The sequence below is a fragment of the Triticum urartu genome, chromosome 1, assembly GCF_003073215.2.
Source record: "Triticum urartu cultivar G1812 chromosome 1, Tu2.1, whole genome shotgun sequence".
NCBI classification, from domain to species: Eukaryota; Viridiplantae; Streptophyta; class Magnoliopsida; order Poales; family Poaceae; genus Triticum; species Triticum urartu.
The window spans coordinates 450,798,438-450,869,861 of NC_053022.1; the positions used below are offsets into that span (position 1 = coordinate 450,798,438).

Here is a 71,424-nt window from a genome sequence, read left to right on the forward strand (position 1 = left end):
AGATCAATTGGTTGGACATCCAAGTAATCCATATCAATCGTGAAGTCACGTTCTTGGTCAGACCCAAGCATGGATTCAAACGCAGCTGTGAACACCTCTTCTTTCTGTCTTTGCTCTGTGTACACAGCATCTCCAACTCTGACGTGCGGGATGAAATTTTTGGCTCTCCTTCCATTAGCAAAAGCTTGGAACAATTTTGTGTTTGCATTGCCCTCCCTGATCCATCTCATCCGTGATCTCTGCCTCTCAATGGTTCTTTGAAGCGAAGACATGCCCAACAGAATAAGTTTCAGGGTGCGCCGAAGCCACAGTTCCTGGTCCGTTAAGATGCGGCTCTCTTGTGCTTGATCAAACCAAAAGATCACCAAAGTTGCAACAGCCATGAGTAGTTTAATATTCCCTGTCTTTCTTGGACTCCATGCTTGCAGCGCAACTGTCGTGTTTCTATATAATGCATCAAGCCTCTTGAAGGGATCAACCATGCTATCATGGCAAACCCAAGCCTCCCGCACAGCATCCTCAAAGCCCTTCAGCTTGGTCCAAAAACATGGCTGTCATGTGAAGGTGCAGCGGGACGTGGTCAGACACACCAGATGATAAAGCTTGGAGAAGACAGTCCGGGTTCGCCAACTCCCAATCCACCGAGACTAGCACTCTATCGATCTTGGTCATGGTAGGCAAACCTCGCTCATTTGACCAAGTGAATCTCCTCCCATGCATGTACACTTCTTTGAGCTCGTTGTTGTCCACGAAAGCCCTAAACTTTGCCATCATGCTTCGGTTTAGGTTAGCGTTGTTTTTCTCCGACGCTCGCAAGATCATGTTAAAGTCTCCCAAGACCATCCACGGCCCTGGACAGAGCTCTCTCCGCATGTTAAGCTGCTCCGGGAAGGCTGTTTTGAGCGCATCTCCTTGCGGAGCATAAACAACCGTTAGCCACCATTGATCATCCGCTTTAGTATGTATCATGCCTGTTATAAAGTCAGTGTCCAACTGTAGCTGGTCCACATCAACCACAGAAGAATCCCAAGCTAGTAGGATTCCTCCCCTAGTTTCAATAGCCGGCAAATAAGCATAACCATCAAAGGATGGCCCCAAGCATTGCATAACTGAGTAGCGATCAATTACATCAAGTTTAGTCTCCTGTAAACAAGTTACATTTGCCCTAATGGTGTTCACAAAGCCTCTCACAGCATCTCGTTTGGCTAGGTTATTCAGCCCTCTCACATTCCAACATATGATTGATGGGCTTGGATCCATAGATGAACAAGCATCCACCAGCTCCATCCCACTCCGGGACTACTACGCTCCCACCACTACCGAATCCTGCAGGGCAAGCGCCCCTCCGATGGGCAGGGTCTTGCCGAACAGAGCTGCAATAACACGGATGTGCTGCTCGCGCAACGGTGAGTCAAACATCCCCTTGAGCTCTTCCATTGCCCTATCGTCAACCATGAGATCCTCTACCGCAAGTCCTAGCATTCGTAGAAGCACATTTCTGTAGGCGACGCTTTAGATAATCCAGTTGCCGCGGTGCGCTTCGTGGCTCGAGTGGTGCACCTAGGTGCTGAAGGAAATATGCCCTAGAGGCAATAATAAAGTTATTATTTATTTCCTTATATCATGATAAATGTTTATTATTCATGCTAGAATTTTATTAACCGGAAACATAATACATGTGTGAATACATAGACAAACAGAGTGTCACTAGTATGCCTCCACTTGACTAGCTCGTTAATCAAAGATGATTATGTTTCCTAGCCATAGACATGAGTTGTCATTTGATTAACGGGATCACATCATTAGGAGAATGATGTGATTAACTTGACCCATTCCATTAGCTTAGCACTTTATCGTTTAGTTTGTTGCTATTGCTTTCTTCATAACTTATACATGTTCCTATGACTATGAGATTATGCAACTCCCATTTACCGGAGGAACACTTTGTGTGCTACCAAACGTCACAACGTAACTGGGTGATTATAAAGGTGCTCTACAGGTATCTCCAAAGGTACTTGTTGGGTTGGCGTATTTCGAGATTAGGATTTGTCACTCCGATTGTCGGAGAGGTATCTCTATGCCCTCTCGGTAATGCACATCACTTAAGCCTTGCAAGCATTGCAACTAATAAGTTAGTTGCGGGATGATGTATTACGGAACGAGTAAAGAGACTTGTCGGTAACGAGATTGAACTACGTATTGAGATACCGACGATCGAATCTCGGGCAAGTAACATACCGATGACAAAGGGAACAACGTATGTGTTGGAAATATGCCCTAGAGGCAATAATAAAAGCATTATTATTATATTTCCTTGTTCATGATAATTGTATTTATTCATGCTATAATTGTGTTATCCGGAAATCGTAATACATGTGTGAATAACAGACACCAACATGTCCCTAGTAAGCCTCTAGTTGACTAGCTCGTTGATCAACAGATAGTCATGGTTTCCTGACTATGGACATTGGATGTCATTGATAACGAGATCACATCATTATGAGAATGATGTGATGGACAAGACCCAATCCTAAACATAGCACAAGATCATATAGTTCGTTTGCTAGAGTTTTCCAATGTCAAAGTATCTTTTCCTTAGACCATGAGATCATGTAACTCCCGGATACCGTAGGAGTGCTTTGGGTATACCAAACGTCACAACGTAACTGGGTGACTATAAAGGTATACTACGGGTATCTCCGAAAGTGTCTGTTGGGTTGACATGGATCAAGACTGGGATTTGTCACTCCGTATGACGGAGAGGTATCACTGGGCCCACTCGGTAATGCATCATCATAATGAGCTCAAAGTGACTAAGTGTCTGGTCACGGGATCATGCATTGCGGTACGAGTAAAGTGACTTGCCGGTAACGAGATTGAACGAGGTATTGGGATACCGACGATCGAATCTCGGGCAAGTAACATATCGATTGACAAAGGGAATTGCATACGGGGTTGATTGAATCCTCGACATCGTGGTTCATCCGATGAGATCATCGTGGAGCATGTGGGAGCCAACATGGGTATCCAGATCCCGCTTTTGGTTATTGACCGAAGAGTCGTCTCGGTCATGTCTGCTTGTCTCCCGAACCCGTAGGGTCTACACACTTAAGGTTCGGTGACGCTAGGGTTGTGAAGATATGTATATGCAGTAACCCGAATATTGTTCGGAGTCCCGAATGAGATCCCGGACGTCACGAGGAGTTCCGGAATGGTCCGGAGGTAAAGAATTATATATAGGAAGTGCTGTTTCGGCCATCGGGACAAGTTTCGGGGTCACCGGTATTGTACCGGGACCACCGGAAGGGTCCCGGGGGTCCACCGGGTGGGGCCACCTATCCCGGGGGCCCCATGGGCTGAAGTGGGAGGGAACCCAGCCCAAAGTGGGCTGGGGCGCCACCCCCCCAAGGGCCCATGCGCCTAGGGTTGGGGGGGAACCCTAAAGGGGGCGCCCCCTTGCTTGGGGGGCAAGCCCCCCACCCTTGGCCGCCGCCCCCCCTTAGTAGATCCATCTACTAGGGCCGGCGCCCCCCCCCCTTGGCACCCCTATATATAGTTGAGGAGAGGGGAGGACTTGATACCTGAGCTTTGGCGCCTCCCTCTCTCCCCGTTACGTCTCTCCCTCGTAGTATAGGCGAAGCCCTGCTACTGTGACGCCCTGCATCCATCACCACGCCGTCGTGCTGCTGGATCTTCATCAACCTCTCCTCCTCTCCTTGCTGGATCAAGACGGAGGATACGTCTCCCGTCCCGTACGTGTGTTGAACGCGGAGGTGCCGTCCGTTCGGCGCTTGGTCATCGGTGATTTGGATCACGTCGTGTTCGACTACATCATCACCGTTCTTTGAACGCTTCCGTGCGCGATCTACAAAGGTATGTAGATGCATCCGATGTCTCATTGCTAGATGAACTCCTAGATGGATCTTGGTGAAACGAGTAGGAAAATTTTTGTTTTCTGCAACGTTCCCCAACAGTATGTTGTTATGCGGTCTGACCGATAAAGATCTTCGTAGAATATGTGGGAGCCAATATGAGCATCCAGGTTCCGCTATTGGTTATTGACCGGAGACATGTCTCGATCATGTCTACATAGTTCTCGAACCCGTAGGGTCCGCACGCTTAAAGTTTCGGTGACGATTGTATTATGAGTTTATGTGATTTGATGTACCGAAGGTAGTTCGGAGTCCCGGATGAGATCGGGGACATGACGAGGAGTCTCGAAATGGTCGAGACGTAAAGATCGATATATTGGACGACTATATTCGGACATCGGAAAGGTTCCGAGTGATTCGGGTATTTTCGGGGGTATCGGGGAGTTACGGGAATACGAGGAAGAAGTAATGGGCCTCATGGGCCAAGTGGTGGAAGAGAGGAGGCAGGGCGCGCGGGCCCCCTAGCCCAAACCGAATTGGACTAGGGGGCCGGCCCCCCTTTCCTCCTTTTCCTCCTTCTCCTTCCTTCTCCTTCTACTCCTTCCTTTCCTCCTCCTAGTAGGAGTAGGAAAGGGGAGTCCTACTCCTACTAGGAGGAGGACTCCTCCTCCTGGCGCGCCCATAGAGGGCCAGCCGGCCTCCCCCCTTGCTCCTTTATATACAGGGGCAGGGGGGCACCTCTAGACACACAAGTTGATCAGTTGATCTCTCCCAGCCATGTGCGGTGCCCCCCTCCACCATATTCCACCTCGGTCATATCGTAGCGGTGCTTAGGCGAAGCCCTGCATCGATAGCAACATCATCACCGTCACCACGCCATCGTACTGACGGAACTCTCCCATGAAGCTCTGCTGGATCGGAGTTCGCGGGACGTCATCGAGCTGAACGTGTGCTGAACTCGGAGGTGCCGTGCGTTCGGTACTTGGATCGGTCGGATCGTGAAGACGTATGACTACATCAACCGCGTTGTGCTAACGCTTCCGCTTTCGGTCTACGAGGGTACGTGGACAACACTCTCCCCTCTCGTTGCTATGCATCACCATGATCTTGCGTGTGCATAGGAATTTTTTTGAAATTACTACGTTCCCCAACAGGTGCTACCTCTTGAGCACTGCGTTGGTTTTCCCTTGAAGAGGAAAGGGTGATGCAGCAAAGTAGCGGAAGTATTTCCCTCAGTTTTTGAGAACCAAGGTATCAATCCAGTAAGAGGCTACGCGTGAGTCCCTCGCACCTACACAAAACAAATAAATCCTCGCAACCAACACGATAAGGGGTTGTCAATCCCTACACGGCCACTTACAAGAGTGAGATCTGATAGATATGATAAGATAATATTTTTGGTATTTTTTATGATAAAGATGCAAAGTAAAATAAAAGGCAATGAAAATAACTAAGTGTTGGAAGATTCATATGATGAAGATAGACCCGGGGGGCATATGTTTCACTAGTGGCTTCTCTCAAGAGCATAAGTATTTTACGATGGGTGAACAAATTACTGTTGAGCAATTGATAGAATTGAGCATAGTTATGAGAATATCTAGGTATGATCATGTATATAGGCATCACGTCCGAGACAAGTAGACCGACTCCTGCCTGCATCTACTACTATTACTCCACTCATCGACCGCTATCCAGCATGCATCTAGAGTATTAAGCTCATGAAAACAGAGTAACGCCTTAAGCAAGATGACATGATGTAGAGGGATAAACTCATGAAATATGATGAAAACCCCATCTTGTTATCCTCGATGGAAACAATACAATACGTGCCTTGCTGCCCCTACTGTCACTGGGAAAGGACACCGCAAGATTGAACCCAAAGCTAAGCACTTCTCCCAATGCAAGAAAGATCAATCTAGTAGACCAAACCAAACTGATAATTCGAAGAGACTTGCAAAGATAACCAATCATACATAAAAGAATTCAGAGAAGATTCAAATATTGTTCATAGATAAACTTGATCATAAACCCACAATTCATCGGTCTCAACAAACACACCGCAAAAAGAAGATTACATCGAATAGATCTCCACAAGGGAGGGGGAGAACATTGTATTGAGATCCAAAAAGAGAGAAGAAGCCATCTAGCTAATAACTATGGACCCGTAGGTCTGAGGTAAACTACTCACACTTCATCAGAGAGGCTATGGTGTTGATGTAGAAGCCCTCCGTGATGGATGCCCCCTCCGGCGGAGCTCTGGAACAGGCCCCAAGATGGGATCTCGTGGATACAGAAAGTTGCGGCGGTGGAATTAGGGTTTTGGCTCCGTATCTGATCGTTTGGGGGTACGTAGGTATATATAGGAGGAAGGAGTACGTCGATGGAGCAACATGGGACCCACGAGGGTGGAGGGCGTGCCTGGGGGGTAGGCGCGCCCCCTACCTCGTGGCCTCCTCCTTTGTTTCTTGACGTAGGGTCCAAGTCTCCTGGATCATGTTCGGTGAGAAAATCACGTTCCCGAAGGTTTCATTCCGTTTGGACTCCGTTTGATATTCCTTTTCTTCGAAACCCTAAAATAGGCAAAAAAAACAGCAATTCTGGGTTGGGCCTCCGGTTAATAGATTAGTCCCAAAAATAATATAAAAGTGGATAATAAAGCCCAATAATGTCCAAAACAGTAGATAATATAGCATGGAGCAACCAAAAATTATAGATACGTTGGAGACGTATCACTAGGCGTGCATGGCTCGATCGCCGGGTGTAGGAATGAGGCCTGGATTTCCTTCAGTAGTGGGTGAGCCAGCTTCTTGACAATGCATGAGCAAAAAGCCTTAAGCTTAGCGAATGCAATCGCCTCTGGTGTTGTCATTCCTTGCTGAACTGAGTCTTGCACTTCTGAAAGTATCTCCCTTTCATACATGGCCAGTTCCGTGCAAGGCCTGCTCTCAAGTTCATTCGTTTCCATGTGTAAATCGCTATCAGCTGCACGGGACGTGGTCACGTCAATGGTGCCATGCAGTGAATCACAGGCCAGCATGCCCTCGACCTCTATTGGTTGTGGCTGCACTTCCTCGGGAGTAGACAGGGTATTTTCTCTTGTCGGCTCGCCAGGGATTTCTGTGTTGGGTCCACCATCGTCCTTGGAAGCAGCACCACCCTCCTGGTCGCAATCCTGATCGACATGCGTTGTTTCTCTCTCTTTGTCATGTTCCTTCTCTGCACATGCGCTCCGCTCCATGCCAACCATTTCAATATGCTTATCCTCTGTACCCACATCAGGCTGCATGCGTGGCACTAGCTGTGGAGGCTCAATCGCAAGCATCGTTGGTTCCTCCACGCGCACTGGTTCTGGCTGTGCATGCTCAATGATTGGGCAATGTGGCGGATTATCAATGGCCACCTCTCCCGTGGGGATAATTGCATCATGATTGGTCTCTTTTCCCGGAGCATCTGCCGCCCTATCAGTCCGGCTTTGACCGCATGGAGGCTCTGTCTCATGCGGTGTCGAAGCATCGTTGGGTCCCCCTGGCAGGCACGGGTCATCATTTGGAGCAATCAAGCGATCCACCACTGCGTCGTTGATTGGCTGGCGTGCGTCGGTCTCCTCGATCCCAGGCCTCGGGTTCAAATTTTCTCGCCCCACCGCGACCAAAGCCTCCCCACACTGTGTGGACAGCCGGTCAAAAGTAGAAATCCTGACAGACAACCTATCTCTTATCGGCATGACGGCACCTCCAGCTGTCACCATCGTCCTTGCTTCCATTGGCGGGAGGCGCCAATTGTCACCAGCGGCACCCGGCGTGCATGGAGGTGCACCGTTCGAGCTGGCCACCCCTTGTCCGCGAGAGTCCCGTGTGCCAAACCGCCATGGCAAGCGCCGAGGAACAACAGCAGGCGCAGCATCACCGCTGATTCTCCCATCTGATGGCACCCCACTTTGATCGCTTCCGGATGGAACTCCCGGGAATAATGGCTCATCCCAATTGTTGTAATCCACCACAGAATCCAGATGAATTAGCACTTTGTATTGCAGCATTGGCGGCATCGTCAGAGGCGACACCAGCCCTGGCTTTGGAATTGCCAGCCATCGGAGCGAGGGAATTGAATCCGGCTCTGCCGTCCAGGCTGTGAGCTTGAACGCTGACAGGTCCCGACGCGAGCTGGACTCCGGCGCCACCATATCCACCAGGCAAGAAGTGCCCAGTAGATCTTCCACAACCTCACGCTCCCAAGCATGCGGCAGAATTCCCTCCATCACGAGCGACACCTTGTAACTTTGCTGCAAATGCACAACTTGCGCTTGCCGATTCCACTGCCTGAAGAAGAGGCGGACTCCCTGAAACTCAATGAACAGCGCCGCCGCTACCAAACCGCGATGCTCCTGGCGTGGCAAAACCACCAAGAAATCTTCTGGCCTGAAGCAGTGCACCGATATCCACTCTGGCTCGACGCCAACCACTGCCTCCAGGGCTTGCAGAATGAACTCCGGCCTGATGTCGTGCCGAGCCCCACCAGCGTACGCCACCATGGCAAACTGCAGCCTCCTCTCGAGGTCTTCCATGCTCCCGGTGCGTCAAACGACCTAGAGCTCATGCGATCTGATGTCTTCAGACGGTGAATGCTCAAGACGCGGAACGCAGAGACTTGGCCAAGCGACAGGAGCAACAGCCACAGATGGTGGAGGCGGCGACACCCTGGAAGGGCCACCACCTAGAGCACGGGGTGGCGCCGCCTTGCGCGCAACCTTGGTCGCCGTCATCCTCCGAAGCTCCTCCTCCGGCTAGGGACTCCTCGGCCTCTTGCAATCCTTGGACTCATGGCCTGGCAGCTTGCAGCGAAAACAGAAGACTTGGTTGGTACAGTCTTTCTTGAAGTGCCCTTCCTCAAAGCACTTGTAGCATAATCCATCCATCTCCGGCAAGGCCTGCCGGCGTTCGCGAGCCGCAGGCTGCCCGCGGTGAGGGCTAGCGCTCGCGCTTGAGGTTTGGCGGCGCCTCCACATCTCCTTCCTGGAAGGTCGAGGTTGCTCCCATGTCCCCACCGCAGCCGGCGCATCCGGCCCAAGCGGTGGAGCCGCGGGTCCATGCGCTCCTGAAGCCTCGGAGCTGGAGGAGATGCCCAGGCCCGAGACGACTGGCCGCTCCCTGGAGGGCCTGAAGGTGGAGGTGACGGAGAGGGGGCTGTTGGCCATGGTCCAGATCTGGCGACCTGCGAGGGGGAAGGGTGCCGGACAGGGGAGGTGGACGCCGGGGTTAGAGTGACCAGCACCGGGAGGAGGGTGGACGCCGGGGCCGAAGCGACCAGCGGCGAGGGAGGGTGGACACCGCCGCCGGAGTGGCGAGCGGCAGTGCGCGCTAGGCGGAGAGGGGGAGGGCTAATCCCTAGCCCAGAAACTGAAAGACAGAGAGAGACGGACGATACTATTAATCAAGCCGTTGGTGTCCTTTTTTCGTTCTCTCATTCCCCTGATTTCGTCGATAGTCGTCCATGTCCTGCTTTCCGTCGGGGCAGGTGTTGGCCGCGGAGGCACTCCGGCAGGCCAAGAGGATTGTACGGCTGGAAAGTTAGTCAATTTCATGATTAATTTCATAATATAAATCATGATTAAACTATTATTAACATACAACAATCTAGCATTCTAGAATAACTGAGCAACAGCATCGCACATGTAACATCTATCATAATTAGAGACATGATCAGATCACAGTTCACATCCCACATACTGATCATTCGTAGATTAAGTAGCCATGGTTTGTTGCAGAGTTGATGTTGGTGATGACTGGTCACAACAAACGTTGGTGACGACGGGCGCAACATCGCCTGATCTTTGGTGGAAGACGACCTGTGCTGACAGAGTATGCAAAGCACTTCCCAAAAATTTAATATGTCCTTTCCCTGTGTAGAATCACAAGGACGAAGGGTTTCGGAGACCTAGTGTCCCGCTCGGCGGTGAACGCCGATGTTCGGGCGGAGTAGACTACGATGACGACGCAAATTGTGAGATCAGACAAAAACCTAACTTGTTTCGATATGTCTTTGGCCATGACAGGTAAGCCGTATATATAGGAGAACCAGAGGCGATTGCCCATGCTCGAGCCCGGCCTGGCGAGCACGTGGAGGTGGTCTTCTCTTTCTTTCCTCAATACATATGTACCACTATTATATGCCTACACATTTTCTGCGATCGATCCAACTTAGTTACCATACGAGGTCTATGAATATATACAAACTTAATCAACTATTCTTCGCATGAGGACGATGAACAAAAGTGTAGGCATCCTATAATGTATGCAGTTTTCTATGAAGAAAAATGGAATAAAAATTAAATTAAAATAAAATAGTGATATCTTCTAAAGAAGGATAGAATAGTGGCCTTGGTATTACTCATTAAGAAGAAAGAAAAAACAAACAATAACAAAATGCTCATAATATATATATATGGTGGGTCTATTCTAATAACACCCTTAAAAGTGTGATTCTAATAACACCACCTCCTTATTCTGATAACACCCGGCGACGACACAGACGAAAACCAACCCCACCGGCCCACCCCACTCACCACTCTCTCTTCTCCACCTTCTTCCCCCGATCCCCTCCACCTTCCTCCCCCGATCCACAAGTCCACCTGCCACACCTTCCCCCAACCCCCTCATGCCGCGACCCCGGCCGGCCAACGGCCTCCGCGCGCCGCGGATCCCCCGGTGGCCCACCCCCCTCCCCCACCAGAAAATGCGACCGGCCGCCCTCGCCCCACCACATCCCGCTCCGCCGCCCGCCAAACGTCCCGCCCCGCCGTGGTGCACCATCTCACCGCACCTTCGCCCCGCCGCAGCCCACTGTCCCAGCGTTGCTGCACCCCCGCCCCGACCACCTTCCCCGCGAGCGCCGCCCCAGCCACCCCACCTCCAACACGCACAAAACCGGCTGGATCCGGCCGGCAACCACACTGTATTTCCCCGACGAGCAACTCCCACATCCACATCGCCGCGCTGCCATGGGAGTGGAGGTTAATGGATGGTGCTCAGGGGGCAGATCCCGCAGGTTCGCCTCCTCTCTTCACGGAGCTCGAGCGCAACAGTGCCGCCGCCGGCTACCTTCTGCCTTCCTCCCCATCTTTCTTGGGATCCCACGCGAGGAAGGTCAAACGGCAGGTTGCTGGTCTCCTTCCCCTCCTGCAGGTCGCCGCCGCAGCCCATGCCTCCCGCGGTGGTCAGGGGCGGCTTGCCGCTGCCTCAGGTCATGGTCGCTCTGCCGGGGCAAAGCGTCTGGCGGCTCGGCGCAGAATTTCTCTTGTAGTCCACACAGAGGACGCACGTGGGGCAATCGCTGACTATGTGCAGCTCACTATTTTTCCTTCTGTTCTTTGTGTATGAAAATGAACCAATTTGATAGTTTTTGACTTTTTGTGTTTCAGTTTTTGCCGTCCGTTGCAGCTCGGTTGTGCGCGTGCAGTCCACCCATCTCCTCCACTGCATCCCTAGCAGCGGGGGCCTCACAGTCCACATCGACAGCAGATGAAGCTCCAGCCAGCGGGTTTTTTCGATTTTTTGCCGTGGCCGGCGAGAGAACCGTGCGGCTCGAAGTTCCATCGGTTGCCCTGCAGTTCCTTCGCTTCCTTCGGCACCGACGCGCGCCAATAATGTGTGTTTTCAGTATATTTGTATTGTTCATGCAGTGCACATGTGCACCTTCCGTAGTGCGCTAGACTGGTTCGTGCAGTGCAGAACGGACACCTATTAAAAATTAGGGGAAACCGTATGCATACAACTACTCGTCTAGTGTAGAACACATGAATGGAAAAAAGAAAAGAAAAACTTCCCAGCAGTGCAGAACACTCTATTTTTTCTTTGTAAAATCTTTCTTTGTAAAAAGCAATGCGCTCGGTGAACCGAAGAAGTACATTTTTCAAAATTATTGTAGTTCATTGTTAAAAAGTTTGTGGTTCCCTTATTGCAGTGCACACGAAAGTAAGATTGCATCTAAAATTGCATTGGGAGTTGCAGTGCACTTCGTTTTCACGTACACACAATGATTTTTACTTCGTTTGATGCAGTGTGGTTTCGGTCTGAAGCAGTGCACTGATCCATCTGATGCAGTGCACTTCGTTGTCGTGTACACATGACGATTTTCAGTCCGTTTTGATGCAGTGCGGTTTCGGTCTGAAGCAATGCACTCATCTGTCTCAAAGCAGTGCACTTCGTTCGTCGTGTACGCTTGACAATTTTCAGTCTGTTAGACGCAGTGCATTTTTAATCTAAAGTAGTGCACTCATTTGTCTGATGCAGTGCACACGACGATTTGGGTGTCGTAAAAAACAGAGTGTCCGCATTTTTGTAAAAATCAAAACTGCTCTTAAACCATAAGGAATTAGCGGAAGTGTTCTACATGAAAAAGTTGCACCTCATCGATATCTTTCCGACGGCATATCATTTGAATCATTTCGACTAGCGGTTTGTGAAAATTTCGCGAAAAACGGCCGCTGCCACACGTCGTCCGCCGCACGGTTTTCAAAATTAACTTAAAACCATAAGGAATCTCAAAAACATTTCAACGTATTAAAGTTGCGCTTCGCCCATAGCTTTCCAACGACATATTACATGCCTCGTTTCGACAAACGGTTAGAAAATTGGAGCGAAAACAATACCGAAAATTTCAAAAATTTCAAAAAACAGAATTCCGCGATTTAATAAATTCGAAACTGCTCTTAAACCGTAACGAATTAGAGAAAATAATAGATATGAAAAAGATGCGCCTCGACGATATCTATCCAACGGCGTATCGTTTGCCTTATTCCGATGAGCGGTTTATAAAAAAACACGAAAAAACGCTCGCTGCCACTCGTCATCCGCCGCACCATTTTCAAAACTACTCCTAAACCGTAAGGAATCTCGAAAAGTGTTCAACATAGAGAAGTTGCGCCTAATCCATAGCTTTCCAACGATATATTATACGTCTCGTTCCGATAAACGGTTAAAAAACTAGAGCGAAAACAGTACCGGAAAAACACTGCGTACAGTTTTTTACGACACGAAGTTCACTCATGTGAGTACTGCAGCACACTTGGTTCAAACAATGACATGCCCTTGCATTGAGCGTGCAGTGCGGAAGTGTTATCAGAATAACTATTCTGATAATATTATCATAATAGACCGGCTATATATATATATATATATATATATATATATATATATATATATAGGGTCGCGCTATTCGTCACCCTAGGTGAGGCATAGTTATTCTTCACCCCCTTCTATTTTACTATCAATGCACCGTAAATTTACGTTCCGTAAGTTTTGTCTTATTTCCGACGCAAAAAGGGACCGTAAGAAAATATATAATCGCCGTAAAAAATATTTTATGTTATGTAAAATTACAAACATAAAAATATAGTCTAAAATACACATAAACTGCAAATTTTCTTGTCTTATGACCTATATTTTTATTTTCTTATGTCAAATTTTACGTAGTGAATCAATAGGAATGTAACTATCTGAATTCGAAATGTAATTTAATTATGAAATGATCGTAAGATTACCTCGGGTGAAGAATAACTTATTCTGCACCCTGGTTGATGAATAGTAACACTATATATATAGGACAACACTATTCTAATCCTGGGATTAGAATAGTTATTTGGATCACAACGCCTATATAGGGCGCGAGCGAGGACCTCTCGAACTCCACAGAAAAGAAAAAAAAAGAAACTAACCCAACCCCGATCCTTCCCACATCCTTCGATGTCGCCGCCACCAGCCCACTGTGCGCCGCCGTCGCCGCCCGCCCGTCCCAGCGCCCCGTCGCCGCCGCCCTCCCGCCCGTCCCTGTGCGCCGCTGCCGCCGCCCGCACGCCCCGCTGCGCCGTTGTTTCCAATCACCCCGGGCGACCGCCACCCCAATCCTTCGCCGCCGAGACCCAACCTCCTAGGGAACGGGCGCCGGCCGCCAACCGTTCCTCTAGCACCGGACCGTCCACACGTACGGCTACGACCCTGCGCCATCAGCCCCCAATCGTCGCGGCACACCTGCTCCTCGACGCCGACAATCCCGGCAACATCTGCTCCGATGAGACCAGCGCACCGCCCAACACAGATTGATGGTGGACGGTGTTGGGACCTCCTTCCTCCCGATGCCTCTATCGTCATGCAGGTATTCACCCTCCATTGCTTCTCTGAACTCTTGGTGCAGAAGGATTTGACCTTCTCTGAGCATTAGTTTCTGTGTTTGTCCTCTGAAAAAACTACACTTGAATGACACTTCTATATGTCTGATGGAGGAACTAACCAGGTGGTGCGATATAGGTTCCCAGGACATATTGAACTTCAGAGAAAATCACTTCCAGGTGGGACGGAAAGTCATGAGAAACAAATATGTCCAACCCATCAGCTGTAGATGTCTGCACTCCCTACAAAAGTAAAGAGGTCGGATCTCCTAAATCCTCATCTGAAGCTGTGAAAAACCAATGAGAAAACATGGATTAAAATGTAGTATGTGCAATTGTGGTACCTCTGGAGCTGTCTCCAAGAAGCAGGGAAGAACACTTGTAGCGATAAGAAATGATGTCCCCAAGAAATCCAGTCCCGGGCGGCTATATATCACTCGATCATCTTGGTTAAGACAAAAAGAAACTTTACTGTTTCATGTCATAGAGCTGGAGCAGCCATACGTTTCTGCAAGACGGGTGTAGCGGTGATGGTGCTGGCTTTTGGCATCAATGTTGCTTTTGTTTTTGCCAAAGCATGCTTCCTTGCTTGCACCAGTAGACAATGCCATGCTGCTGCTGATCCTCTTTGGGATATCTCTTTTCTTTTTGTTCTGTTCTTCTTTTTCATCCCTTTCTTTCTCTCTATAGATAGCAGAATCTACATTTTTTCTGTTTCATTTAAGCATCAAGGGCATGTGTTTAACTTTAATCGCCATGGATTATATGTACTTCAGTAAGAAAACGTGGTGTACCTCCTTTTTCTGCAGATCATTCTCAAACATAGATACTGCCTCTAGTACAGCCCTTTGTGTGAACTTCAGTGCAAATTGATACATGTTTACTGTAAGAAACCACTAGCAAATCATACATTCGTAAACCAGTTAACTGACCAGGAGAACGGATCATCGTCTTGTTGTATTTGTTTGTGGTACAGCCGTACATGTATATATGATTGTACAATCTCTCTTTGCCAGTAAAGGTACTGACAATTAGAACATATATGAAAAGAGAACAACTAAAAACAACTGAAACAAAATTACAGCCCATATGATGTCCCCCAAATTATAACCCCATGGCAATTATTTGAACAAACTATGTGCCGAAGTCCAAAGACGAGTCCAACGCCAGATATAACTGGTCACTGGAGTATGTAGGCAAAAATTATACTGTTATGTATTTCAGCATAGATGAACGCACATCCTCCATGAAAGCCACAACCTCCTCCTGAAAAGTTATACTATTAGTTCCTCTTCTTGTGTTTGTCCTCTGAAAAAGCTACATTTTGGCTGCATGAAGTCTGTGTAGCCAAAATGTATTAACCTTCTAATTGTTGCACTTGGTCTGTGCGCATTTTACTTTATCCATTTGGCTAATAACTGTTGTCCCCCTATAAGTTTGTAGTTATTGGTTATTATAACTGAATTTTTTATTTTAGTTTGCAACGTACAGCACAATAATTTTTTGCAGAGAGTTCAACTAAACAATAATTTCAGAGCAATTAGAAAGAAGGTCAAACACATTTACGTTGGAAGGTCATTGTTACTATGAATGTTCATTTTGGGAAAATGACAACATATGGAAAAAAATAGCTCCTACTGTTATTGCTTACTTCCATAGCAAAAGGAAATTACATTGGAAAACTTATGCATTGTCCAGAGAGGACTTGGGGCGTCCACCCACACCAACATATGATCATTCATGCATACGTTGTAAACAATATGAGAAGTTCAAAATATGCTACTCCCTTGTACCCATAATAATTATCGTGTGTTTTAGTTTAAATTTAAACTAAACCATGCCAATAGAATAAAATCAAGAAGTCCAAATTAAACCATGTCAATAGAATAAAATCAAGAAGTCCAAATTAAAAACATGGAGCAGTCCGGTGTTTATAAAACCTAAGGGTTTCCACATTATCAAAGAATAAAACGAAGAAGTTCGAAAAATAATGAAGCAAATATAAAATTTACAATAAATGGATTTTCTTGTTCAATTTAAAAAATAGAGGGAATTCACAATACATTTTTTTGTGAAGTGAAAAAAAATCAAGTTTTTAAAGAACTAAAAATAGAGTAGATTGATGTTTACAAACCAAGAAGTCCAATTAAAAAAATAGAGCAGTTCGATATTTATAAGAAAAACTCAGATTTTCCATGTTACTAAAGAATAAAAATGACGAAGTTCAAATTAAAAAAGAGGAGTAGTTCGATGTATACGGGAACTAAAATTATTACTTTTTGTAAGGAAAAATAAAAGTATGAAGTTCAATTTACAAAAAAAATGTTTGATGCTTATTTAAAAAGATATTTCCTTTCTAAGAAATATGACTAAGAAGTTGAAATTAAAATAACAGAGAAGTTCGAAGTGTATAAAAAACTTAGATTTCTCGCAAGAAGTTCACGTGCACCTTCGTGCACAGTTTAGAATTTATATTGCGAGACGTTCGACGTCTAATTACATGTTTTAAAAATGGAAAAACATGACGTCCAACCTTCAATTGCGTGTAGTTCGACGCATACACAAAAATGTGATAGAAGTTCATAGTTAAAACAACGAGAAGTTCAAGTACGACAAGGAATGCATTTCAGGTGAGAATACAAGTATAGAAAAATAAAAACTTAAAATGTTTGTTGGAATATGTTCAAGTGCTATGTCAAGGGAAGTTCAAAAAAATTTCTAAGAGGGGTTCACCTTGTATTTCCATGTTCAAAACCACACAATTTTTTTTGTGTTTTAAAATAATTCTCTCAATCCACAAAGAAGTTCAGTTATTATTTGGGAGCAATTTGATTTTGAAAAGAAAATAAAAAATTCAAATTATAAAAATGGAAATAGTTAATGTACTACATGGTGTGTTTTTAATATGAGAAAAATGAATTAAAAGGAAAGGTTTCTCCTTGTTATTAAAGAATGGAAACAAAAAGTTCAAAAATTAAATAACAAGAAGTTCAACTTTTAATAATAGAGCGCTTCAAAATTTCATAAAAAAGATTAAGAAATAAAACCAGGAAGTCCATATTAAAAAGATGGAGAAGTTCGATGATTATAGAAAAACTCAGATTTTCCTCGTTATTAAAGATTGGAAAAAAGAAGTTCAAAAATTAAATAACAAGAAGTTCAACTTTTAATAGTTGAGCGCTTTAAAATTTCATAAAAAAGATTAAGAAATTCAAATTAATATTCATAAAAAAACTCATATATTTTCATGTAACCGAGATAAGTTCACATTGATAACTGCCAGAAGTTCACGTACTACACTGTGTGCATTTGGTATTAAAAAGAATAAAAAAGCAAAGACTAATTTTGATTATTGTTATAAGTTCAAGTCCTCCGTCGGAGAAAGTTAAAAAATTATTGTGGGAGTGGTTTATACAAAAGGATTACCATTTGTGTAACACTTGACGATTGGATGAGAAAATTACAAACAAAAAATACGTCACAGAAGTTCAACGTGAAAAGAGTGGAAGTTCACCTACTACACTGAATGAATATCAGATGAAAAACTTTTAAAATCGTCGCGAGTATGAAAAAATGATCAAGACATGAAAGTTGCGTGTTTACAACAGTTTCCATCGGTATATCACTTGCTCAATTTGAATGAGTGGATGGAAAGTTACGAGTAGTGGATGGAGAGCTGAGAGCAAAAAAATCCCGTGAAAAACAGAGTGAAGTTCAAGCACACACGCTGAGAAGTTCAAGTTGTTCATGTGGTACATATTTGAAGAATCTGTTTCGCGATAAAGACAGAACGCATGATCCCGCCATTTTCGAAATTACTTGAAAACGGCTAGGAATCAGAGAAAACCATCAACATGAAAATGTTTCGCATTTTTCGTAGCTTTTCAGCGGTATATTATTTGCCCCATTCCGATAAAGTTTGTAGAAATTACGGCGAAAATATGTTTTTCGCCATTTTCGAAACTGACTTAAAACCGTAAAGAATTGGGAGAAACAATACATACCAAAAAGTTTCGCATTTGTTCAAGCTTTCCAACGCCATATCATTTGCTGCATTCGGATGTACGGTTAAAAAATTAGCTCGAAATACGAACTCGGTAGGACTTGGACCATTTTCTAAATTACTGTTAAACCATTCAAAATTAGAAAAAAAACATTCAAGATGAAAAAGTAGCGCATTTTCATAAGCTTTCCAACGCCGTATCATATGCCTCCATTGGATTAGCCGTTTAGAAAAGACATCGAAAAAATGAACTCAGCTGTTCGGTTTACGAAATTTTACGTTTTTTCAAATTACTCTTTAACCATAGGGAATTAGAGAAAACTTTCAACATGTGGAAGGAGCGGTTTTGAAGCAGCTTTCCAACGCCATATTATATGCCTCATTTCGATAAACCGTTTAGAAATGCGATCGAAAATACGATTCACGTTTTTTGTGCGAAGAAAAAACGGTTTTCAAAACTGCTCTTAAACCGCTTATATTTTGCCAAAAAATTAAGTTGGGTCATGATATTGGTCTCCATAGCTTTCCAACGATATATCGCAAGCCCCATTTGGGCAATGTTGGCGGAAGTTCAACCTAGTTCATAGTGAAGTTCAACGTACTACTAGCGGGGCAGGTCAGGTTGTGATCAGAATATTATTTTGATCCCGTGATCAGAATAGTGTTTATGTATATTATATATATATATATATATATATATGGGACACCTAGGTGCCTAGGCACCTTGCCTAGTTGCCGTTAGATCGAATCGTATCATCTTTTTTATTATGTATAGATGAGTTATTGGGTCTGACCCGTTAAAAAATAGGTTAATATTTTGAATTATATCTCATCGTTTAAGAAATAAGTTTCCATTTGTGTGTTTGTCATGCATACCCCGTTCGAACATTCCAAAAGTAATTGATATCCGCCAATTAAATACCTTACAAAGAATTTTGCATGGCGTGGACATTATGGAAAGGGGATATGATGGCAATGAAATACTTTCCAAAGATGTGGATGTCATCAACGGGACATTGTTTGAACAAATCAAGCCGATGAAAATAATTTTCCATCATACCTTCCAAATAGTTTTGCATGGCGTGTCAATTATGGAAAGGTATAACTAGTCAATTAAATACCATCCAAAGATGCGCGTGTAATTAATGGTCCATTGTTTGAACATTTCGAACTGAAATGATTTTCCATACCTATTGACATGTATGATAGGCACAAGTTAAAATATAAAGGTATTTCATAATTACGAATTTCTGTAAAACAATTATCATTTGTTGAATGTTATTTATTTTATTAGTCTTGGTCATGTAGGTATATACCTATAATAAAAAAATATCTCCCGCACAAAATAAATTTAAAAAATATCTCTACATTTGTTAGTCTGGTCGTGTGGGTATGTACCTATGATAGGTGCAAATTAAAATGTAAAGTTATTTTATCATTATGAATTTTTGTAAAAAAAATTAATCATTGAATGTCATTTATTCTATAGACGTGGGTATATCATAAAGATGATCTTTAATTGCACTAGTGGCTAAATCTTCAGGGTATATTAAAAACATTTATTAGAGATACGAAAATGATTAGGAAATGTGAAATATAAATTTTACTGGATGGAATAAGACAAGCACTACCGAGATCACAGATACTCAACAAGGAAAAAGGATGATACTCGGCGAAATGCAAGTTCACCAAGTTCCTGCTGGCTGGGTTTTAAACTCAAAACACTTGGCAAAATGATGACACTCGACTAACATGATCTTTGCATAGTGTTATGCAAAAAGGAAATGCATGTGAAATCATAAAGATCTTTGTGGCGCTGTTAGTATTAAGTAGCAACAGTGTGTCTTCTTAGGTATACAATGCCCAGTGTTTTAGTACGTACCATTTTATAGGTTTTCTTTTGATTGTGCATGACTAATTGCTCCGCAATAAATCGATTTCTACCACATCAATTAGATATTTTCTAGGAAATCAATGTGTGATTAAATGTTATATAATTCTTGTGTTGATGTTAGTTTATATTAACGTGGCCAATACCATATAAGATCTAATTTTTTCTGCAAGGAATATAATATATTCTTTAGTTAGATTAGTGGTTATATCTCTAGGGTATATGCAAAAATAGTTGTGATATACATATGGCGAATCTAGTACGGCGCCCATTTGACACACTACCAGCACCATCCAACTCATTTAGCTAAAAAATTTGTGTCCGTTCGATCCATGTATCATATACATGTAATACAAATCTTGTTGGATGTAGAGCCATTCCGATGGAAAAGAAAAATAGAGTAGGGAATCATAAAGATCATTATCGTAATTCTAATAAAATGGAACCATGTATCTGCTCGTGTACATTATTGTCAATTTTGGATGAAAAGCAAGCTTTACGAAATTGCGTTGGGTGAATATCTTGTTGGACGTAGAGCCATTCCGATGGAAAAGAAAAATAGAGTAGGGAATCATAAAGATCATTATCGTAATTCTAATAAAATGGAACCATGTATCTGCTCGTGTACATTATTGTCAATTTTGGATGAAAAGCAAGCTTTACGAAATTGCGTTGGGTGAATATCTTGTTGGACGTAGAGCCATTCCGATGGAAAAGAAAAATAGAGTAGGGAATCATAAAGATCATTATCGTAATTCTAATAAAATGGAACCATGTATCTGCTCGTGTACATTATTGTCAATTTTGGATGAAAAGCAAGCTTTACGAAATTACGTTGCGTGAATAACTAAAGATCACCACGGGTGGAAGTATTATACCCCCATAGGTTGTGCTATGTGGGTAGGCATTGTTTAATAATTTGCATGGTGTTGTGTAGGTATCTCTCAACGATAATCATTTAAAATTGGAGGTATCTAATACCTATTACTATAAAACAACCATGTAGGTATGCATCTTGTGTACTACATACTCACAAAATTTGGTGGATTATAAGTTGACTATATGAACTTAGGGATGTCATAGTAAGATTGTTGGTATATGCCTTTTAAATTTGTACAAAAAATCTACGTATGTCAATTATGGTCGTGTGCACATAAGGAAAAAGTAAATAATGCAGTGTAGTTTGATGATTGCGTGTAATAATATATGGCGCACCAATTTGTTCTCATTATATAGTTTGGTCGTGGGTACCACATATACCCAAATGAAAGTAAAAGTAAAAAGAACAATTAGATGGTATTTTCTCTACTACATTCATTGTTGGGTATGAGATACCCATGAAAATAAGCCGTATGAAAATGCGGTGCATCCATACTGTTTTAGGAAATTGAAAAGGCTTTGTACCAGTGTGTCCACTACTAGAAAAAGGGTTATAGATGATATGGACATTAATGGCGCATCGTGTACGTGGTGCGCCACTGCTAACCAGATACAGGTGCGTCATTAGTAATATACCTGGTGTGTGGTGCGCCATTAGTAGTTTTGAAGAAAAAAATTGTTAGTAATGGAGCATCATGGGATAGTGCGCAATTACTAGTTGACATAGTAATGGCGCACCACATCCACCGTGTGGCATTAGTAGTTTTGAAGAAAAAATTAAAAAAAATGTTAGTAATGGCGCACCAGTGGACAGTGCGCCATTACTAACAATTTTTTTTCAAAACTATTAATGACGCACAACACATCAGGTGCGTCGTTAGTAACCCTGGTGCTAAATGCACCCCCTCTGTGGACCGCCTTTTTCAGTTTTTAAAAAATAAAAGAAAATGCTGGGGATGTCAAAAAAATAAAAGAAAATAAGTTTCTCATGTGATATGTGGTCTAGTTGTTGGGAAAATTTACAAATATGAATTTCGACTTTATTTGCAAAATCTCTCTGGAATTTAGTAAAATGGGCATAACTTTTGCATACGAACTCAGATTAAAAAGTTCTTTATATGAAAAATCATCTACTTGAAAAGTTACATACAAATTGAACCGGGGGAACTTTGTTCAACATCTTCAAAATCCCCAAAAACCTAACAGAACAAAAGATACGGGGCTTTTAAGATCTAGAGGGGGAAATGAAAAAAAATTCAAACTTACTAGTGACACACCATTTGATAGGTGCGCCACTAGTAACAGAAAAAAATTGGTTTAAAAAATGGATTTTTTTTCAAAATATGATACGTAATATGACCGGGAAGTTTGAAATATTTTTTCAAAATTTCATCACACTCATGAACATGAACAAAGTCCTAGACATCAACAAGGTTTAATAAGATTGATATGATATATATATCAACAAGTGGCTGTGAAGTGAGCTGGTGCAGGGGTTGGATAGAACTGCGAAGTTAAGCGTGCTCAGGCTAAAGTGGTGTGAGGATGGGTGACCTTTCGAAAGTCTAACCACAGAGTGCGATTTGACTTGATATTAAGCATATTGACCTGAGATTAAGCCATAGTGCCTCGAGATTAAGAATAAAATTTGAATTTTTTTTGAAAAAGAATTTGAATAAAAATTGTTAGTAATGGCACGTGATGCTAGTGGCGCACCTGTAGTGCGCCATTAGTAGCTAAAACAGGTGCGCCACTAGCATGCCTTTTCCTAGTAGTGGTCAGTGTACAAGATACCTATAGAATACCCAACAAGTAACTTTTTTATATTATTAGGAGACTTTGAGTATGGTCGTTGGGCATATGACACCGTGAGTATCACACATTAGCTATACGACACCATGTGTATCTAATACAGGCAACTGATACCTATTGTATTAAAATTTGAATAGGTTAGGGAGTGTACAACTATACTTTTAGGCCTTATGCCACATCGGTGGGTACCCAATTTCTTGGAAAAATGGGTGTAATAAAATGTGATTTGTCATTTCTGTTACAAAATTTAGAAAGTAGAATACGGTGTGATGGTTAGGTATTAGGTTGTGCAACTATATCTGTCTGACAGGGGTACCATCATGCTCTATATATATCCTAGAAATAATACCCAAAATCAGTATGGTAATTTTCTTAATATATGGTCCCTTTTATATATCCTGAACAAAAGTATGACAATGTGACTCATTTTAATATTCAAAATTTTAAAAATACCTGAGAGTGTTGAACAAAATGTGTGTCATTACAACCCAAATTACATGTTCCAGCACACAATTAGAGATAAAAGATAAAAGGAGATCACTTATCATTTGATACACATGTATCTCTTAAATCCTATTCGCAACCATATTACATCCCGATTTTCATGACTAACATTTGCTATCACACTCGAAATTGCAACTACGGATGCAGGATCAAAAACGAAGAAGTATACAATTAAGTCGCATGTATCCTCATTCGCTTCTCTCGCATACTGATTGTGTCCGACATTGTCACGCAAAGCCTTCATTGTCAACCATCCAGCACATCTCAGCATTAGCTCGGCAGCTCTGTGTCATATAGATCATTTTTTTGTAGATGTATCACAAGAGAGCCATGATAAAGTTAACTGAAAAAGAAATAAAAATGCAACGATATCCAATTAGATGAACAAAAAAAGCTTTGAACACAAAGGAAAATGAGAGAAAAAATTACCAGATATATTGAAGTATCCTCACCATTATACATTTATGAGAAAAACAACACGTACCTTGCTATAGGAGCTATTCGTATAAGTCAAAAACTACAAGCACATGGCTGAGATTTGTAGATGAGACAAGGTTTGCGAATTACAACATACACTTCAAGTCTCAGGTTTCACAGAACTATTCTGCACAAAGTACATGAATCCTACATACCTCGCACGACCATAACTTTGACTAACATCAAGAGAGAAAAAGGTCACATCAGGTATGTTCCTCGAGGTGGTAGCTCAGTTGTCCGGGCGGTCATAGTCTCCATGGTGTATTCCTCGATCATGGTCGTGTGCATGGAAAGGTAAAAGAGTGTGACAAAGAGGTGGAGATACCTGTAGTTGAAAATGAAATAGGTAAATTGCTATAGATGTAATAGAGAGATGAACAACCTGGGAGCCCCATCAGCGACCGTGACGGTGACAATGGCAACCATGGCCATGCGGGGTATGCTCGTATAGAAGAAGGACGAGGCAGAGATGAATCACGTAGGTATGCAAATGTGTGCTTGGTTTTGGTCAAGTTTTAATGGCTAGCCAAATGATGGAAGGTACGTGGGCTCCTATTTCTGGTAAACAATCAAATTAGACGGCATCTTTCATATTTTGGAAAGAATCGAATTAAAGGGCAACAACATAATGCGAAAAATTATGGAAAGGAACAAATCACGCTCATGCAATAATATTTGGAAGGTGAGAATGGACCAGAATTGGGACGCATGCAATATTTAAGAATGACTAATGAATGTTGTTAACGGGTGTAGCAATCGAAACCCGATACGCATAGGCAGGATCATCCATTGATCCAACGGCTAATGCTCTAGGTGCCCAGGCACCTAGGTGCCCCAGTTAATTTACCTTTGTGTGTGTGTATGTGTGTGTGTGTGTTTAATATGCAAGAATAAGAATGTAAGAGTGAAATTCATGAAAAACGAATTCCTAGAAGGAATGAATCGGTGGCATTGGAATTACCCTTAAGTAAGAAATAAACTAAAATAAGAGCTCTATTTTATAAGATGCAAGTATAAGCATATAATAATGGAATTTCCACATAAAAATAAAGTTCCCTAAGAAGGAATGAGTTAGTGGCCGTGGTATTACTCCTAAGGAAGTAAGAAATTAGTAGCATTGGTATTACACTTTAAGAAGAAAGAAAGTGTAAAAAACTAAAACAAACATTGAAAAATTTGCACACTGTGTACAAACAATGTACTTCTTCATATATTCATGAATAAGCATATAGTGAAATTTTCAAAAAAAATTGATAGAATTTGCACACAATTTACATAGAAATTGCACTATTCTATAATATGCAAGTATAAGCATATAATAATGAAACTTCCACCAAAAAGAAGTTTCATAAGAAGGAATGAATTATTGACATCAGTATTACCCTTAAGGAAGAAAGAAAAGGAAATAAATATTAAAAACAAATAATGAAGTTTTATTGAGAGAACTAATTATCTGCATTGGTAATACCATTTAAGAACAAGAAAATAAAACAAAACTAAGATAAACAGTGACAAAATTCGCAACTAGTTTACAAAAAGATTGTACTTTTTATTATATGCAAGAATAAGCATGTAATAGCGAATTTTTCACAAAAAGAACTTTCCTAAGAAGGAATGAATTAGTGGCACTCGTATTACGGTTAAAGAAAAAGAGAGTAAAAATTAAAACAAATAATGTCAAAATTTGCACATAAATTGTGTTTTTTTATAATAATCAAGATTAAACATATAATAATTGAATTTCGCAAAAATGAAATTTTCTAAGATGGAATGATTAGTGTCATTGGTATCACAGTTAAACAAGAAAATGAAACAAAAACTAAAACATAATGAAAATAATGATGTTTTCTAAAGAAAAATGATTTAGTGCTATTGGTATTACCCTTCAAGAGGAAAGAAAATAAAAAAACAAACAATGAAAAAATTCACACAGAAATTGTGTTTCTTTATAGTATGCAAGAATAATCATATAATAGTGGATTTTCAAAAAATACAAGTTTCCTAAGGAATGATTTTTAGTGACATTGGTATTATCATTTAAGAAGAAAGAAAATGAAACAAAAACCAAAACAAAATCAAAATAATGAAGTTTTATATGGATGAATGAATTAGTGACATTGGTATTACCATTTTAAAAAAGAGAAAATGAAGAAAATAATCAAATCAATTAAATGAAGTTTTTTAAGGAATAATGAATTCGTGGCATTGGTATTACTCCCTCCGTCCCATAATATAAGAGCATTTTTGACACTACATATGTCAAAAGCACTCTTATATTATAGGACGGAGGGAGTACCATTTAAGAATAAGGTAGAATATCATATGGAAACCAATATTCAATGAAAATTTTGTGGAAACCATATTTTAAAGTTTCAAAAAAATATAAAAAAATGTGGGGTGTTGAGAAGATGATGTTTTATTGCTACACAAAGTTTCAAGTTGAAAAACATTACAAGATGTGAGCTATGAAAAAGAAAAATTCAGCCCTAAATAGTGACATTACTATTCAGAACTATTTAACGCTGATTTTGTATTTTTCATAGCTCACATCTCTTAATGTGTTTCAACTTGAAATTTTGTGTGGCAATAAAACATCATCCTCTTAACATCCTGTATTTTTTTTCAAAAAAAAAATTGAACTTCAAAATATCTTTTCTTCTGGTTTTTCACCGGTTTCCACCGAATATTGGTTTCCGTCTGATATTTACAATGAAGCAAAAACTTAAAAATTCAAAATTATGAAGTTTGAAAGGAAAAAATAATAATATTTTGACCTTTAAGAAGATAGAAAAAAATACTAAAATAAAATCAAAGTATTGTAATGAAATTTTCTAAGGAAGAATGAATTAGTGGCTTTGGTATTACCCTTTAAGAAGGAAGAAAAATGCAAAAAAAAATATTAAGCAAATAATGAAAAATTTTGCACATGATTTACGCATAAATTATGTTTTTATAATATGCAAGAATACATATAATAGTGGCACTTTGAAAAAAATAAGTGAACTAAAAGAAATAAATTAGTGGCATTGATATTACCCTTATGGCCTTATGGAAGAAAGAAAATGATACCAACACTTAAGAAAATGAAGAGGTAGAATGAATTAGCGTCATTAGTATTACCCTTTAAGAAGATAGAAGAATGAAACAAACACTTTAAAAAACTTCCGCACAACTTGGGACTTTTTAATATGTACAAAGAATAAACATATAGTAGTGTAATTTTCGCACTATACTACAATTTATACACATGTTATATAGTAATTGCATGTATACATTTTACACTCATCCAACATCCTGAATATACCCCTATAAACAGACTTAAAAAAAGAGAAGCAAAAAATGCATACAAACAGGCAACACGAAATGCGTTTCAGCCCAATAACAAATCGGCTGGCCCAAAGAACAGAGTGAAGCAAAAACACGGGACGGATTTTTTTAATACAAATAGTGCAAATCTGTTCCAGATACGACGAAACGGATAACCTTTTGAAATTTTGATACACGATCAGGGACGTCATCACCTCCTCTCTGCTAGTCTGCTATGATGACAAAGTCGGCAGCCATGACAATCAGGCATCATCATCATCACCTCCTCTCCCTGCCATGATCAGTCAAGGCCGGCGGCCACGGCAACTTGCACGGGTACGCTTCTCCGGCGTACTTGTTTCTCTCGTGCTCGCGCTCCACTCGCATCGTGTCCAGCTCAACAGAGAACAACCACGCCTTCTCGCTCGGTGTCAGCAGGACGTATCTGGTATTCGCCGCAACAACCATGGCTTGTTGCCGGAAGAAGTGCTCCTCGCGCCCCGGCAGCCTAAGGGTGGCCTCCGGCAACTCCAGCTGCATCTCCAGCAGCCACTCATCTTCGTCACTGCCCGGATGCCGCCGTGCGAAGACCTTGAGGTCGTTGCCTATGAGGCGGATGACGCGCAGCGTGCCGTCCTCGCCGCCGACGATCCGCGAGGTCCGTATGTGCGACGGCCCCCAGACGGTCTCCGGGAATGCGGCGAGCGAGAACTCCGCGGTGGCCTCGTCAAGGGCAAGAACGGCGGTGGCGCATCCGTCAATTCCCCAGTACAGAGTGCCGTTTGCGCGCCCTACGAAATTTTCGGGGCCGAGCTTTGGGAGCTCGACGTGGCTGGTGATCTCGCTGTAAATAATGCGCCAGCCGCCATCCCTGCCCGTGGAGAACACACATGCCATGGCATCGTCGACGGCCGCAAGGACCCTGAAGTTGGACGTGCTGACGCGGCGGTCCGCGTCGTCGCCGTCAAGCAGGAACACGCCGAGGCGGCCGGTTCCGTCCAGATCCTCCGGCCAGAGGATCCCCTGGTAGAGCCCGGTGAGCGGCTCGCATACCATAAGGTCGGGGTAGTGGCGGACACGGCGACTGTAGTCGCGCCAGCTCTGCGGCGCCCTCTTCTTGGTGAGGAGGAGGAGGCTGCCGCGGCTGTCCGCGATCTCCCACGATCCGCTCTCCGGGAGGAACTCGAGGGAGAAGCGGCTGCGGTCGACGACGACCGGCGAGGAGGGGACGAAGAGGGGCTCGCCGCCCTGGACGGTGTGGTAGTCGCCGACGTACGGGGCCTGCTCGTGGACCGGGCCGAAGCGGGCGAGGAAGCCGGGGTTCCCGACGACGCGGCACCACCGCTTGCAGGCGGCCGCGGCGCGGACGAGGCATGGCGACGGGCCGAGGCGGAGGAGGATGAGCTCGAAGAGGTGGTCGGGGAGGTCCTCCACGGTCGTCGGTCCGGCCTCTTTCTTCTTGTTGTTTTTGGCTTCGCTCTTCTTGCCCCGCCGCCGACGACGAGGTCCATCCGACGACGCCATATGCGAAGGGAAGGGGAGTGGCGTCTCTCTCACGCACCGCGCTGACGAGTGACGGCCGCCTGCCGCGAAATTCTGCTCTAGATAAACAAGATCGCCACAGCCCACAGCGCGCGCCGGGAGTTGAGCGTTGACCCGAGGCGGCGAGGAGGAGTGCCGCGCCCTCCAAGTCTCGCGCCATGGCGTGTGGCGTGTTGTTAACTACTCCAGCGCGATCGACGCGCGTAAACGTGTCCGCTGAAAGATTCGAGCGGCGCAATGCACCATTTAAGGCGCCCGCAGTCCTTGCACGTCCATGTCAACAAGCCAAACGGCCAGATGTTGAGGCCAGGGACTTAGGAAAAGGAGAGTCCTCTAATTTTTTTTTCATTTTTGCTATGTGTAAGTTGCATGAATTACTATTTCGTGCAGTATTTGTGTGTCTTACAGTGAAGCACAGGCTTTGGATGTCGGACCGACGGGCGAGGCATGGCTTGCAGGACCAGTCATCCGCGTGTTTTACGAGTCTGCAAGACGAGGACAACGTCAAACATATTCCGTCCAAGTGCGTATATGCTCGAAAGTGTGTCATAAGGTGTGGGACCCCCTACGGATCAATGGACACGACCGCTGACCGGTGGTTCAGGTCTTCAGGGAGAGGAGAAACTTCATGGGCACAGATAGGAGAGGCTTCTGACACATTGGCCATGGCTTGATCTTTATGGAAGGAGTGTAATGTTAGAGTGTTTAATAGAGTGACGCAACAAATGTCACCGACGTGCTGGATGAGGTTGCTGAGTGGAGGAAAGCGGGTGTTGGTTTTGGTGGTTTACAACAATTTGTGAGGAGTTAGCTTAACGTTCCTAGTTTGGAGTTGGTGTAAGGCGATGGCCTCGCGTCTGCCTGAATGTTCGTATCCGGGGCATGCTTCTTGTAATTAATCTTCAATCTTCTATAAAAATACGATACGTCATTGGTGTACTGTTAAAAAAACTATTTTGTGTAAGTCATTTTTCCTTCTGCTAGTATTTGGTCTGCCTTTTGCATTCCATTTCGACGATGAGCAAAAAAGAGTTCATTTTCAACGTGCTAAGAGAGACGAATAATTTTGAACATCAACACTGGGTATAACATAGACATATACACTCAATTAGGGACATATCTGAAAATTGCACAACGTGCTTAGTTTCTTTAAATATTGTGAAATACCTCAATTTCTTTGGAAATTATGTGCACATTTTTTGTCGACAATTATTTTAAGTTTCTTTTTCATTCCTTTCTAGGTTAATAATAATACCCTTAAATCATCTTCCCTAGAAAATTTTATGTTTGTTGTTTGAATACCGAGTATAGAACATGGACGCGTAGATGAAAGTTCTATACAATGTGTGTGTAAATCTTGTTGTTGTCCGAGAGTTACACAAATATATGGTGTTCTTACGTCTTACGGAATCGTGCAACTTCTATGTAATCAGTGTGCAAGTTTTGTCATAATTTGTTTGAAGTACTATTTTCCTTTTCATTTTTTTCGTTTATGGTAATACTAATTCATTAATTCATCCCATCTTAGAATAAGATTTTTTTAATACATTTTCGTGTTATTGCTGTCTTTTTTTGCGAGGTATTTGCTGTCTTTGTTAATTGATGTCTTCTGCCTATATTTTCCTACAATTTTGCATGCGGCAACAGTTTAATGTACTTCAATCGCGTGACACTACTTATTTTGTGTTAGGAACTGTAAAAGAAATACAGTTTTATAATTAATACTAAATGTCATGGTAAGGGTTTATACTAAAGTATATTATTTATTTAAATGAACTTTAGGAACATCAATACTAAAGTACATTATTTATTTAAATGAACTTTAAATGTACCTATTTTGTGTTAATGTACTTTTGGAACTTTAAATGAAACCCTTACCATGAACTTTAAAGAGCAGCATGCATATATTTGGAATACTAAATTTTCATTAGACACCTATAAACCTGGATGGAGGGAGTATTGTGTATCTAAAAAATGGCTTTGATGCAGCTTCCATAATTGGTTCCTTTGGGGAGAATAAGATACAACACTAGCTTCAAGTCTGCGGCCTGCGTAGCGGTGACCCTGCCACCAACGTCGAGCACTAGCACTAGTTCTTGTTCAGAAGGAAAAAACGTCGAGTACTAGTTTTTTCTTTAGAAACACGTCGAGTACGCCACCTTGATGTGGGAGCTGCAGTTTCAAGCATAGAATATCCTGCAGCCAGAGGCCCAAACCTTGATGGCGTAGGGTTAACCTTATATCTACACTACATAGGCCGATTTATGTTCCAGTTTCTGTTTTTTTTGGGTTTGTTTATCTTTTCAATATTGTTTTTATTTTCACTTTTACATTTATTAAAAAACCATTCTCTGTTATGTTTGTGTTCACCTTTTTTTTACAAACGTCTCCTTTCAAATACATGAATATCTCTGTTATTTATAATGGATGGGCATTTCATGGTAAGGGTTCATAGTAAAGTACATTATTTATCATCGCAGAAAAATAAGAAATAAACTATATTATTTATTTAAACAGTAAGTGGGTGGCCCATGTTGGAGCTAGTGGGTGGGCCATGTTGGAGCTAGTGAGGCGATTTTGTCCCAAATCTCGCTATAGGCGAAGAGTTTGTCCTTAGGAATGAAGGGCCTTTTTCCTACTGAAAACAATGCTCCCCCTGCATCGATTTTTCTTAAGGTGACATATATTGTACAAAGATATGAAAAAAAATACCTTACTTAGAGAAAAAAAAGGGAAACACAATATTACTCATGGGTTCTGGTTTCAACACTAATTTGGAGATGGACTGAATGAACAAAAAACATAGCATTGCTAAGGACTCTGCTTGCTTCAAGGATTATAAAAACCATAACAACCCCGGTAAAACCAACACTTATCTCAGTCCCTTGAAAAGACAATTAATCTCACAGATTCGCACATATCCCAGAGCCGTCTACTTTGAAATGGGAAGCATCCGAGACCGAAGCACATGCTCCACGGTTCTTAGGGCATTTCCAGCCGTTGGCCCTTCAGGAGGGGCAAAAAATCGCCTCCCGAAGGCGCACCGGCGCTAAATCGCGCATTGAGGGCGTGATGCCCCCAGTCGTGCCCCCCACGGATTTTTAAAATATTCAAATTCAGCGCAAACACAACACAAATACGGGCGATTTCGTTCAAATTTAAACATATTTTACAAAAAAAAGAAAAAAAACTACCGCGGGCTACCCCCGCCGTCTCCCTCGCTGCCCGCCCACGCGGTTCTACATGCCGAGGAGGCTGTAGAACCGCGTGTAGTCACCGCCCTCGTCGTCGTCGTCGTCGTCGCCCCCGCCTACGCCTCCGCCGTCCCTGCTGCATCCCTCCCACGGTTGACGCGGCGGGTTGGACGGTCCGGGGGCGTCGTCGTCGGAGCTATCGAGGACGACGACACCGTCCTCGTCCTTGCGCCCACGTTTGCGGGCGGCGATCTCCTTCAGGGCCCGGCGCTGCCGGACCATCTCCTCGCGCACGTAGTCGTCGCGCGACCACCGCATGGCGTCCTCGTCGGAGAAGTCGCGCCGGGCTATCTCCTCGTACTCCGGGGGGAGGCTGGACTCCACCTTGGGCTCGACGAGGGCGCCGGAGCTGCGGGTACGCGCGCTGACAGGCGTGTCCTCGGGCTCCGGCTTGACGGGGCGGAGGTGGAGGCAGGAAGAGCCGTCGCACGAGGAGAAGGACGCCCCGGTCTCCATGCGCCTCGGTGTCCAGGAGCTTCCCCGGCGGCGTGAGAAGGACGGGGGAGCGGGGTACTCGAGGCGCGGCGTGTTGCCGCCCTCGATGTACTCGAGGACGGCCTCCAACGTGCGGCCGGGCACGCCCCACCACCGGCGCCGGCCATCAGAGTTGAGCCTGCCGGAGGGCACGACGCCGTTGGTGGCCTCGAGCTGCTCGGCGTGACGGCGGCGGAAGTAGGGCTCCCAGAGCGGGCTGTCGGGGACGTACCGTGGCCCCTCCCTCGCCGCCCGCGGCAGGGACGCGCTGATGCGTGCGATCTCCGCGCGCCGCGTCGCCCCGGTGGGTGGTGGTGGCACTGGCACGCCGCCGACGCTGATCCTCCAAGCCCCGGGCACCCGCATGTCCGGCGGGACCGGGTACTCGGCCTCGAAAAGGAGGCGAGCCTCGTCCTCGCGCAGATGACGGCGCCCGAATCCGTTCGCCGCCGTGCCGTCGCCTGGGAAACGCTCGGCGAGAGAAGGAAAGGGGGAGAAATGAGCGCGTCGTCGGTGGATGATCGGGGTGAGTCTCTCCGGCGCGCTTGCAGTCGGCTTTTATAGGCGGAGACGCCGCGTGGTAGGCTTGGCCGGCTCGTTACGCGTGGCGTCATTGCATGGCGGCCGAGGGACGCGCCGCCCAGCCTTCACTGCGTCGCCCGTGAGGCATCAATAGAGGCTGACCGACGCGGCAGCGCGCGGCAGTTTTGGCATTAATTCGCCGCGGGAAACGAGGCGATGAGGACGACGAAGGGTCGAGAAGAGTGTAGAGTCCCTGGCGCGGTGGGCCCGCGGCTCTTCGCGCCAAAAACGATTCGCCCGGCGCCCCCGAGTGACCCCAGCGCGCCAGGTTCGGGTTGGGTCCGCCGACGCCAATTTCGGCCCGAGCCGGTGAAAACTGGGCTCTTGGTGGCGTGACTGAACCGATTTTTTGACGCTGACGAACAAAAAGACGCTTAGGAGACCTTTTTGAGAACGCGGCTGGAAATGCCCTAAAGATCCATTCTCCATGAATTCCCTGTGAGACGACACATACGAGAAGCATACATAAGTTTACGAAACCTTCCAACTAAACCAAGCATCACTCCCCCTGATTTTCAGGGATGGGCCCCTGCCACTCCTAAACACCAATACTGATGCTCCACGTTGGTATTACGGAAGATACGTACTCCCTCCGTCCTATTATGTAAAATGTTTTTTGGCACTATACTAGTGTCAGAAAAACATTTTATATTATAGGACAAAGGGAGTAGCTATTTTTTTCGTAAGTCTAGCATTGCCCATCATAATGGAGTTGCCTGTCATATTTAATCAACCGAGGGAACTTGGATCAAAGACCAACTGACCTGCTGACTGCGAGTCTTTTAGTATTAAACAGCTGTGATCTACGATCCGTTGGCAGATTTAACCTCTGAACTTGCTGCTTGCACCGGTCTTCGGCGCAGTACAGTTCGCTTGTTTTGTCTCCGATGATGATGCTTCGCTGTTCCCAGTGAGATCCACGCTAATTACGGGTTAGTTCACTCACTACCGATATACTATGTCAACTTGCCAGTAGCTCACTGAGTAGCTTTTATGTACGCTAGCCCTCCCACACTACTGCTTCACTAGTCACATCAAGTCCACCAATACGCAGTAAGAAAGGGACTACAGAGAGCTGTAACTCCAACAATGGCGGATGCAGCGCCGGCCGATGAAGATGGATCGCCGAAGAAGACGAAGCAGGGCGGCTTCAAGACAATGCCCTTCATACTAGGTGCTTGATTCCCCCGTGCTTTGCTTAAATTTCTTTCTGCAGCGCAGTATATATCTCGCCCGTGTTGACTGTCGACGCATGCAGCGAACGAGGTGTGCGACAGGTTCGCGACGGCCGGCTTCAACGCCAACATGATCACGTACCTCACACAGCAGCTGCACCTGCCGCTGGTGGAGGCCTCCAACCTGCTCACCAACTTCATGGGCACGGCGGCCTTCACCCCGGTCTTCGGCGCCATCATCGCCGACTCCTACGCCGGCCGCTTCTGGACCATCGCCGCCGGCGGCGCGCTGTACCAGCTCGGCATGCTCGGCCTCGTCGTGTCCGCGCTCGCCACTGCCCTCCGCCCCGCGCCTTGCGCCGCCGCCGCCCTGTCGACGCCCGCGTGCCAGCGCGCGAACGGTGGGCAGCTCGCCGTGCTTTACGTGTCGCTGCTCTTCACCGCGCTGGGATCCGGCGGCATCCGGCCGTGCGTGGTGGCGTTCGGCGCCGACCAGTTCGGCGTGGGAGGGAGGCGGCCCGGCGGCGAGCAGAAGTGGAGCTTCTTCAACTTCTACTTCTTCACCATGGGGCTCGCCGTGCTGCTGGCGCTGACGGTGGTGGTGTACATCCAGGAGAACGTCGGGTGGGGATGGGGGTTCGGCATCCCCGCCATCGCCATGTTCGTCTCCGTGCTCTCGTTCGTGGTCGGCTACCCGCTCTACGTCAGGGTGAAGCCCGGGGGTAGCCCCTTCGTGAGGCTGGTTCAGGTCGTCGCCGCGGCGATCAAGAAGAGGAAGGAGGCCGTGCCGGAGGACGCCGGCATGCTGTACCAGAACAAGGAGCTGGACGCTCCCATCACCGCCGACGGGAGGCTGCTCCACACCAACCAGCTCAGGCAAGTAATTAACCTCGAGTTGCTACACTTGGTTCCATCTTCCATGTGCACCATTGTGTCTTTTTCCTCATGTGGTTCGTTTGTTTATTGATCGCCAACGTGAAGGTTCTTGGATCGAGCGGCTATAGTGACGACGACCGACGCCGACGCCGTTGACTCCGGCGCCGAGCCGGACATGTGGCGGCTGGCGACGGTGCACCGGGTGGAGGAGCTCAAGTCCGTCGTGCGCATGCTGCCCCTGTGGGCGGCCAGCATCACGCTCATCGCCGCCGCCTCGCACAACTTCACCTTCGCCATCCAGCAGTCGCGCACCATGGACCGCCGCCTCACGCCGCGGTTCGAGATCCCGCCGGCCAGCATGATCATCTTCACCACGCTCACCATGCTCGTCAGCCTCTCCATCTACGACCGCGCCTTCGTCCCGCTCGCGCGCCGCTACACCGGCCGGCAGTCGGGGATCTCCTACTTCCAGCGCATGGGCGCCGGGCTCGCCGTCTCCGTGCTGGGCGTCCTCGCGGGGGCGCTCGTCGAGGGCAAGCGGCGCAGGGCGGCGGCGGAGCACGGGCTCCTGGACAGCCCCGGCGCCACCGTGCCGATCAGCGTGTTTTGGCTGGTGCCGCAGTACGCGCTCCACGGGGTGAGCGACGCGCTGTCCACGGTGGCGCACATGGAGTTCCTGTACGACCAGTCGCCGGAGAGCATGCGCAGCTCCTCGGCGGCGCTGTTCTGGGTGGCCGGCTCGCTCGGGAACTACCTGGGAACGCTGCTCGTCACGGTGGTGCAGAGCGCGAGCGGAGGGGAGTGGCTGCAGGACAACATCAACCGGGGCAGGCTGGATTACTACTACTGGCTCGTGACCTTCCTCATGGCGCTCAACCTTGCGTACTACATCGTCTGCTTCCATTTTTACACCCTGAAGTCCCTCGACGTGGAGGGGAACGCGGCGCAACGGCGGCAAGATGACGGTGAGGGCCAAAGTCGGAGTGCGGAGCGGGAGACTGAGCTCGATGCTGGCCGCATTGGAGCTTCGAAAAATTGTGAGTAGGATCATTTTTAATGGTGTAGTTAACATCACTATATCATTGTATCTTTGAACTACCGAACTTATATTGACGTAAGAGCAACTCCAAGGGGTCGACCCAAACAGACGGCGATTTTATCCGCTTTTTGTTCGTTAGATTCGGTCAGACGGACACGGATGTTAGCTTTCGTATTTGGATCGGCGCGTGCGTCCAACGCTGACCTGAACCTATTTTGACGGCGCTAGAAAAAAAAATAAACGCATGCATATAAAAAAACATCATTAATTAAACATTAAAGCCGGCCACGAAGACCGGCGAGAATCCACGCGTTCACATTTGCATTTAAAAAAATAAAACAGGCTAAACTACGAGGCGGCGCGCTGCCTTAGGTGGCGGCGTCGTCGTCCTCAGGGTCCGTGAGGTAGATAAGCGTCGGCGCCGGCCCGACCCAGACGAACGCCGTGTTCCAGAGCGTCGTCATGTCGAGCAGTGCCGACGCGGGGGTGTGTGCGGCCGCTTGTGCAGCCGCGGCCTGGCGCACCTCCTCCTCGGCCTTGCGCTGCTCCTCCTCGAGGTCGCGCTCGAGCATCTCGAGGTACTCGCCGTCGCGGCGCTCCTCGGCCACCCTGATCTGGCGCCAGTGCTCGAGGTACGCCGCCTCCTGCGCCGGCGTCACTCCCATCCAGACCGGCGGCGCGCGTACCCACTCGCACACTACTCCCGCCGGGAGTAGCGCTCGATGGGGGACGGCTCCCGCTCTGGCGCCGGCTTGATAGGGGAGGTGGGGCCACCGGCGGCACCATGCTGTTGCCCGTCGCGGAGAGGGCAAGTGCCTGCGCCATTGCCGCCTCGTACCGAGCCTCCTCTTCCGCCTCCGTCCTCCGCGGCTCGTCCTCTTCGCTCTCCCGGTAGACGGTCGCAAGGGCCGCCTGGTAGGCGCCCTCCGCCACCTGGTCCTCCTCGCGGACGACGAGCGCCGGTGGCGGCGAACTCCGGTCGACCTCGCGCACGCCCCGTCGCCCCGCCTCCTCGTGCTCGAAGGCGAACCACCTCGCCCAGTTGGGCGAGTCGGATGCGTAGGCGGCCTCGCAGCGCTGCTCCGGCATCAGCAGTGCCCGCCGGCGCCGCACCTCCTCCGCGTGAGCCCGAGCCGTCCGCGGCGTCGCCGGCACTGGGATCCTATCTGGATCCAGATGTCAGTCGTGCGGCAGCGTCACGTTGGGATACGACAGAGGCTGGCGGTGCTGCCAGTGCCACTCCGCCTGGTGCACTGGCACGTTCACGCGCTGCCTCTGCCGGCGAGGCGCCGACGCCGGCGGAGGCGGGAGGAACTCTGAGGGGAAAGGGGTGGCGGGGGCCTTGCCCTTGGCCTTGCTGCCGCTGGCACCGGAGAAGAGGCCCATCTCGCTGTGGTTGTGGTGGTTAGGGTTTACCGACGACGAGTGAGCAAAAATTGGCAGATCTGGACGACGAGTTTGGATAAGGACGGCCCCGCCGCACGGTCGGCTAAAAAAGGATAAGCGCCGTCGCTGACGCGTGGGCCCGTGGTCATAAACTAAGCTGACCGCGTGGGCAGCGGGTAGTTGGACGGCAGCCATATGGGGATGCGGCGAACAGCGAGAAGGCGCGCGAAGCGTCCGTTCGGCGTCCGCACAGACACATTTAGGGCGTAAATTTGGGCCGCAAATGCGTCAGCGTGAACGCGACGCAAACGTGATTTGGGTTTGGGTCGGCGCATTGGGCCACCACTTTTATCCGCGCCGATCCAAACAGACGCAGACAGACGAAATGGGTCGATCCTTTAGAGTTGCTCTAACAGAATAAAAAGGGAGAAATTTAGATGTAGCATTGTTCCTTCTTTTTGTTGCAGCTCCTCGGTTGTTTGAAAAAAAACATCTGAAAATGCTAGCCATCTAAAATTGCGCAGTACGAAGCCTGTTGCACTTTTTGATGGTGCACAATTTTTACTGAAATCTGAACGATTTCTTTCTTAAGGTCGTGCATTTTTGTCTTCAAAGGTGAGTACCTGGCGTGTGCATTACATGATGCACATAACCATATTATTAAACGTGAAATAAGTTCAAGTCACTGAGTACTCGACAATGAAATAAATAAACGGAAAACACGACCACAAGCGGTCAAAGCCGAGATTACATAACTCATCCATATAATCTATGAGCGGCTCACCAGCAAACTGGTTGAACAAACCTATGCAACCGTTTCCAGCCGGCTGCACCCAGAGTCATAAGCGTTTGCGGGTCCACACGCTGGACGTTACAGTGATGACCCCATATGAATTAAGGTCGTAGCTCTGTAGATAACCTACAAGAAATTAGGAGAAGATGATCTGTTAAAGACGTAATCATTCCGACAATTTCATATTGCCCAGAGAATGGCTCAAACTCCCACACGGATTTGGCCCTTTAGCTTATGATGAAAACCACCTAACCAGTTTCCAAATAAATTTGAAATACATGTTGGTGGTTCTAAATTGTATTTAACATGAACTGTGCGCCAGATCATTGTAGTAAACTAACATGACAGAAATGAATGATGAATTGTCTACTTCTGATCACAAAAATAACATTTTTTTGTCGCCATGCAAGTTACGTTTAGAAAGATTAACTTTGTTAAGAACTACCCCCTTGGCAAAAACCAAATGAAAACTTTGATCTTAGAAGGAACCTTCGTTTTCCAAATACGTTTTCTGCGAAAAATAGGTCCATAGTCCATAAGATCTGCATACATAGACTTCATAGTGAAGACACCATTAGCGGTTAACCTCCACTAGAATGAATCTGGCATCTGACTTAGATCAGTCGACATAAATTTAGAAACCAAATGGTCCCAGTTAGTTCATTTGTCACTCAGTAATGCTCTGCGTGGATGTTCGAAGGGTTATCCCCAAGAACAGAAGCCAGCAAATCCTTTTGAACACAATAGTATACAGAGTCTGGTATTATAGAGCTAATGGAGTGTCACCCAATCAGGTATCTTCCCAAAAACTCATCGCTTGGTCGTCACCATCTTAAAGGAGCCTCTCTTAAAAAATATGACTTGACCTTCATCAAGCCACTCCAAACCGGTGAATCAATAGGCTTAACATCTACTTGCGATAATGTTTTGGAATTCAGGTATTTGTTATGCAACCACTCTTGCCGAACACCTTCCTCATTAAGTATATACAACCATTTGTTGAGTAAGCACATGTATTTTATTTCGAGATTCTCACCTTCTGTACTTCCACTTTTGTTCCCCGCATTGCCAAAAGAACCTAGGCTAGTAAAACTCCAGCATTTTCAACACCCCTTTAGGTATCTCAAAGAAGGATAGCATGAACTAGTGAGGACAACGTTGATGAGGGAAAGTCGTCCTCCATATGACAAGAGCTTACCCTTCCAACCGATGAGCGTCTTTTCGAAGCGTTTTCAATAAATTCCTTGTTGATGAGCTTACATTCATGAATGAGAATCCTAAGGTACGTACACGAAAGGGATCCCACCTCACAGCCAAACAAATGCCTATACTGACTCTCCTCCTCTTTGACCTTACCAAAGTAGAAGAGCTCACTTTTGTGGAAATTAATATTGAGACATGAAAGTTGTTCAAAAAGACACAAAATGAACTTCATATTCATCACTTTTTGAAGGTCATGTTCCATAACAAGGACTGCGTCCTTCACATACTAGAGGATAGACACCTCCATCAACCAGATGCGGGATAAGCCCCCAACCTAACCATCCTTATTAGCTCTTGCTATCAGAATAGCCAACATATCCATCACTATATTAAATAAGATTGCGACATGGGGTCACCTTGCCTCAGTACCTTCTGAGTTTGGAAACAACGGCTGATGTCATCATTGACCTTAACCCCAACACACCCGCCCCGAATGTAAGAAGAGACTTGTTTCCTCCATTGATCCGTGAACCTTTCATGCAAAGGGCTCGTTGAAGAAAATGCCACTTTACTTGTCATATGCCTTCTCAAAGACCACCTTAAATATAACTCCATCGAGTTTCTTAGTGTGGAGCTCATGAATCGTCTCATGAAGGACAACCACTCCCTCAAGAATATTGTGACCAGGCATAAAGGTAGTTTGCATTGGGTGCATGACCGTATGAGCAATAGCAGACAATATATTAGTGCCCACCTTTGTGAAGATTTTAAAACTGAGATTCAATAGGCAAATGGGTCTAGTTGCTCAATTTGAACAACATCTACAATCTTGGGTAAAAACGTGATAATTCTAAAGTTGAGACGAAAAAATGAAAGATCGTCATTTTATAAGTCCTCAAACATTGGAAGAAGATCCCCCTTAATGATCCCCCAACATTTCTGGTAGAACTCGGCGAGCAACCCATCTAGTCCCGGCACTTTATTACACTGCATGTGAGATATGGCCTCAAACACCTCCTTTTCTAAGAAAGGTATTGTCAGCACATCATTTTCCTCGGTAGAGAGTTGAGGTATATCTTCAATCGCATCTTCCACTAGGGATGCAAAATTGGATTGCAGAGAGCTAAAAATACGCTTATAAAAGTTAGTTATGTAAGCTTTAAGATGGTCCTGACCGACAATATTCCCCTCATATTGTTCAAGCTGAAAGATTCTCTTTTTTGATGTTTTCCATTCACAACCAAATGAAAGAAATCATATTGTTATCATCTTCCCGCACAAATTTTACTTTTTCCCGTCGAGCCCATTTGATTTCTTCCTCACACAAAAGCTTGGGCAAGAGGCACAGATTCCGCCTTAATGTCCAAAGCATTAACGGTTGCAAGGAGATGATCCTTTTCTTTCTTGTACTCACCAGTAATGCGCTTAGTCCAACCCCAAAGGACCTATATAACGTGCTGGATTTTAAATTGCCGCTTCTCGATGTTAGTAACTCCTCTAGTCGCCTTTGACCATTCATGAGCTACAGTATCGACAAAAACCTTCCCCCTCAAACCAAGATGTTTCAAAGAAAAGGGCTTCCTTGTTTCCCGGATGAGCCGCCTCACCGGAATCCAAAAGAAGAGGAGTATGATCGGATATACTTCTCTAGAGAGCATGAACAGCCACCAAAGGAAATTGCTGCTCCCATTCAACACTCATCAAGACTCGATCCAACAATCATAAGTCGGTGAGGGAAAATTGTTAGCCCAAGTGAACTGGCAGACCAATAAAGCTAGCTTTCTCATGTCCAAACTCTCAATAATGAACATAAATGGCCATCTCGCATCAAAATTACCGTTATTCTTCTCTTCCTTCCTTCAAATAATGTTAAAATCACCACCCACCAACATGGGAAGGGATTTCAAACAAAAAATCCAAGCAAGCTCAGTAAGGAAGTCGAGCTTAAGATCAGGTTGCGCAAACCCATAAACAGCCACAAGAGCCCATGAGAAGCGATCACTTCTGGAGTGAACATGAAACTTGACCACAAAGTCACCAACCTCCATATTCAAAACATAAAGTTTGGAATTATTAGATCCCCCCCCCCCCCGCCGCAAAACCACGAGCAATCAAGACCACCACAAAAGAAGTCCATAAAAGGCGTGGCAAAATTGGATCGAGTAGCCTCCATGAGAGTGATGAAGTCCAAATTCTACTCTCTAGAAGTATCCAAAAGAAATTGTCTTTTAACCAAGTCCCGAAGACCTCTACTATTCCAGAAGATTCCTCTCATTCGACATGAATTTTTTTTGAGCTTGTTACAACTACTGCAACGCACTGCTGAAAGATCATACTGCTTTTTAGTGTGAGTGTGACAGACCTTGTGAGGTACCAAAGGGTCAACGACATGACTCTCTGGTGCCTTATCCTCCTCGGGATTAAGATCCTCGCTGGGATCTTGAATCACAGAATCAACAACCCATAGGAATCATCGTCCCCAGGAGGTGTCATAGCGGCTATCTTTTGCGGGATAACACAAGCCCTATCAGTCTCCTAGTCCAACAATTCATTGACTGAAACGGCCACATTCTGCTCATTAGATCCCAAAGATACACCTAATCTTGAAGCTTTGTTCATGACATCTAGAGTCGAAAAAGGAAAGAACTGAATATTTTACGTTCACAATCCATATAAACTTCATTTTTTATGTATGGAGTGACTTGGAAACGAAGATGTATGGCTTAGAAATGTGAATGTGGTTCATAAATAATTCAACTTAACAGACCACTTGAGCCTTTTTTATGGAAGGAGAAATGGCCGTAAAGAATTATTTTTACACTGCACACCTTTATACAGATTCAAAAAGTAGTAGTACAAGAGATCAAATTACAATAGAAGAACAACGAAACAAAAGTTTTCCTCTTCATTTATTATTTTGGCATAACCTAGAGCCATGAAACCTTTACCCCTCCAAACAGTGAGGAGAATATTCACCACACTTTGTCATTGGAGCCTTGCAGGATCTTGCCATGCCTATGATCTATCAAAGACATGACCATGCATCCCACCTTAACAACAACAAGTCTTGAAGCATGCCTGCATTGTATGACCTAGAATAGGTCCTATTCTTCTACCTTTTTCAGGTAGTCGATGGCTATTCATAGCCACCACCTTAACACCAAAGAAGAGTTCGACCAAATGTTTTATTTTTGTCTTGATCCATACAATGCTAGAGAAGTATCTATGATGTGTCAAAAATCAATCTATAAAGGTGTGTCGAAAAGCCGATCTATATACTTTAATCTCGACTATGACGTGGAGGGGAACAAATCCTTGCTATGTTGACAGTTGGATTGACATAAATCAACCGTTGATATCACGTTTGAGCCCTAGGATTCGAATTTTCAAAATTGTAACCTGTATAGTAGTGTAGATACATTTTGTGAACGATTACATTTCCAAATATTACTACATTCGAGAGTGTTCCTAAATCGCGGCAATATTAATATATCATGATGATGGCAAGATACATTATTCCGTCCCAAATGTAACTCTACCACGCATTCTAGTTACTTGTAGCTTACACCCTTCTTGGTGCTCTGGGTGCCATTTCCATGGCCAGGTTGGTGCTCGACCTCCGTCTCCAATGGCTTAAAAGTGTAGTACTTGACACATACGAAGTAGTAGACGAGGTTGAGCCCCTGCAGCCCGACGACGAGCCAGTAGTAGTTATCCAGCTTCCCTCTGTTGAGGTTGTCCTGCAGCCACTGCCCGCTGGCCTGCGTTTTCTCGTGCACGATGGTCACCAGCAGCGTGCCGAGGTAGCTCCCCGCCGAGATGGTGAGCCAGTAGAGCGCCGCCGCGGTGCTCCTCATGCTCTCCGGCGCCTGGTCGTACAGAAACTCCATGCGGCCGACGTCCATGAATGCGTCGGCGATGCCGTGGATGGCGTACTGCGGCACCAGCCAGAAGACGCTGATGGGCAGGGTGGCGCCTTTGGGCGCGTCCAGCATGCCGCTGGCGGCGGCCACTGACTTCCGCCTGGTCTCGACGGCTGCCGCGGCCACGTTCGCCAGCATGGCGATGGTCATGCCGACGCCGGCGCGCTGGAGGTGGGTGATGCCGTTGGGGCGGCCGGTGAAGCGGCGGAGCACGCGGACGAGCACCCGGTCGTAGAAGGCGAGGGTGACCAGCATGGCGAGGTTGGTGAAGATGAGCATGGAGGCCGGCGGGATCTTGAAGCTCCGCGTGATGTCGCGGTCCATGGTGCGCGCCTGCTGGATCGCGAAGCTGCTGTTGTGCGACGACGCGGTCACCATGAGGATGCCCGCCGCCCAGATGGGCAGCATGCGGACGATCGACTTGATCTCCTCCACCCGGTGCACCGTCGACAGCCGCCACAGCTTCGGCTCGCCGGACGGCAGAACGTCGCCCTCCGTCACTATGGCCGCCTTGTCAAAGAACCTTATCATTCAAGAACTAGTAGTTAGCTCATGCAGGCTGCAGCCAAAAACTACATAAAGGTTTCATCGGTTGCCAGTTTGCCACAAGGAGTGCAACTCACTTTAGCTGGTTGGTGTGGAGAAGACGGCCGGTGGTGGAGATGCCGGCGTCGAGCTTCTTGTCCTCGTACAGGAGGTCCGGGTCCGGCACGACTGCTTTCCTCTTCTTAAACGCAGCAGCCACGACCTGTGCCAGCCGGACAAGCGGGCTGCCGCCGGGGGGCATCCTGACATATAGCGAGTACCCGGACACGAAGCCGATCACGGCGACGAACATGGCGATGGTGGGCACGCCGAGCCCCCACCCCCACCCGACGTTCTCCTGGATGTACACCACCACGGTGACCGCCGTGAGCTTGGCGAGCTCGATGCCGAAGAAGTACAGGTTGAAGAAGCTCCACATGGGGGCCTTGCCGCCGTTGGCGCTCCGGCGCCGGCGCGCGCCCAGCTCGAGCTGGTCGGCGCCGAACGCCATGTTGCAGGGCCGCGAGCCCCCGGCGCCGATGGACGTGCAGAGCAGCGACAGGTAGAGGATGGCGATCTGGTAGGTGGAGGCGCGCTGGCACTCGGCGGCGTGCTTGGCGCAGGGCGGCGGGCGGAGCGAGGGGAGCGCGGCGGAGAGGGTGAGGCAGACCATGCCGAGCTGGTAGATGATGGAGCCCACGGTGATGGTCCAGAAGCGGCCGGCGAAGGAGTCGGCGATGAGGCCGCCGACGAGCGGCGTGAGGTTGGTGGTGCCGTGGTAGTTCGTGAGCACGTTGGAGGCCTCCACCAGCGGCAGGTGCAGCTGCAGGGTGAGGTACGAGATCAGGTTCGAGCCGAACCCCACCGTCGCCAGCCGGTCGCAGAAGTCGTTCGCTGCAAGAATGGCAGGAAATGTTATATTTCAAATTGTACTAGTATATGCCAAAACATTTTTTTTCATATTTTTTTTGCAGGAGAACAATTTGTTCATATTACTTGTTCCAGAATCACAATCTTGCTTTATTTGACACACGTGCTAGATGCTCTAGATATTTTGAAACGGCAATGATGATAATCCATATGGATACCTCCCCCAAAAAGACATTGATAACATGACGAAGGTTTGACATGAAAACCTTGAGAAATCTACACGCCTCGTGTACATGATGAATAGAGTGATGCTTCAGCTATAGAAGGAGAATTTCTTCTCTACAATTAATGTTCTCTTGGTTGCGTCGAAATCTCACGCGGATAAGTAGCAGGAAACAACAATATTCCTGCGTCCAAAACAGTCGCTCTTTTTTTCCTTTGAGGAAAACAGTTACTCTATTTTGAAGTTCTGATTACAAGTAGGAATTACCTTGAAGTTGTAATTTTCTAACATTTGGCACTCACTATCAAGTAGTAGTATCGAGCAGTCAAAAGTCGTAAAGGTATCTCGTGAGGTTCTCCATGCCCGCTCCCGCTCCACCCCCAGGCCCCGCGCCGGCGCCGGCGCTGGCGCCCGCCCCGGCCGCCCTCGCTGACCTGGCGGCCTCCTGGTTCATGTCGCTGCCGCCTCCCCCGCATGGCCGATCGGCTGCTGCCGCCCCTGCGAAGCTCCCCTCCCCGCTGCGGCCGTCGGATGCCCACCTGCCAGATCTAGATTCCCCGACGCCCGGCGGCTCCGACGCGCGCACGTCCTCCGGATCCGAGTTCGTCCCCGAGTCGCCGTTGGGTCCTGGCCCGGGCTCGGTCGCTCCTCCAGCTGCGTCATCCCTGGCGCGCATTGATGGGAGGTTGGTGGCTCGCCATTACTGCTCCACATCGGTGGAGCGCTCCAGCTCGCCTCCTGCTGCGACTTCAAGGCCAACGCCAGGCGCGTCTTCAAGGCCGGCGACAGGCGCGGGGCGCGAGGCGGACAAGGCGGACATGACCGGCGGCTGGCGCCTTGTCAAATCGCGGCGAGGCCCGCGCCGCCCGGCTTTGGAGCCTCAGGCATTCATGCCTCCTCCCCTCCCGCTGTGGCTTAAAGGCCGATGCTGTCGCTGCCTCGCTCCTAGGCATAAAGCGCTGCTGTGCCGAGAGCCCATCCGCTGCGCTCGCTGCCTCGAGAACGGTCACCGCGCCCGTGGCTGCAAGAACCGGTGGCGGCCTCTCAGCTCTCTGCCTTGCCTCTCGTTCATCCCGCCACCACCTCTCCCTCGCCCATCGCCTGCTGCTCCTCAGGCTCAGGAGCCCAAGTTCGGCGCTGGTCGGGGCTGGCCTCTCCCCAAACCTGCGCCGGCACCGCTGCTGCTCCCCCAACCACCAGCACCCCCTCTGCTGCTCGACACCGCCACCACCACCATGCCGCCTCTGGGTGATGCTGCTCTCAGGCCTGAGGAGGACTTCGTGGTCGTCCCTGCCACGCCGGAGATGCAGGCTGAAGCTGCCCTGCTCTCCACCAACGCCGCCGTTGCTTGGTTCGAAGGAGCTCGGGAGGGTGTCCCCTGCAACACGGTGGCTGCTGCGTTTGCCGCCACCTTCGGCTTCAGGCAGGAGGATGTGAGTGTCGTCCGACACTACCCCGAGCAGTACCTGGTGCGGTTCTTGTACCAGCACAACTGCGCCGACGCCGTCGACCGCGGCGACTTCCTCGTCGGCAACTCCAGGCTCTTTGTCCGCGGGTGGCGGCTCGAGGCGCACGCAGACAATGAGGACATGTTGTACCATGTCCGCCTCTGCCTTGAAGGGATCCCGGTGCATGGTTGGAACAACTACATCGCCTCGTTCGTCATCGGTCGTGGCTGCTTGCTGGACTACATCGAGCAAAGGTCGGTGCGTAGGGACGACACGCGCGACCTCTCGCTCTGGGCATGGACGTCTGACCCCAACCGCATCCCCAAGGTGAAGTGGCTCACCTTATCGGCTCGGGGCCATCGGCGTCGCGGCCGTCGTGGCCTCCGGCACCGTGTGCTGGTGCACCTTGATCTGCTGGAAGACCACACCAAGGCCAAGGATGACGACGACAACCCGCCTCCTGCGGAAATCCAGGAGTACACTTGGTACCAGCGTTGTGTGGATGGCACGGTGGGACGCGGTGAGCGCCGTGCCGCCCAGGGCAGAGATGAGAGGAGGCCACCTCGCCGGGACGACGAAGACGACCGTGACGGCCGGCGGGGCCGTGGTGCTCCACGTCCACGCGAGGGATGGGGCGCCCGTATCCGGCGCTCCCTCTCCAAGGGAGCCACTGATCACCAGCGGACGGAGGGGCAAGACCGCAGCCGCGACCGTTCTGGTGGGCGGCGTCGGAGCGACGCCCCTGCGATGGCCGGCCTCGCGCCTACTCCTGCTAGCGTCGCGCCCGCCACGGTCCTTCTGGGCTCCGGGTCCACCAGCGCTGAGGAGACCCGTGCCCTGGAGTTGCTGCCGGTGCGTGGGCGTAGCCCGGCACGCCAAGTCTCGCCACGGGCTGTGCGCCGGCGCGCCCAGGAGGCTCTCACGCCGCCAGCCTCGCCCCCTCTATCCCCCACGTCGGTGCTGCCACGTCAACTCCTCTCCAAGCGAGACGATCCCAGGGCGTCGTCCATCTCTCTAGCGGCTCAAAACCCGGCGGTGACACACCTCTGCTCGCCCACGGTGCTTCTTCCGCCTCTGTCGCCGGCCAGGCCGCCGGGCTTCGAGTCGTCGCCCACTCCTCCCCTGGTCTCCAGCGGCCCGGTGCGACGCACCCCCTCTCCGGTGCAAAGGCGCAGAGCGGCTGCGGACATCCAGCCGGCTAGTGTTGGCCTGGCTGTGCTCTTCGACGAGAGGCCGGAGCCGATTCTGCCATCCCCGGCGTCCACGCCGCCGCGTCCACCTGCTGCTCGTCGCAAGACGCTTGCGGGTGTTACCATCTCCAGGTCCGCTGCGGGTCTCTCCCTGCACAGGACATGTGTGAAGAACAAAGCCCCTGGGCGTGCCAAGGAGGCGCCTGCTACCAAGGCGGCTGAGCTGCTGGTTTGCCGCAGCCTGGGAATAGTCAAGAATGGCGAAGATGTTACAGCGGCGGCCTTAGATGCTTTTGCAGAGAAGTTCAAAGACACACTGCCCCCGAAGGTGATCAGCTCCATGCGTGAGCTTTTCAAGCTTGATGATGTGCAGGCTGCTGGAGTGGAGGATGCGCTTATCCAGCACGGCGGGGCTGGCGCCATCGACCTGGATGGACCTGAGGATGCGGCTGGAGCCTTGTTGGCTGCAATCTGATTGATGGTCGTTGTTCTTTGGGTTTAGTAGTTCCCAATGTTAGATCAACTTCATGTGTCTGTAGTGTGGTGCGTGCACAAGGTGCAGTGTCATGTTTTCTTCTGGTGTCTTTGTAGCTCCAGGAGCTTTGCTAAGCTCAGAGTTGGGTTCTGTCAGCCCAGCTTGCTGCTGCTTTTGCATGTGTGTGTGGCTGATGGATGTTCATCATGCCTCTATGTGTACTCCCTATTATCATGTTAGAGCAAGCTATCAATGTTTTATGTTGGAATGTCCGAGGCCTCAATTGTCCGGATCGACGGTCCACTGTCAACGCCACCATCACCTTCTCCTCCTGTCATATTGCATGCCTTCACGAGACGAAACTTGTCAATGTCGACGTGTTCACGGCCTCCTTCCTTGGGGGAAACAGACTGCAACTTTGCGCAGAGGCCAGCCGAAGGCACAAGGGGGGGGATGCTTCTGCTTTGGGATGACCAGTTGGTGGACCTAGTTGACATCAACTACACCGCCTTCTATTTATCCGCGATGGTCCGATCCGAAACTCCGACGTGCAATACAAGATCACCACCGTTTACGGCCCCACCGACTCTTCTCGCAAAGACGCTTTCTTCGCGGAGCTCATCGACCAAAAACCACCTGCCGGAGTCCTATGGCTTGTGGCAGGAGATTTCCATCAAATATATCGCGCGCGCGACAAGAGTAATAGAAACATTAACCGGAGTCGCATCAACCGGTTTCGAACGGCTCTCCAGAGTTGCGAGTTGAAAGAAATTCATCTACAAAATAGGAGGTTCACCTGGAGCAACGAGAGGGCAAACCCGACCTTGTGCAAACTTGATTCGTTCTTCTGCAACGCTGAATGGGACGCCGCCTTCGGCACCCACGTGCTCCACGCCCTATCTTCCTCCCTTTCCGACCACTGCCCTCTCCTTCTCGCAGATGACAAAGGCCTGATGAGACCCAAGACCTTCAAGTTCGAAAACTTCTGGGTCTCCATGCCGGGTTTCATGGAAGTTGTTAGCAAGGCTTGGGATGAGCAGCCTCCACACTCTGAGCCGTATCAGATCTTGTTCCACAAACTCAGAAAGGTTGTACAGCGCCTTTCTGAGTGGAGTAGGGGACTCTTCTCAAAGGCAAAAATTCAGCTGCATGCGGCCCTTTTGGTGATCCTGCACCTTGACATTGCGCAAGAAAACAGACATCTTTCCCCCGACGAGGTTGATCTAAGGGCTAGGCTTAAGAGGAGGGTAATAAGCCTGGCCGTGCTTGTGAGGGCTCGGAAAAAGCAATGCGCGAGAATTGCTAACCTCAAGGAAGGAGATGCAAATACCAAATTCTTTCATCGCCGGATCAATGCAAGGAGGAGAAAGAATCATATCCTCAGGCTAAAGCATGGCCAGGGTTGGGTCACTGACCATGATGCTAAGGAGAAGATAATTCATGACCACTTTTCTACGGTCATGAGGAGAGGGTCTTTGTCAACAAAAGACTTCAACTGGGACGAGCTCAACCTGGAGTCTCACGAGTTGGAGCTGCGCGAGCTTGGATCGCCCATCACCGAGGAGGAGGTGCTTGGGGCATTAAACGACATGCCCAATGATAAGGCGCCAGGCCCGGACGGCTTCACGGGCATTTTCTTCAAGAAGTGTTGGGGCATAATCAAGCATGATGTGATGAGGGTGATTCTCCAGTTTGACTCCTTACACACGTCCGATCTACACTGGCTCAACTCTGCCAACGTCGTGCTTCTGCCCAAGAAGGAGGGAGCTGAGGGTATTGGAGATTATAGACCCATTAGCCTTATCCATGCTATCGCCAAAATCCTCGCGAAGGTGCTATCCCTCCGCCTTGCTCCGCACATGAACAAACTTGTCTCCAACGCTCAAAGCGCCTTCATCAAGACGAGAAGCATACACGATAACTTCATGTGCGTGCGCAACTTTACCCGCCGGCTCCATAAGTGCAAGACTCCGTCGCTCCTGTTCAAGCTTGACATCCGAAAGGCATTTGATTCGTTCAGATGGGAGTATGTGCTGGACCTCCTCCGACGCCGTGGGTTCCCATGCAAATTTCGTAACTGGATTGCGGCGCTTCTTTGCACCTCTTCCTCGAGGATCATCCTAAATGGTGTGCCCGGCCCGCCAATCATTCACGGTCAGGGCCTTCGCCAGGGGGACCCAATTTCACCGTTGCTATTCGTCATCGCCATTGATCCGCTACAACGGCTCCTTGACTTGGCTACCCGCAAGAAATTGCTCCACCGGATCCGTGGAAGAGGTGTCATGGTGCGTACCTCGCTTTATGCGGATGATGCCGCGGTGTTCTTGGCCCCTATAAAAAAAGACATTGACAACTTCTCGGCAATTTTACGTGGTTTTGGGGAGGTCACCGGGCTATGCACCAACTTCCACAAGAGCTCCGTTGTGCCTATCCGGTGCAATAACCTTAACTTGGGACACATTCTGCAAAGCATGCCGGCCACTGTGGCTTCCTTCCCTCTACGGTACTTAGGCCTCCTGCTATCCGTCTGGCAGCTGAAAAAGGCGGATTTCCAATTTCTTGAAGACAAGGTGGCGAGCAAATTGGTTACGTATGAGGGGCAGAACATTACTACCATTGGGCGCACGACATTAGTAAAATCGGTCATCTCCTCACTTGCGGTCTACTTCATCACCTCCTTGATTGTCCCTCCGTCCATCTTGCAAAATGTGAACAAGCTGGAGCGTGCTTTCCTGTGGTCCGGGTCGGATAAGACCACGGGAGCAAAGTGCAAGGTTAATTGGAATATTGTCTGCCGCCCATCGGAGTACGGTGGCCTTGGAGTCCTTAACACCGCCAAGTTTGCTCGCGCCTTGCGACTGAGATGGCCTTGGTTCGAATGGACGGAGCCAAATAAGATGTGGGTCGGTTTGGGCAACCCTTGTGACGAGGCGGACATGTCTTTCTTCTATGCCTCAACCACCATTTCTGTGGGGAATGGGGCCAAAACGCCCTTCTGGGAATCCCCTTGGTTACAGGGAGCCAAACCAAAAGATGTTGCTCCCCTAATTTTCGAGGCCTCCATGAGGAAAAATTGGAAGGTGCGCGAGGCCCTCAAAAACAATGATTGGATTCTCAAGATCAACCCCTCCACGACCGTCTCCATCGAGCACATCCGGCAATTCTTCATCCTTTGGATGCTCTTGCACAACTTCCATCTTGATGAGCTTTCCGAGGATTCCATCATATGGAAGCACACGGCCGATGGGTGCTACACCGCCGCCTCCGCATATCAAGCGCAATTCCTCGGGCTAGTTCTCTCCCCCATGGAGCACATGATTTGGAAGGCTTGGGCGCCTCCAAAGGCAAAGTTCTTCGCTTGGCTGGCAACCCAAGATAGAATCTGGACGGCGGATAGGCTCGCCAAGCGGGGTTGGCCGAACTGTGGTCTTTGCCCTCTTTGCAAAGGGGAGCAAGAGAGCGGTCCTCATCTTTTTCTCAAGTGTCGTTACACCATTCGCCTTTGGAAGATGGTCATTGAGAAATTTCAGCTTACGCATTTGGACACCTCTTCATGGCATTTGGAGGCTTCAGTCAAGAGTTGGTGGGAAAATTTGACCGGCACAGGAGTACCCGACAGAAAGGCGATGGCCTCGATGACTATGCTCGTGTCGTGGACCGTCTGAAATGAAAGGAATGCTCCACCGCCTATTTTACTAGCTTCCATTGCCAATGAGGCAAAGCTTTGGGTCACCGCCGGGGCAAAGAAATTAGGGGCCATTATTTTGCGCGAGTAATCACTCATGCCGTGTAAGGGTGCCTATTGTAACAAAACCTCTTCTCTACTTAATTAATATATGAGGCAAATCTTTTGCCTCGGTTTCAAAAAAAAAGTCGTAAAGGTTCGGCACAGATTTGATTCTGCATTTCTGCATATAACAACCGTATTGGTATTGTCTGATGGCTACACTTCGGCAGTTTAGAATTTCATTACTCACGGAGGAAGATTCTTATGCTGCTAGCCAGGTCAGGTTGTTCGATATGATTCCAAAAACGTCATTTTTGGTTGCATATAGGACTTTTCCTTTGGAGACTGCATATAAGATAGGACCTATAGGTTACATCAAACGGTGCAGTCTTGCCGTAGCACGTCATTTTTGAACAAAATAGACCAGGTTGACTTCACGAAAACAGCATTCACATTCACATTTGTGTCTGTTTTTTCTCTGAAGAAGAAGAAAGGGTTCCCCTGGTTTTCATTAAGACACATTTGTATTTTGTATCTGCTGGAACGTTAGACCATGTGCCGAGGTCACTAGCTAGTTCCGTTATTCTTTGCGTGTGCCTAGCTACTGAAGGTTCAGCAGAAAAATAAATAAGTTTTTTTGCGAGAGAAAAATAAATAAGGTTTGGTTTAATTTCATGCGAATTAAGTCGATTTTTTCCAGGTTTCGAATATTTCATGTGGAATTTGGAATGCAACAGGGTATAAATTCTGTTGTAACCAAAACGGTGTTTTTTGCGGTGTGTGCTTGAGGGAAGATTACATGGGGCAGGGGCATGCAGCAGCCCAAGATCATGAATAATAGTTGAATACAACACTTGAACGTTAATTCTTACTCCCTCCGTTTCAAAATAGATGACTCAACTTTATACTAACTTTAATATAGTACAAAATTGAGTCATCTATTTTGGAACGGAGGGAGTATCTATCTACTCTCTCCGTTCATAATAAGTGCTGTGATTTTAGTTCCTAATACCGCTAACCTAACAGTAAACTCACGTGTCAAGATTGTTTCAACATGCAGAAAGTAGATGCATGTTATTCACTTGTGACAAGTCGCATGTCAAAATGAATGTGAATGAACGTAAAAAAAAGCAACAATACTGTGAGTACGAAGGCAAAATCCTTGAAAAATGTATAAATTAAGTGATGCCTCATATGCATAGCTAGAGCCTAGAGCAACGTTCCACGCTCTTGGGTATCTTTTGGCAATTGCTGAGCAGCATTCAGACATGAAGCATATTCTTTTTCGCGACAAATTCGGTGGTCAAAAGCAAAAACACTACAAACGCATAGACCCCGGAATTACAGTGTGAAAAGAAAACTCTCCAGATCACGAGGTTTGGTAAATTTTGCAGATTGGAACTATTGCCTGATTTAACTTTTGTGCCATCAGTTATTGCCTCAACTAAACGTGTTTCATGTGCAGCCTCCACTGAATCATAAAGGAAAATCGATAGCACTACATATCCGCAGCCGCCCAACGCAAGAAAACAAAGGAGCTGAGATAACGCTCCAGTGGAGCATCAATGGAAACCTGAGGCGAAACCACTAGCTAATTCTGTGGGAGCACAGCAAAGAGCAGATCCCAACGTGCATATCTAGCTTTACTAAGCTTAAAGAGAGAACCGAAGTGGAGAGAAAGGGGGGCAGGAAAGGATCAATCGATCAATCACCTAGGATGAAGGGCATGGTCCTGAAGCCCCCCTGCTTGGCCTTCTTCGCCGTCCCCGTGGCGTCCTCCGTCCGCTCCCTCCCGTCCTCGGCCATGCCGTCTCTTCTCCGGCGGGAACCCTGGCGGCCGCGGCGGAGGTTCCCGGCCGACTCTCGACGGGAGCAGTGGAAGAGAGCTACGAGCTACGGGTAGGCGCTGGCCGGCCGAGTAGCTCCGTGGCGTGCGCTGAGTGAGAATGGGGAGGTGTCCTGTGTCGTGCACGCCTTTATATAAAGGCGTACGTGGTTGCTAATGTGCTTGCACATATCCGTCCCCGGGAAAAAAGTCGCTGGAAATGGGAGGCATCCGCTCCACTACAGGATGATTAGGAGGATGTGACGGCGTCCACTGCTGTCAGATCGAAATGGCATCAGGGGCACCGCTTTAGATATCTCTTGATTGAATGCCTTGCAAGATCGGAACGATCTTGCCGTAGTTGAAATTCGCTGTTGGGACTAAAGTGGACTAGGCCTATATAGCATGCACATTAAGATCGGAACGATCTTAACGTAGTGGAAATTCGCTCATCATATGATCTGCCCTACATGATCGTGAGCATCACCTATGTATCTTAGTTATATGAATTGTTTATAGGTGGATGTTGCTCTCTCTCTTTTATTGAAATATAATATATATATTATGTGTGTTAAAAAAATGTATATACTACATGAATATGTTTTTTAAATTTTGAATATTTTTAAAGTTATATAAGCATTTATTAAAATATATAAAAACATAAACACTTACTTAAAGCATGAATATATTTGTAGATTACATTAATATTTTGTTAAAACTGTGAACAATTTTAAAATTCTATAAGAATTTATTGAATATAAGTTCTTATCCAATATGCAAATTATTACATGAACAACTTTGTAATTCATGCTTTATTATATGGATAAATGCTAACTCCATACGTGATTATTTTATAATGTAATTTATTATATATATATATATATTATTTATAACACGCTATTATAATTTACATATATTCTATAAATTTCTGAAAATAAAACCAAACAAAATGTGACGTAGAGACTGCAGCCCGCTTAATAGTCAAAGAATATATAGCAGCAACATCCGGTTATTACATAAAATGCCTTGAGGGTCAGGTGGTTAGCCTTGCGCTGCTGCTGTCTACAGGTACCAATTTTTCATTTATTCGTTGGAAGCTGACAAGTGGACCCTTGTAGCCGTGGCATAGTATTTTTCGTGACAGAAAAATAGCAAAATAGCAGGCCACATGTCCACTTTGCCGTCCAGTCGCTGATAGCGGGTCCCATGCCATGTTGGCATGCCTAATCATCACTTTGTTTGTATAGAAACATGATTTACACCGTATATGCACATGAAAGCCAAGTTGTGGCATCAGTTCAATGTATGCCACAAGTTTTAGCACTAAACGGACTTTTCACGCCAAGTTGTGACACCAGTGGTGTAATTGACAGTGGTGTTTAAATGAACACAAGTTTTAGCACCGTATAACCATTCATCAATTTAAATGAACAAAAAAACAGTGGTGTTTAAATGAACAAAAAAATTGAGGTGAAGTTTAAATGAACAAATAGTAAAGTGATGTGTGTTAGATGAAGTAGGCCCATACCTAAAAAGTATAATTGGGGAAATGGGCTTCTTTCCTTTTGGGCCTCCATCTTGACTTTGTCTTTCTTTCTCCTCTTATTTGAATAGTTGACTATCATGGGAAAGTACGTATGTTTCTTTGGAGACTATCGAAAAATTCTATACCAACTAATGATGTTCGCGCACATAGGCATATGTCAGACTCAGGTGCCTGTGGGCTATGCGGGGCTCCAGATTGATGGAGACACTCCCTTCTGGAGTGCACAATGTCAAGATGCACATGGGCGTTGGTGGATGATGAGCTGGCGCAAACCCTAGCGACTATCACTGAACCACATGTTAAACATTGGTTATTCACTCTGATTGACTCTCTATCACATGAGGCGTTTGTGAAGCTAGCAATAACACTATGGGCGATTTGGGCGGCTCGAAGGAAAGCTATACATGAAGGTATATTTCAAAGTCCACAAGCTATCCACGGATTCATAAATAGATATCTGTCAGAGCTTAAAATGCTGTCGATATGGTTGCGGCGAAGATCTCCCTTTCTCTATCATCCAATGCTCGCTCCTTTGGGCCTTTGGATGATTGGCATTCGTGTTCCTATAACCTGCGTAAATTCCTCATAGGTTGGTCTCGTAATCGTGCGGCGGAGGATCGTCGCACCAAATCTTTCCTCGAAGACCAGATCTTGTCGCTGGATCGCGCGGCTGATTCTATTGGGCTCTCTGACGATGGTTGGGCGGTTCGTTATAATCTGGAGGCTGCTTTAATACAGTTACACCATCAGGCTGAGATTTATTGGCGTCAACGGGGTACTCTAAACTGGGCTCTAAAAGGCGACTCCCCTACGGCGTATTTCTTTGAGGTCGCGAACGGCAGGCGTAGACGATGTGGTATTAATAGCCTGCTCATTAATGGTGTGCGATCTTCGGAGCAGTATGTTATTATGGCTCATGTGGTGGATTTCTTCTCTTCGTTGTTGGGGGCTAAACCTCCATCGGGCTTCTCCATTTCTCCCTCCCTTTGGAACTTAGCTCTTAAAATCTCACCCGAGGAGAATGCCTCTTTGATGATCCCTCTTTCTGATCAGGAAATTTGGGATGTTGTTAACACTGCCAATCCTAATGCTGCTTCTGGGCCAGACGGCTTCTCTATTCCTTTCTTTCGGAAATTTTGGCCCCAGTTGAAACAGCTGGTTTGTAATGTTATCCAGGGCTTCTGTCTTGGTATTGTCGATATCTCCCGCCTGAACTATGCAGTGATAACCTTGATCCCCAAGGTTAAGGGTGCTGATGTTATTTCCCAATTCCGACCTATTGCTTTGATTAACAACTTCGCCAAATTACCGGCTAAAGGCTTTGCGAATCGTTTGTCGCCGGTTGCTCATAGAGTTATTAGTCCTTATCAATCTGCTTTCATCAAAGGGCGTTTCATCCTTGATGGTATCCTATCCCTTCATGAGATTGTTCACGATCTTCACGCTCGGAGAGCTAAAGCTGTTATCCTTAAGCTAGACTTTGAGAAAGCCTATGACTCCGTTAGCTAGCCCTTCCTCAAGCAGGTCCTTCTTGCTAAAGGTTTCGACGGTGCTTATGTTCATCGTATCATGCAGTTGGTCTCGGGTGGCCATACTGCCGTTTCGGTTAATGGTTTTGTTAGCCATTCTTCGCCAATGGTAGGGGCCTTCGCCAAGGGGATCCTGCTTCCCCTGTTCTTTTTAATTTTGTGGCCGACGCCTTCTCGTGCATGCTTTCCAGGGCGGCCCGTGTTGGAAATATGCCCTAGAGGCAATAATAAATTAGTTATTATTATATTTCCTTGTTCATGATAATCGTTTATTATCCATGCTAGAATTGTATTGATAGGAAACTCAGATACATGTGTGGATACATAGACAACACCATGTCCCTAGTAAGCCTCTAGTTGACTAGCTCGTTGATCAATAGATGGTTACGGTTTCCTGACCATGGACATTGGATGTCGTTGATAACGGGATCACATCATTAGGAGAATGATGTGATGGACAAGACCCAATCCTAAGCCTAGCACAAGATCATGTAGTTCGTATGCTAAAACTTTTCTAATGTCAAGTATCGTTTCCTTATACCATGAGATTGTGCAACTCCCGGATACCGTAGGAGTGCTTTGGGTGTGCCAAACGTCACAATGTAACTGGGTGACTATAAAGGTGCACTACGGGTATCTCCGAAAGTGTCTGTTGGGTTGGCACGAATCAAGACTGGGATTTGTCACTCCGTGTAAACGGAGAGGTATCTCTGGGCCCACTCGGTAGGACATCATCATAATGTGCACAATGTGATCAAGGAGTTGATCACAGGATGATGTGTTACGAAACGAGTAAAGAGACTTGCCGGTAACGAGATTGAACAAGGTATCGGGATACCGATGATCGAATCTCGGGCAAGTATCGTACCGATAGACAAAGGGAATTGTATACGGGATTGATTAAGTCCTTGACATCGTGATTCATCCGATGAGATCATCGTGGAACATGTGGGAACCAACATGGGTATCCAGATCCCGCTGTTGGTTATTGGCCGGAGAGTCGTCTCGGTCATGTCTACGTGTCTCCCGAACCCGTAGGGTCTACACACTTAAGGTTCGGTGACGCTAGGGTTATAGAGATATTAGTATGCGGTAACCCGAAAGTTGTTCGGAGTCCCGGATGAGATCCCGGACATCACGAGGAGTTCCGGAATGGTCCGAAGGTAAAGAATTATATATAGGAAGTGCTGTTTCGGCCATCGGGACAAGTTTCGGGGTCACCGGTATTGTACCGGGACCACCGGAAGGGTCCCGGGGGTCCACCGGGTGGGGCCACCTGCCCTGGGGGGCCACATGGGCTGTAGGGGGTGCGCCTTGGCCTATATGGGCCAAGGGCATCAGCCCCAAGAGGCCCATGCGCCAAGAGTCAAGGGAAAGGAAGAGTCCTAAGAGGGGAAGGCACCTCCGAGGTGCCTTGGGGAGGAGGGACTCCTCCCTTGGCCGCACCCTTCCTTGGAGGAAGGGCCAAGGCTGTGCCCCCCCTCTCCCTTGGCCCTATATATAGTGGGGGAAAGGGAGGGCAGCAAAACCTAAGCCCTGGCGCCTCCCTCTCCCTCCCATGACACATCTCCCTCCTCCCGCAGCGCTTGGCGAAGCCCTGTTGGAATCCCGCTACTTCCACCACGCCGTCGTGCTGTTGGATCTCCATCAACCTCTCCTCCCCCCTTGCTGGATCAAGAAGGAGGAGACGTCGCTGCTCCGTACGTGTGTTGAACGCGGAGGTGTCGTCCGTTCGCCGCTAGGATCATCGGTGATTTGGATCACGACGAGTACGACTCCATCAACCCCGTTCTCTTGAACGCTTCTGCGCGCGATCTACAAGGGTATGCATATCCACTCCTCCCTCGTTGCTAGATGACTCCATAGATAGATCTTGGTGACACGTAGGAAAATTTTGAATTTATGCTACGTTCCCCAACAGTGGCATCATGAGCTAGGTCTATTGCGTAGATTCTATGCACGAGTAGAACACAAAGTAGTTGTGGGCGTTGATTTTGTTCAATATGCTTACCGTTACTAGTCCAATCTTGATTCGGTGGCATTGTGGGATGAAGCGGCCCGGACCGACCTTACACGTACTCTTACGTGAGACTGGTTCCACCGACTGACATGCACTAGTTGCATAAGGTGGCTAGCGGGTGTCTGTCTCTCCCACTTTAGTCGGATCGGATTCGATGAAAAGGGTCCTTATGAAGGGTAAATAGCAATTGGCATATCACGTTGTGGTTTTTGCGTAGGTAAGAAACGTTCTTGCTAGAAACCCATAGCAGCCACGTAAAACATGCAAACAACAATTAGAGGACGTCTAACTTGTTTTTGCAGGGTATGCTATGTGATGTGATATGGCCAAAAGGATGTGATGAATGATATATGTGATGTATGAGATTGATCATGTTCTTGTAATAGGAATCACGACTTGCATGTCGATGAGTATGACAACCGGCAGGAGCCATAGGAGTTGTCTTAATTTATTTATGACCTGCGTGTCAACATAAACGTCATGTAATTACTTTACTTTATTGCTAACCGTTAGCTGTAGTAGTAGAAGTAATAGTTGGCGAGACAACTTCATGAAGACACGATGATGGAGATCATGATGATGGAGATCATGGTGTCATGCCGGTGACGATGATGATCATGGAGCCCCGAAGATGGAGATCAAAAGGAGCAAAGTGATATTGGCCATATCATGTCACTATTTGATTGCATGTGATGTTTATCATGTTTATACATCTTATTTGCTTAGAACGACGGTAGTAAATAAGATGATCCCTCACTAAAATTTCAAGAAGGTGTTCCCCCTAACTGTGCACCGTTGCGAAAGTTCGTCGTTTCGAAGCACCACGTGATGATCGGGTGTGATAGATTCTTACGTTCGAATACAACGGGTGTTGACGAGCCTAGCATGTACAGACATGGCCTCGGAACACATGCAAAACACTTAGGTTGACTTAACGAGCCTAGCATGTATAGACATGGCCTCGGAACACAAGAGACCGAAAGGTCGAGCATGACTCGTATGGTAGATACGATCAACATGAAGATGTTCACCGATGATGACTAGTCCGTCTCACGTGATGATCGGACACGGCCTAGTTGACTCGGATCATGTAATCACTTAGATGACTAGAGGGATGTCTATCTGAGTGGGAGTTCATAAGATGAACTTAATTATCCTGAACATAGTCAAAAGGTCTTCGCAAATTATGTCGTAGCTCGCGCTTTAGTTCTACTATTTAGATATGTTCCTAGAGAAAATTTAGTTGAAAGTTGATAGTAGCAATTATGCGGACTAGTTCCATAAACTGAGGATTGTCCTCATTGCTTCATAGAAGGCTTATGTCCTTAATGCACCGTTCAGTGTGCTGAACCTCGAACGTCGTCTGTGGATGTTGCGAACATCTGACATACACATTTTGATAACTACGTGATAGTTCAGTTAAACGGTTTAGAATTGAGGCACCGAAAACGTTTTTGAAACGTCGCGAAACATATGAGATGTTTTGAGGACTGAAATTGGGATTTCAGGCTCGTGCCCACGTCAAGAGGTATAAGACCTCCGACGATTTTCTTAGCCTGCAAACTAAGGGAGAAAAGTTCAATTGTTGAGCTTGTGCTCAGATTGTCTGAGTACAACAATCATTTGAATCGAGTGGGAGTTGATCTTCCAGATGAGAAAGTGATGTTTCTCCGAAGTCATTACCACCAAGCTGCTAGAGCTTCGTGATGAACTATAATATATCAGGGACATATATGATGATCCTTGAGATATTCGCGATGTTTGACACCACAAAAGTAGAAATCAAGAAGGAGCATCAATTATTGATGGTTTGTGAAACCACTAGTTTCAAGAAGGGAAAGGGCAAAAAGGGATGCTTCATGAAACGGCAAATCAGCTGCTGCTCTAGTGAAGAAACCCAAGGTTGAACCCAAACCCGAGACTAAGTGCTTCTGTAATAAAGGGAACAGCCACTGAAGCAGAATTACCCTGGATACTTGGTAGATGAGAAGGCTGGCAAGGTCGATAGAAGTATATTGGATATACATTATGTTAATGTGTACGTTACTAGTACTCCTAGTAGCACCAGGGTATTAGATACCGGTTCGGTTGCTAAGTGTTAGTAACTCGAAATAAAAGCTACGGAATAAACGGAGACTAGCTAAAGGTGAGATGACGATATGTGTTGGAAGTATTACCAAGGTTGATCAAATATCATACGCTCCCTCTACCATCGAGATTGGTGTTTGCGTTGAGCATAGACATGATTGGATTATGTCTATCGCAATACGGTTATTCATTTAAAGAGAATAATGGTTACTCTGTTTATTTGAATAATACCTTCAATGGTCTTACACCTGAAATGAATAGTTTATTGAATCTCGATCGTAGTGATACACATGTTCATGCCAAAAGATAGTAATGATAGCACCACCTACTTGTGGCACTGCCACGTAAGTCATATCGGTATAAAACGCATGAAGAAGCTCCATGTTGATGGATCTTTGGGCTCACTCGTTTTTGAAAGGTTTGAGACATGCGAACCATGTCTATTGGTGTATATGCATGAAGAAACTCCATGCAAATGGATCGTTTGGACTCACTTGATTTTGAATCACTTGAGACATGCAAATCATACCACATGGGCAAGATGACTGAAAGCCTCGTTTTCAGTAAAATGGAACTAGAAAGCAACTTGTTGGAAGTAATACATTTTGATGTATGCAGTCCAATGAGTGCTGAGGCGTGTAGTGGATATCGTTATGTTCTTACTTCACAGATGATTTGAGTAGATGTTGATTATATTTACTTGATGAATCACGAGTCTGAATTATTGAAAGGTTCAAGTAATTTCAGGGTGAAGTTGAAAGATCGTCGTGACAGGAGGATAAAATATCTATGATATGATCATAGAGATGAATATCTGAATTACGAGTTTGGCACAGAATTAAGACATTGTGGAAATTGTTTCACAACTAATACAGCCTGGAACACCATAGTGTGATGGTGTGTCCGAACATCATAACTGCACCCTATTGGATATGATGCATACCATGATATGTCTTATCGAATTACCACGATAGTTTATGGGTTAGGCATTAGAGACAACCACATTCACTTTAAATAGGGCACCACGTAATTCCGATGAGATGACACCGTATGAACTATGATTTGGAGAAACCTAAGCTGTCATTTCTTAAAAGTTTGGGGCTGCGACGCTTATGTGAAAAGTTTCAGGCTGATAAGCTCGAACCCAAAGCGGATAAATGCATCTTCATAGGACACCCAAAACAATTGGGTATACCTCCTGTCTCAGATCGAAAGCAATAAGGGATTGTTTCTAGAATCGGGTCCTTTCTCGAGGAAAAGTTTCTCTCGAAAGAATTGAGTGGGAGGATGGTGGAGACTTGATGAGGTTATTGAACCGTCTCTTCAACTAGTGTGTGGCAGGGCACAGGAGTTGTTCCTGTGGCACCTACACCAATTGAAGTGGAAGCTTATGATAGTGATCATGAAACTTCAGATCAAGTCACTACCAGACCTCGTGGGATGACAAGGATGCGTACTACTTCAGAGTGGTACGTAATCCTGTCTTGGAAGTCATGTTGCTAGACAACAATGAACCTACGAGCTATGGAGAAGCGATGGTGGGCCTGGATTCCGATAAATGGATCGAGGCCATAAAATCCGAGAGAGGATCCATGTATGAAAATAAAGTGTAGACTTTGGCAGAACAGCTCGATGGTCGTAAGGCTGTTGAGTATAGATGGATTTTTAAAAGGAAGACGGACAATGATGGTAGGTATCACCATTAAGAAAGCTCGACTCGTCGTTAAGATGTTTTCCGACAAGTTCAAGGAGTTGACTGCGATGAGACTTTCTCACTCGTAGCGATGCTAAGAGTCTGTTGGAATTATATTAGCAATTACTGCATTATTTGTGAAATCTTGCAGATAGGATGCCAAAAACCATTGTTTCCTCGACGATTTTTGAGGAAAGGTTGTACGTGATACAACCGGAAGGTTTTGTTAATCCTGAAAGATGCTAATAAGTATGCAAAGCTCCAGCAATCCTTCTAAGGACTGGAGTAAGCATCTCGGAGTTGGAATGTATGCTTCGATAAGATGATCAAAGTTTTGGGTGTATACAAAGTTTATGAGAAACTTGTATTTCCAAAGAAGTGAGTGGGAGCACTATAGAATTTCTGATGAATATATGTTGTTGACATATTGTTGATCAGAAATGACGTAGAATTTCTGGAAAGCATATAGGGTTATTTGGAAAGTGTTTTTCAATGGAAAGCCTGGATTAAGCTACTTGAACATTGAGCATCAAGATCTATAAGGATAGATCAAAATGCTTAATGGTACTTTCAAATGAGCACATACCTTGACATGATCTTGAAGGTGTTCAAGATGGATCAGTCAAAGAAGGAGTTCTTGCCTGAGTTGTAAGGTATGAATTTAAGACTTAAAGCTCGACCACGACAGAATAGAGAGAAAGGACGAAGGTCGTCCCCTATGCTTAAGACATAGGCCCTACAGTATGCTATGCTGTGTACCGCACCTGAAATGTGCCTTGCCATGAGTCAGTCAAGGGGTACAAGAGTGATCCAAGAATGGATCACAAGACAGCGGTCAAAGTTATCCTTAGTAACTAGTGGACTAAGGAATTTTCTCGATTATGGAGGTGGTAAAAGAGTTCGTCGTAAAGGGTTACGCCGATGGAAACATTGACACTAATCCAGATTATTCTGAGTAGTAAACTGGATTCGTATAGTAGAACAGTTATTTGGAATAGCTCCAAATGTAGCGTAGTAGTTGCATCTACACGATGACATAAGAAATTTGCGAAGTACATACGGATCTGAAAGATTCAGACCCGTTGACTATAACATCTCTCACAAGCAAAACATGATCAAACCCAAGAACTCATTGAGTCTTAATCACATGATGATGTGAACTAGTTTAGTGACACTAGTAAACTCTTTGGGTGTTAGTCACATGGGGATGTGACCTTGAGTGTTAATCACATATCGATGTGAACTGGATTATTGACTCTAGTGCAAGTGGGAGACTGTTGGAAATATGCCCTAGAGGCAATAATAAATTAGTTATTATTATATTTCCTTGTTCATGATAATCGTTTATTATCCATGCTAGAATTGTATTGATAGGAAACTCAGATACATGTGTGGATACATAGACAACACCATGTCCCTAGTAAGCCTCTAGTTGACTAGCTCGTTGATCAATAGATGGTTACGATTTCCTGACCATGGACATTGGATGTCGTTGATAACGGGATCACATCATTAGGAGAACGATGTGATGGACAAGACCCAATCCTAAGCCTAGCACAAGATCATGTAGTTCGTATGCTAAAGCTTTTCTAATGTCAAGTATCGTTTCCTTAGACCATGAGATTGTGCAACTCCCGGATACCGTAGGAGTGCTTTGGGTGTGCCAAACGTCACAACGTAACTGGGTGACTATAAAGGTGCACTACGGGTATCTCCGAAAGTGTCTGTTGGGTTGGCACGAATCAAGACTGGGATTTGTCACTCCGTGTAAACGGAGAGGTATCTCTGGGCCCACTCGGTAGGACATAATCATAATGTGCACAATGTGATCAAGGATTTGATCACGGGATGATGTGTTACGAAACGAGTAAAGAGACTTGCCGGTAACGAGATTGAACAAGGTATCGGGATACCGACGATCGAATCTCGGGCAAGTATCGTACCGATAGACAAAGGGAATTGTATACGGGATTGATTAAGTCCTTGACATCGTGATTCATCCGATGAGATCATCGTGGAACATGTGGGAACCAACATGGGTATCCAGATCCCGCTGTTGGTTATTGACCGGAGAGTCATCTCGGTCATGTCTGCATGTCTCCCGAACCCGTAGGGTCTACACACTTAAGGTTCGGTGACGCTAGGGTTATAGAGATATTAGTATGCGGTAACCCGAAAGTTGTTCGGAGTCCTGGATGAGATCCCGGACGTCACGAGGAGTTCCGGAATGGTCCGGAGGTAAAGAATTATATATAGGAAGTGATGTTTCGGCCATCGGGACAAGTTTTGGGGTCACCGGTATTGTACCGGGACCACCGGAAGGGTCCCGGGGGTCCACCGGGTGGGGCCACCTGCCCTGGGGGGCCACATGGTCTGTAGGGGGTGCGCCTTGGCCTATATGGGCCAAGGGCACCAGCCCCAAGAGGCCCATGCGCCAAGAGTCAAGGAAAAGGAAGAGTCCTAAGAGGGGAAGGCACCTCCGAGGTGCCTTGGGGAGGAGGGACTCCTCCCTTGGCCGCACCCTTCCTTGGAGGAAGGGCCAAGGCTGCGCCCCCCCCTCTCCCTTGGCCCTATATATAGTGGGGGAAAGGGAGGGCAGCAAAACCTAAGCCCTGGCGCCTCCCTCTCCCTCCCATGACACATCTCCCTCCTCCCGCAGCGCTTGGCGAAACCCTGTTGGAATCCCGCTACTTCCACCATGCCGTCGTGCTGCTGGATCTCCATCAACCTCTCCTCCCCCCTTGCTGGATCAAGAAGGAGGAGACGTCGCTGCTCCGTACGTGTGTTGAACGCGGAGGTGCCATCCGTTCGGCGCTAGGATCATCGGTGATTTGGATCACGACGAGTACAACTCCATCAACCCCGTTCTCTTGAACGCTTCCGCGCGCGATCTACAAGGGTATGTAGATCCACTCCTCCCTCGTTGCTAGATGACTCCATAGATAGATCTTGGTGACACGTAGGAAAATTTTGAATTTATGCTACGTTTCCCAACAGCCCGTTATGGGCACATTGCTCCTGTGGTCTCTCATTTACTTCTGGAGGGTGTTTCCCACTTGCAATATGCGGATGATACAATTATCTTGGTGGAGCTGGATGGCACCTGCATTGCCAATCTTAAATTCATCATGTTGTGTTTCGAAGCTGTTTCGGGTCTTAAGATTAATTTCGCTAAAAGTGAGGTCCTGGTGACGGGTGTGGATGAGGCGGAAGCCTTGCGGGTTGCCAGGCTTCTGAACTGTTCTTTGGGTTCCTTACCCTTTAAATATCTAGGCCTTCCTATCTCTCCTGGTGTGCTCCATGCTAAAGATTTCGCTCTGGCGGTCGCTAAAGTGGGGAACAGGGTGCTTCCTTGGAGAGGCAGATATAATACCAATGCTGGCAAAGTTGCTCTAATTAACTCGTGCTTATCCTCTCTCCCCATGTTTCTTATGGGCTTTTATCTTCTTACGGATGGCGTGCATGCTGGCTTCGACAAACATAGGGGAGCCTTCTACTGGAATTCCGCGGATAACAAACGGAAATATAGGTTGGTCAAGTGGCAGCATATGTGTAAGCCCAAAAACCATGGGGGTTAGGTATTATTAATACTCGGGTGATGAACATTTGTTTGCTTATCAAGTGGTGGTGGAAAATTTTAACTAGTGGGGCTGACTCGCTTTGGTTCTCGATTCTTAAGGCTAAATACTTCCCACATTCCAACCCGTTGTTTGCCACCGCGAGGCGCGGCTCTCAATTTTGGAAATCCCTTGTCAAAGTCAGACCTATTTTCCTGGAACATGTTAAATTTAATGTTGGTAATGGGATGGCAGTCCGCTTTTGGTTGGACTAGTGGTCGGGGGATGCCCCCCTCGCTGAGAGTTTTCCGGTTTTGTTCTCTTACTGTCCTAATCCGGGTATCTCCATCGCAGAGGTGGCGGCTAATAACTGGGATCTGGCCTTTCGTCGGGCCCTGTCTCCTGAAGAGTTGGAATATTGGCAAAGTCTCTCTGCCCTCTTCCCCGTGCTCTCGGAGTCGGCCGATTCTGTAGTCTGGCCTCATTCGGCCTCAGGTAAATTTACGGTCAAGTCGCTTTATTCTAGACTTATTGGTGGTACTCCTTCGACCAGATTCTCTTGTGTTTGGAAGTCCAAAGTTCCTCCTAAGATTAAAATTTTCCTTTGGCAAGCCTTTCGTGGTCGCCTGCCGGCTGCTGACCAGATTAAAAAGCGCAATGGGCCTGGCTCGGATTTCTGTCATCTATGTGGGGCCTTGGAGAACTCTGATCACATCTTTTTCAATTGCGTGCTGGCCAAGCTGGTTTGGTGCTGTGTCAGATCTTGACTTCAGGTCTCTTGGAACCCCTCCTCTTTCTCCGATATTCGAACCCTAGCCAAAGTTTTGGTTGGGGTCACCAAGAGGGTGTTTTGGGTTGGCCTGGGTGCCTTATGTTGAGCTCTATGGACCATTAGGAACAAATTTACTATTGAGCATATCTTCCCATCTAAGCCTGCTGACGTTCTTTTCAAATCATGTATATTATTGCAGCAGTGGAGATCATTGACTAAGGAGGTTGATCGGGATGCCCTGGACCTGCTCATCGATAAAATCCGGGCTTCGGCATCTCACATCTCCGGACGGGATCCTGTCGTCTAATCATGGTGGTGCTGTTTGCGGAGTTTAGGTCTCACTCCTTTCCGGCCTGCGCGCCGTGTATGGCAGTTGCTTGTATCCATCCTTCCTTGGCTACTCTTATTTACTTTTCGTTCCGTGCGCTGTGTGTGTTCTCCTCGTTAACTGGTCTCTTTCCTGTTTGGTCTCGTGACGCTGCCATGTGGCTTTATTTATAAAGTCGGGCTCTGGCCTTTTCTCTAAAAAAAGAACCACAGAAACAACAGCAGCGCGCAACTTCGACATCTACTACAACAATCCAACGGCCAAAAGCTCCACCACAGGGTCATGCAAAAATTCATGTTGATGCCGCATGTCGGAAGGCACTGGGAGGATCAGTTGCTGCTGTTTGCCGGGACGAAACCGGTGCTTATCTTGGGAGCTCGGCCCTCGTGATAGCAGGGGTAGACGACCCGGAAATTCTGGAAACAATTGCATGTCGGGAAGGTCTCGCTCTAGCCCAGGATCTTAACATCTCCAACGTTGTGGTTGCTTCAGACTCCAAAGGTGTAGTGCAAGCGATTAACAGCAAAAGTCGGGGAAATAGTGGTGCCATTATTTTTGAGATACATAGTAGAGTTTCTTTTTTAAATTTTGTTTTTGCCTTCGAAAGTCGTGCCGTCAATGTAGAGGCACATAGATTAGCCAAGCATGCTTTTTCGTCAGGTCCGGGGCGATATATTTGGCTGGGCCAACCCCATGACCATAGATGTATTCCACTTAATGTGGCTTTTCATGAATAAAGCTTGGTTACTCCCTCAATTTTTTTGAATAGTTGACCCCTTCCTTTTTTTTGAATTGTTGACTTTTCCTCAAAAAAATTGAGCAAGTAGATTTGGTTTGTTGACTTGATCTTGTAATCCTGTGGGCCTCATATTATTAAATGCTCAATCCCCGACATGGGATTTAATTATTATTTTGAATTTCTTCTAAAAATATCATTTGAATTTACGCAAATTGTTAGGCACACTTTCTCTGCCAAGAGAATTTCCATCAATCTCTTCCATGTTGCATCTGTGAGATGCTTTGTGGATGGGTGCAGGCTCCTTATTTTGCTCAACAACCTATGTTTATTTGTGTTATCTTCTTAATTGAAGGATTAGCTGGATTATGGAGGTGATAATTCGCGAGCAAGAGAAGATTACATCCTTTGTAGAAAGGAACATAGGGTATATTGTGATTTCCCAGTTACCAGTCCTATTGAGTAAAATTATTTTGATTAATAAACATCAATGTTATTTCCATTTTAGGGGAATTAATGCTATATCTTATGCTTAATTAGGTATAAAGTTGTACATAAGGATCAACATTTAGATTATTATTGCATGCACATATTGTAGGGTAACATAGCATAAATTCAAAATTTTCCTACGTATCACCAAGATCTATCTATGGAGAAACCAGCAACGAGGGGAAGGAGAGTGCATCTACATACCCTTGTAGATCGCTAAGAGGAAGCGTTCAAGTGAACGGGGTTGATGGAGTCGTACTCGTCGTGATTCAAATCACCGATGATCAAGTGCAGAACGGACGGCACCTCCGCGTTCAACACACGTACAGCACGGAGACGTCTCCCATGCCTTGATCCAGCAAGGAGGAGGGAGAGGTTGATGGAGATCCAGCAGCACGACGGCGTGGTGGAAGTAGCGGGATTCCAACAGGGCTTCGCTAAGCGCTGCGGGAGGAGGAAGATGTGTCACGGGAGGGAGAGGGAGGCGCCAAGCCTTAGATTGGTTTGCTCCTCCTTTTTCCCCACTATATATAGGGCCAAGGGAGAGGGGGAGGCGCAGCCCTTGCCCCTTCCTCCAAGGAAGGGTGCGGCCAAGGGTGGGGAGGAGTCCATCCTCCCCAAGGCACCTCGGAGGTGCCTTCCCCCTTTAGGACTCTCCCCTTTTTCCTCTCTCTTGGCGCATGGGCCTCTTGGGGCTGGTGCCTTCGGCCCATATAGGCCAAGGCACACCCCCTACAGCCCATGTGGCCCCCCGGTGCAGGTGGCCCCACCCGGTGGACCCCCGGGACCCTTCTGGTGGTCCCGGTACAATACCGATGACCCCGAAACTTGTCCCGATGGCCAAAACAGGACTTCCTATATATAAATCTTTACCTCCGGACCATTCCGGAACTCCTCGTGACGTCCGGGATCTCATCCGGGACTCCGAACAACATTCGGGTTACCGCATACTAATATCTCTACAACCCTAGCGTCACCGAACCTTAAGTGTGTAGACCCTACGGGTTCGGGAAGCATGCAGACATGACTGAGACGTTCTCCGGTCAATAACCAACAGCGGGATCTGGATACCCATGTTGGCTCCCACATGTTCCACGATGATCTCATCGGATGAACCACGATGTCAAGGACTTTAATCAATCCCGTATACAATTCCCTTTGTCTATCGGTATGTTACTTGCTCGAGATTCGATCGTCGGTATCCCTATACCTTGTTCAATCTCGTTACCGGCAAGTCTCTTTACTCGTTCCGTAACACATCATCCCGTGATCAACTCCTTGGTCACATTGCGCATATGATGATGTCCTACCGAGTGGGCCCAGAGATACCTCTCCGCTTACACGGAGTGACAAATCCCAGTCTCGATTCGTGCCAACCCAACAGACACTTTCGGAGATACCTGTAATGCACCTTTATAGTCACCCAGTTACGTTGTGACGTTTGATACACCCAAAGCATTCCTACGGTATCCGGGAGTTGCACAATCTCATGGTCTAAGGAAATGATACTTGACATTAGAAAAGCTTTAGCATACGAACTGTACGATCTTTGTGCTAGGCTTAGGATTGGGTCTTGTCCATCACATCATTCTCCTAATGATGTGATCCCGTTATCAACGACATCCAATGTCCATGGTTAGGAAACCGTAACCATCTATTGATCAACGAGCTAGTCAACTAGAGGCTTACTAGGGACATATTATGGTCTATGTATTCACACGTGTATTACGATTTCCGGATAATACAGTTATAGCATGAATAAAGACAATTATCATGAACAAGGAAATATAATAATAACCAATTTTATTATTGCCTCTAGGGCATATTTCCAACACATATCATGGTTCCAGCACTTGGTTTGATTTAGATACTTATGCCAGGGGCGCAGTGGGTCATCTAGTTATTCAAAACCCTATGATAGTACTATGACAGAGCATTTGATCCCCTTGACATCGTTGTGCAACCTTGATGCTGCTTCTGCTTCACCGTCCTAATCCACCTACCATTCCACCGGTCGACAAGTTACTCTTACATGCACATGGCTTTAGAGCTTTGACCCGCTCCCCATTAGCAGCAATAATGTCAACCCATATGAAAATAGTTTCCAAGTCATAGGGGCTCCGCACCAACCTCCATCTCTATAAGTTTTTTCTGCTCCCATTCATCCATCCATTGACCCCCATACACAGCCACACACAAGAACACCATTGTCATTGTCGACGACAACCTCATGGGCCTATACGCCCAGGCTGGCTTCACCATCGCCAAGCTGAATGGCAAATGCATCCGGCTGCCTCAATCGTGGGCAACTGGCCTCCACGACCTAATGTATATGGCCAAGCATTTTTTGCGAGGTGTCCTCCTCTGCATGGGTGTCCGCAACCTAGTTACATAAATAGTTAATGAGGGAAAGGGGGCCAAGCCCCCCCCCCCCCGTCCTAATCCTATATACTAAGTTGCTGATCCCTGCTACTTTTATTCATCTTAACACGCATGCCACCTCACCATACATGTCACATCATCAAAGGTCCACCTCAAGATGCATGGAGAAGTTTTCTATTATTATTAGTTGATCTCACTGATTTTATTTATCACAATATGCACAACTGCCCACCTCATCAAAAGCCCACCACAAACTTGCATGGAAAAAAGTTTTTTGCTATATTACACTACTTAAATTCAATATATATTTTTAACTACACAATAATTAAATGCAGTATATAATATGTATTACCCTCAAAAAATTATAATATAAATATTATGTTTTATTTTATATATTATTAATCAAAATATTCGTATTTCATATTGGGATTGCTAAATCTCAGTCGATGAGACTTAACCAAGTCTCAATCGATACTATTTTCGTGAGATCTTACGTGAACACCCGTGCAAAAAAAATTATTTTTTATATGTTATGTCATTTGACTGAGACTATTAATTAAGTCCCAGTCAACTGAGATCTAGCCACACCATTTCACATTGTTACCGGCTTTTGTACACGACAAGAGTCGCATCAACTTTCTACACCAATGCCTGCGGAATACCTATAGCTTGCTTAAGCTCAACGTAACAATCCCCGGCCAGTAGTAAGACTCCAAGAGACGAGCGTCATGCGTGCGTGCAGGTCACACTCAGGGAACGCAGTGCCAAGACGCGCCCGCTGGCCGTTGCACACCGGCGATCGACGTCGACGGCTCAGCAGGCCACAGCTACGCGCACGCAGTGGCGGCAGC

General features: G+C 46.7%; 5 protein-coding genes across 5 annotated transcripts; 3 read left to right on the forward strand and 2 right to left on the reverse strand.

Moving 5' to 3' along the window:
- The first annotated feature begins 9,359 nt into the window (after nt 1-9,359).
- LOC125532904 (extensin-like) lies at nt 9,360-11,806 on the forward strand. The gene is made up of 3 exons (XM_048696768.1): nt 9,360-9,435; nt 10,398-10,913; nt 11,287-11,806. Exons 1-3 carry the CDS (start codon nt 9,360-9,362, stop codon nt 11,388-11,390), a joined length of 696 nt encoding a protein of 231 aa, XP_048552725.1. The 3' UTR covers nt 11,391-11,806.
- Nucleotides 11,807-26,852: 15,046 nt separating this feature from the next.
- LOC125535402 lies at nt 26,853-28,563 on the reverse strand. The gene has a single exon (XM_048698458.1). The coding sequence runs from the start codon at nt 28,425-28,427 to the stop codon at nt 27,183-27,185; it is 1,245 nt and encodes a 414-aa protein (XP_048554415.1). The 5' UTR covers nt 28,428-28,563; the 3' UTR covers nt 26,853-27,182.
- A 5,231-nt stretch (nt 28,564-33,794) lies between these two features.
- Nucleotides 33,795-35,939, forward strand: LOC125535410 (protein NRT1/ PTR FAMILY 3.1-like). Its single transcript, XM_048698469.1, has 3 exons — nt 33,795-33,929; nt 34,014-34,806; nt 34,912-35,939. Exons 1-3 carry the CDS (start codon nt 33,845-33,847, stop codon nt 35,849-35,851), a joined length of 1,818 nt encoding a protein of 605 aa, XP_048554426.1. The 5' UTR covers nt 33,795-33,844; the 3' UTR covers nt 35,852-35,939.
- Nucleotides 35,940-42,585: 6,646 nt separating this feature from the next.
- LOC125518019 (protein NRT1/ PTR FAMILY 3.1-like) lies at nt 42,586-53,574 on the reverse strand. The gene is made up of 3 exons (XM_048682987.1): nt 53,321-53,574; nt 43,774-44,569; nt 42,586-43,673 (listed from the first exon to the last, which is right to left on the reverse strand). Exons 1-3 carry the CDS (start codon nt 53,412-53,414, stop codon nt 42,779-42,781), a joined length of 1,785 nt encoding a protein of 594 aa, XP_048538944.1. The 5' UTR covers nt 53,415-53,574; the 3' UTR covers nt 42,586-42,778.
- Nucleotides 44,595-47,884, forward strand: LOC125518011 (proline-rich protein 36-like). Its single transcript, XM_048682976.1, has one exon. It carries the CDS (start codon nt 45,128-45,130, stop codon nt 47,879-47,881), a length of 2,754 nt encoding a protein of 917 aa, XP_048538933.1. The 5' UTR covers nt 44,595-45,127; the 3' UTR covers nt 47,882-47,884.
- Nucleotides 53,575-71,424: the final 17,850 nt, after the last annotated feature.

Excerpts from the sequence above, each read along its gene's own strand:
- LOC125518019 (XM_048682987.1), bottom strand. The coding sequence starts at position 53,414 with ATGGCCGAGGACGGGAGGGAGCGGACGGAGGACGCCACGGGGACGGCG. Across the intron at positions 44,570-53,320 it reads GACCATGCCCTTCATCCTAG|CGAACGACTTCTGCGACCGG; the intron begins GTGATTGATCGA and ends CCATTCTTGCAG. Across the intron at positions 43,674-43,773 it reads CTCCACACCAACCAGCTAAA|GTTCTTTGACAAGGCGGCCA; the intron begins GTGAGTTGCACT and ends TTGAATGATAAG.
- LOC125535402 (XM_048698458.1), bottom strand. The coding sequence starts at position 28,427 with ATGGCGTCGTCGGATGGACCTCGTCGTCGGCGGCGGGGCAAGAAGAGC.
- LOC125532904 (XM_048696768.1), top strand. The coding sequence starts at position 9,360 with ATGTCCTGCTTTCCGTCGGGGCAGGTGTTGGCCGCGGAGGCACTCCGG. Across the intron at positions 9,436-10,397 it reads GAGGATTGTACGGCTGGAAA|ACGAAAACCAACCCCACCGG; the intron begins GTTAGTCAATTT and ends GCGACGACACAG. Across the intron at positions 10,914-11,286 it reads TCAGGGGGCAGATCCCGCAG|TTTTTGCCGTCCGTTGCAGC; the intron begins GTTCGCCTCCTC and ends TTTGTGTTTCAG.
- LOC125518011 (XM_048682976.1), top strand. The coding sequence starts at position 45,128 with ATGCCCGCTCCCGCTCCACCCCCAGGCCCCGCGCCGGCGCCGGCGCTG.
- LOC125535410 (XM_048698469.1), top strand. The coding sequence starts at position 33,845 with ATGGCGGATGCAGCGCCGGCCGATGAAGATGGATCGCCGAAGAAGACG. Across the intron at positions 33,930-34,013 it reads GACAATGCCCTTCATACTAG|CGAACGAGGTGTGCGACAGG; the intron begins GTGCTTGATTCC and ends CGACGCATGCAG. Across the intron at positions 34,807-34,911 it reads CTCCACACCAACCAGCTCAG|GTTCTTGGATCGAGCGGCTA; the intron begins GCAAGTAATTAA and ends GCCAACGTGAAG.